The sequence below is a fragment of the Euphorbia lathyris genome, chromosome 2 (assembly GCF_963576675.1).
Source record: "Euphorbia lathyris chromosome 2, ddEupLath1.1, whole genome shotgun sequence".
In the NCBI taxonomy this organism is placed as follows: domain Eukaryota; kingdom Viridiplantae; phylum Streptophyta; class Magnoliopsida; order Malpighiales; family Euphorbiaceae; genus Euphorbia; species Euphorbia lathyris.
Genome location: NC_088911.1, coordinates 81756642 through 81828730, shown reverse-complemented (window position 1 = coordinate 81828730; position 72089 = coordinate 81756642). Strand labels below are relative to the sequence as shown.

Below are 72089 nucleotides of genomic sequence, written 5' to 3'. Positions count from 1 at the left end.
TTATTGTTCAAGTTATTTTTGGTATTTGGATTTTGAGCTACTTAGATATTGAGAACAATTTAAAGAAACCTTCAAATGACAGATTGTAGCGAGTGTTATTGTGCCATCTATGCTTTCACATGGAATGTGGGATGTTTATAAGCTTTGGTTGGCCTGTGCTTGGCATGTTTTATTCAAGTATTACCATGATTTTTAGAGTATACAATTGGTAGCTTCAGAACCCAGTCTCTTCCTGCACAATTATAAATGGACTAGTATATCATGTTTTTGCATGTGATCATCACTGCTATGTTTTAGGCATGAATTGATAGTGAAGAAGTAACATTACCCTCTAGTTGATGGTTATTATATTTATCATACGGTTGAGATACCTTTAATTTGTGGCGAAAGTTATTTTGAGGCTGTTGATTGTTCCGGTTCTGGTTTGAGTATTTGAATTTCATTCAACTTCTGAGGTTCTTGATTTTTATTTTTATTTGTCGGATTGTCTTTAACGGCTTGAAATGTCAGTTTTGAACTGAAACCTGGTTAATGGTGTTTATTTCATTTGAAATTTGTATTTTTTAATGGTTTGAAAGTAATTTTTTAAATATGGCTGATGTGTTTGAGGATTTTGTAATTTTTTCTCTGTAAAAACTAGATATTTAAGCGAATTAGATGATCATGCTAAGTTGGGGTGATTAGGTGATCTTAGACCAAAATACTAAAATAAAAGTTTTTGGAAACCAAAACTATTTATATTTTGAAAAAAAATTCACTTTCTAAAACCACTTATATAATGTGATTGAAGGAATATAATATATTACAAAATTTATAAAATTTAATCCTAAATGTCTATTAGTTTGCTTTTATATTATATTTTATAAATTTTAACTTCAATTTTATAAATTCTAATCCTTAAAAATATATTCTATTCCCATTTGTAATAGCAATACGAGTCATGCCACAAGCCATTAACTGTCTTTTTCTAAAACTGGTAAATTCTGTATAAAATTGGGGGAAATTACAAAATTGGGTAAAATGTGAGACCCATTTACATATTTAGACCATTTTTCCAATCCATTACCTATCTAGACTATATTTTATAACTTTCCTAAAATACCCCAATCTTTCATTTTCCCCTTCCCCTTCATCTTCCAAATCCACGATTTCTCTTCCCCTACCAGACCCGTTAACGATTCAATCTCGGTTTTGCCAGTATCGGCTCGATACCCATTTCGCTCCTACTATACGCAACAGGTTACACATCAGTATCAGCAAAAACAGCAGATAATTTTTCAGGCGGGATTAGTGGATCCGAAACAGAGAAAAGGAACAATACCAGGAACAACATACTTCCTTGGAGTCTATTCCGTAAGGCTCGAACTTGTAGAAAGCTTCTAGTTTGAAAATGAAAGAAAGTAGAAAGCGGAGCAGTTGCAGTAATGCTTTCACCATTGTTATGATCTGAATGTTACATCTCACTTCGCATATTGTGCAATATGCGAAGCATATTGCGAATTTGCGAAGTAAAATCATATCGCATATTGTGCAATATGCGAAGTAAAATCATTATGCTAATTAGCATATTGCGAATTTGCTAATTAGCATATTGCGAATTTGCGAAGTAAAAGTCATATATGCGAAGTCAGACGGAATGGAAAATGAAAAAGACTAAAAATTTTCTAAGTGTCATATATACATGAAGGGTATTTTTGGAAAGTTACAAAATATAGTCTAGATAGGTAATGGATTGAAAAAATGGTTTAAATATGTAAATGGGTCTCCCATTTTACCCAATTTTGTAATTTCCCCTAAAATTGGCTGCAGACAGGCTCCTATAATTCTATAGGGCAAGCTCAATTAGCCCAAACTCTTGATAATGACATTTTCTAGTAGTTCTTTTATGGGTGAGTTACACAATAGTCAGGATTCCTTATAATTTTACAAGTGTCTCATTCTCTAAAATATAATTCTTAAAATGTCAAATCTTTAAATTTTGTAACTGAATTTATCAAATAGGTTTTATGGGGTAGTTTATTTATTAAAAAACGAAATAATATCTTTTTGAATATGTCTGTAAACTGTACTTTTGACATTTTTTTTCCTCAGATTCATGGTTGAAGATTTAGATTTCTTCCTTTTTTTTATAATCAATTTCTTCCTTTTTTGAAATCAATACTGTTTAATGAGAAAACTCTAAAATCATTTAAACACAAATAGGAAAAACGCCCAAAAACCAAATTCAAAAAATCAAAATCATTTTTATTTTCATTCATTCAACCACCCTGCTTGTCAATGGTTATTGGAATTTCTGGAAAAAAAATTTATTAACTTTTTCATGAAAATATATGAGTTTCTTAAATGATGATTTGTTATTCCTGGTGATTTCTTTACAAGCATCTTACTTCTGGAAACAGATACATACTAATGTATGCTTTGATTTTAATTGTATCACAATTGATATATTGATTATTTTTGTTTGGACAGAAAGATTAATTGAGTAGAGAAGATTGGATCATCAAATTCTCAAATAAATATTTATCAAAAAAGAAAAAAAAAAGAACTGGCACAGATAACAAAAGAAAATATGAGAGAAGATGGCGAGAACAAATAGAAATAGTGGAAGTTAGGATTCAGGAATTAGTTAATAATTGAGTAAAATAAAATAATTATTAAAATAATTAGAGTAACTGATTAAATATGACAAAAGCATAAAAAAAATTGGGCTTCTGATATTCTAATTAATAAAAAATAAGGAATTGATAAAAGCAAACAAAAGACCAATTAATATTGTAAAATCTACATAATATGTGACTATTGGTGTAATTTCCTCTTCTTTTATTGATTGACATCAACTTCACCGAACTAATTATAGGATCTCATAAAGGCCCAGGGATAAAACAATTAAATTTAAAATGTTGGATTTAGTTGGAACTTGAAGCCATTTATCCTTTTCAATATGTATTTGGTATCTTACCTAATGTAACCAATTGAGATTGAGGAGAAGACTTTTTCTTCTCTAGTATCAACTAATAACGAGTACCTTTTACCTGTCTTACTTAAAAATGGCAGAAACTAGAAAAATGACTGTTACATGCTTAATGAATTAAAGTTTCTTCATCAATACGTTGACCTAACAAATGTATATGTCTCTAATGCTTTAGACTTTCAACTGACTTCAAACATTTCATAATTACCTTTCCATGTTTATGAAAAAGTGCCAACCTTTCCCTTCCTAATTAAGCTTTCCTTTTCCCTTCTCCCCCTTTTCATCCCTATCCCTATCGTGTTCTTGCCTATAAAAATGTTTCTGATTTGATTCTGTTCCTTTAGAAACGGTCTAATTATCATAACACGAGAGATTATGGGATTGAAGGATCTTCATCTCAAGCTTAAGGTATGCCTATGGTTTCTCTTCCATTTGTTCATCATGTATGTCGCTTACTTCTTTTCTAATGGACTACTCGCATAAAGCTATCTTTTTTTTTTTTTTATTATCATTCTATCTTTTCCTTGAAATGCTCGATTTCTTTGAAGGGACTTCGACTGAGACGCTTTCTCACAGGAGATGGAGCTAGGAGAAAACAGTTGAATGGGGCAAAGCCATCGTGGATGACGCCAATATCTCATGGCTATCATGTTGTTGAGGCTCAATCATATAGAGGAACTTCAGATGATTTGGACACCGATTCGATTGTGGTTCAGAGAGAGCAAATAGAGGAGCTAGAGCTATGGTTTTTTGGAGTTTTCGATGCTAGAGTTCGAGATGGAATCACCAAATACCTTCAATCCCATCTGTTTGATAGGAATCACAAAGAGGTAGGTAGCATCAAAACTAGCATTTTCAACTGTATATATTTGATGCTATACACACTTGTGGCCCTGCAGTCTCAGATAAGAAAAAAGAGTAAAGAGACAATGAGAAAGGCTTATCTTGGAGCGAGAGCTAAAATTAGGGAGATAGAGAAATCGGATGATAATGATGAAACAGAGAGAGTTGGGTCAGCTTCTGTAATGGTGATCAATGGAGAAAAGCTTGTAATGGCCAACATGGGTGATTACAGAGCTGTTGTTTCCAGAGATGGTGTAGCTCATCAGCTGAGTACCAAGCATCAGCAAACTGCTAAAAGACACTGGTCTCGCAGGCTTTTCTCAGGTATATATTATATAGTAGCTATCTACTCATACATTTTACACAATTCAGCAATAGTATACGTGTTCACATCTGATGTTGGTTGAAGTGCGCGTATTGGCTTGGAAGTCGAGTAAAGCAGCAGGCAGTAAGCAGTCGAGAAGCTCGGAGCTCATGGTTGGAGCTGAAAGCATTAATCCTGATACCGAGTTGGTCATCATAGCAAGTACTGGAATTTGGGAGGTAAGCAACAATATGCACATTAGACCCTTAAATTGTTGATATTGGAAGTTTTCAGAACAATCACATTGTAAATGTAAACGCTGAATGATGTAAAATTCCCAATTCCCAGATGATTGATTCCAATTATATTCTTAAAATTTTGTTTAGGTGATGAAAAATCAAGAAGCTGTGAACCTCATCAGGCACATACAAGATCCACAAGGAGCTGCTGAGTGTTTGGCAAAGGAGGCTTTAATTAGAATGAGTAAAAGCAATATTTCTTGCGTTGTTATCCGGTTTGATTAAATTATGCAGCTGTTTTGCTTTTTTTCTTTACATGTAATCGTGTAGCCTCAGAAACAAAAAAGGAAATTTTGCAGTTGCTATTTATCTTACACAATGCATTATTAGCTAATTTTGATAATGATTTAGAGCCTAAGTTATGAATTCAAGTGCATTAGTTCTCCTAATTTAACTTGCTGCTTCGGTTAAGTTGTGAAGTTGCAAGTTCGAAACTGTCACAACTAATAATTAAGCAGGAGATGAAATAAGTTACAAAGCTCACTCACTGCAAGAGCATTGAAATTAAAACTGGACGAATGTACACAGACAAAATATACACATAGTATAGTATAGTATCCCTTTTCTTGTTACAAGCAAAGGAGCTCATAAATCTATAACAATTTCCAACCAAAATAGTAGTATAAGACAACCTCATAGCTTCATCCCCTTCAAGCATTCACATTGTCAGGTGTTCAGCTTCTTTTCACTGGTCTTGCTTCGGAAGGGTGATAACAGGGAGAAATGGCGAGAAGCTGCAGAAGAATTGAATTATTCTTCTTAGTAACATGTAATAACAAGAAAATGGCAAATCAAACAGCAGTCGGAGGGAGCTTACTCTTTTGAGGAGTAGTGCTAGCAGATGAGGTATCATCTTGAGAGATCAGATTCTTCAATGTATTCACTATTGACAAGAATCAAACATGTCGGTCACGTCCATTGCCATAAAAACAATTTATCCTTGGAAAAGTTTTGAACTTTTGCAACTGGTTGACAGACTACACAAATTTAAAATTACTGGAGTATTAACACTTCTTACCTTCACTGGAAGAAGCAATATTTGCAACACTATCACCTGCCTCAGAACCAGTTACGCTGACATTGTCTGATTCAGCATTACGTTCACCAGAACTATGATTCTTTTTGCCAAACTTCAGCAGCCGTCTAAAGCCTTTTGACGATTCCTTTGTTTGAGGTTTATCCAACACTTCGGAGATTTTTTCCAACTTAAAGCTATTAGCATCAGATACACGAGCTTTGATAGTCTCCATGCCTCCTGTTGTTGTCTGTAGGCTTGTTGGAGGAGCTTTGCCATACTCTGAATTTCTGGTAGATGAATCTTCCAACGAAGAGACCCGAGCAAAAGGAGCCTGGTATGGTTTCTCAGAAGGTACAATGCTTGAAAGCTTTGGCAATTCCTTTTCTGCATTACTTGCAGTTGCCCCCTGATAGCAAAAGATTTTGCATTATAAAAATCATCAAACTACAAGGTACAATTTCACTCACTTCCGAAGACAAATTAGTCTACTGGCTTCAACAATTAAGAATTATTCTGAATACAAGTTATTCTCACTTAGTGAAACAATTGATGATTTCGTTATCAAGGACTGAGGATAAAACATAGAGCACTGATTCAGTAAAATCAGTTAAAATACAATAAGTTATTGTATAGTTATATTAGGTCTTATCGTTCAATATAGATAGAAAGATAGTCGGTGAGATGAATTACACATGTTTAATTAAACAAGTATAACTATTATGCAACGAAAAACGGAACTAGATCTTGTAGCATTCAAACAATCACATCCTTAATATTAGACCATAAGTCAAATGTGATTAATGAATAGCATGCCTAAGGCTGCTGTAGGGCTGCTAGAGCTGCTGGTAGGGTCAGTTTATGTCCTTGAAGGAACCTTGTATATATATGTATTACTCTTAAATAAAATATATCAAGGTAGTCTGTTAATCTACATGGTATTCCATGGATTTCTCTATATTTTCATGGTCTATAACACTTACCAATATAAATAAAGATGATTTGGGCAATGTTCATATTGAGTTACCTTAGGTGCACCTGGAAGCACTTCCGTGTTAGGTTGAGAGACTGGTGCTCGAATTGCTGCATAGTTACTACTGTGCCCCATTACTCCAGTGTTATCTTCCGTCCATAGAGCAGGAATCAAGCTCTTATCACATTCTTGTATCAACACCTTCTTTTCAATTATTGGGTTGTCATCTCCATCACTATGATGTGAATTTTTGTCACCATTCCTTTTCAGTTCAGTACCTTCAGAAGTGGTATTAGACCGACTTTCATTCACACTCTGGGGCAGTACTTTAGCTACTGATTTGCCATTGGAACCATCAGGTCTTTTCATGGTTCTAATTTTCAATTCCGGCAGAGATGCGATCTTGTTTTTATCATAGTTGACAATTGCAGATAACTTCTTGCTCTCAGGTGCACTTGATACTTTTGGCTTTGATACTGGCTCAGTATTTCTTGGCTTAACTGAGGTAACATGATTGCTGCTACTCATTTTAGGCTCGGACAACCTTCTAATGCGGGCCATGGATGCCTTGGCATCATGTGTTATGTTACTGTTCTCTTTCTTTGGTTCAGGCAATGATGCTACTGATCGACTAAGTCTATTTCCTGCAGAATGACTACTAGTACTCACCTTTCCAGCTTTTGAAGATTTCAGAGATTCGCTAGATCCTACTGAGATGGTTCTAGTGGGGAACCTTTGTAGAGGCGACACTGATCCAGTTTCTGAATCACTAAACTTTGATGTTTTGTGAGGGTTCGGGGAAAGTTTTGCAGGTAATTGTTTTCTTGTTTGCTGCGAAGTTGGTTGAGCAGGAATAGAGCCACCCCTGGAAGCAATTCTCTTTTGCCTCTCCAATTTCAAAGCTTCCAATCGTTTCATCTCTTGCTCTTCCTATAAAAAAATAGATTAGCCAAAAAAAAAAAAAAAAAGAGAGAAAAGCAAGGGATTAAATGATATTGGATAAATCTTTTCAACTTGTTAAACCACAAAATTCTAGTACAAAGTGGATAAAATTTTCGCAGGTAAGATCAACAGATACTTAGCCGCAATTGTTTTGACCTTCCTAAGTGCTTGCTCATAGGACAATAAGTTTACCTTCTCTTTCTTCATTTTCTGGAGATCAGCTTTGTAGTTTCTTAGTTTCTCCGCACGTGCCTTGGCTTCCTCCAAAGGACTCAACTTGGAAGGTTTTCCTTTCCTTATTGGTCCTACTGTCTTCTTCTTATCTGAAGTCTCTGGAACAAGTCTTGATTTGCTGTTTTTGTCCACCTTCTTAGAGCCTTGCCTGGCACCAGTCACCGCCTCCTTATTTTTCTTATCCAATGGAACACCATTTTCAGCTTGAACCTGCATATCATAATCTAAGGCAGGGTCATAACCAACTAGACCCTTTCCTAAATCACGCTCAGGCATCAAACTGAAGTCATCTGGCTCATATTTTACTTGACTTCCAACCCTTTTAGATGAATTTTCTGGCTGAGATGATGGGAACTCAGAATCCATGTCAATTATGGGTCTTCCATCAGCTCCAATTTGATCTATTGAGGTTGATCTCAATGCAACCACATACGAATCATCATCCACATTATGTGATGCATTCTTGCCTAAATCTTTTCTTGGATGCACAAATCCATTCACAGCCAGTGGATCTGAACTTGCATAACCCGACTGGTTTTCTTGTCTATGTATCATAAAATCATCGTTTCTGGATCTGTATCTTGCTCTCCTGCCATCTACTTCAGACTGCATATCCATTTGACCATCCATTAAGATTCCATCACTAGATTGTCTCATTTGCTGTGACAGTAATGATTCATCATTTGAAAGTCTTTTCATATGAGCCAAGTTGCCACTAATACTCAGTATATCTGTCATATTTCCTTCCTCATTATCATATGCACCTCGTTGATCAAGTAGTAAAGGATCATGGCTTGCTCTGTGTTGCCTCCTCTTGACCTGAACCTCCTTTTCCATCGTAATCATATCATTATTTGTAGCATGTTCAACATCATCAGCTCCTTTTAGTAAATAATCTTGAAATGCTTCCCAGTTTTTTCCATCCACCTCGTTCCCGTTTGTTCCTCCCTCATTATATGATTCCAACTTATCAGTATGAATTCCCTTCTTTTTTGAGGATCTCTGAGAGTTCTTATGCTTAATACTTGAAGTAGGTGCTGAAAAATCTCTGTCTTCCCCATCTGTTTCAGAACCAGAAGCTAACTGAGATTCACTGTCAGATGATTCTTGCCTCTTGGAAGTAATGTAATTGAGGTTCCGAATTACAACCATGCCTGATTTCTTTTTATTTGATCGACTAGACTTCTTCCCTGATTCTTGATTTTCCAGAGTTTCGTTCTCCAACTCTGCATCCATCTCCCCAGTTTCTGGGTCAATGTTGCCATCCCCACTATCCATGGATTGCCTTCTCAAACCCTTTCTTTGACCAGCATCTGACGGATATGGTGACTGAAAAAACGGGCCATTTCCGGGATAGTTCTGATAGTAAGGAACGCATTGCATAGGGTATCCTGGAAAGACAGGCATTGTACCAGGTGGAGATTGAATAGGCCAAGGAGGGAACATTGGATGTGGAAACTGTCCTTGAAAATATTCTTGGTTGCTCACAGATGGTTGTTGATCCATGGGAGGCTTTTCATCTAGCACATGAATAGACAATTTCACTTCCAATTTGAATTTTGAAGCAGCAATATAAACACAAACGAGATTTGATGCTATGAATACAATGATGACTGATATAAATATACATTAACAAAGATTCAAATTAGCATTCAAACTGCAAGCTTCCATGATTAATTCTTTAGGGAGTTTGTCTGTTAGTAGCTAGTACCTGCATTTGATTCAGCACCTGCTTTCCCATTACTCTCTGGAGTTCCAGGCCACTGCTTGTTAACTGAATTAGAAAGGACAATGCCAGATGGATTCATTGCAGAGAACTCTAACCGACTAGACATGGCTTCAGCTGCTTCAATTTCAACCCACTGGCCAGTTTCATGTTTTCTTTTCCACAAGTCCTTAAACCTCTTGCAAGCGTCGCTGTGTTGAAAAATAAAACCGCATTAGAAATGATTCTCGTGCGCATGCAAACTTTCATGCGTACCAATAGGGCGAGTAGATAATATCCCAGTCCCGAAAAGATAAAAATGATGAGTGCAGAATTATGATACTTACGACAAGCGTGTGGCCCCGAAACTTTCAGCGAATGACATCAAAGGTGCCATGTGATCAATGTCAAAACCAGCAGCCACAGCACGGGCAAAGGCCATGCCTTGCTCTTTCTGCAGCACACTTTTGCGGGTCTCCAGAACTTTCATAAGCTGAACTCTAACAGTTCGACAAAACAAGTTTTAATTAACAATTGATTTTGAATTGTGCAACTAATAAATCAGAGTGCAAAAGATGCCCGCAGCTTCCACACTCCCATAACTAAAAATGAAACTGGTTACTTGTAATAACTTAACCCTTAGCCACATTGTTGTTCATTTAAAAAGCATGAGGATGAAAGAGAAAGAAGTTCATAAAGAAGTTAGAAGTAAAAAAGGGAAGTGATCTCCCAGCTTCCAACTGATCCCTCATAAAAGTTCATCAACTGGGTTTAGGCTTTTTTGTCGATACATGTCAGAGTTAAGACATATTTCCACGTACAGTTTACAAGGTTTTCAAACCCAGGATCGTTTCCATGAACAAAAGACATGACAAGTAATAACCTTCCTTTGTAGTCATATACTCATGTGATACAGTCACAAACTTCTGGGAGATTCAATGCAAAGTTGCAACAAGGTTTGAATCACGGAAAAATTACATAAATTTTGATTTCCATTTCATTTATTTATCTTGCTGCTCGTGATAATAGTGACCAAACAATTACGGATCAACTTCTTTTATAATCTTTAAGTAACCACCAGATGATTATAAATTGCCATTTACTTAATCTCATAATTCACAGTACTGCGTAATACATACTTGGAGTTTTCTTCCTGTGCAGTCGAACCATTGGCTTCAGGTGGACTTGCAGCAGGCTGCCAGATAACAGAGAAATTAAATAAAGAAATAAAAAAGTTGCAAATGCAATTATTAGTCAGTGTCATCTACCTTGTAAAGGACAATGGCTTTCTCGTTAGTATCTAGTAGAGGCTTGCTACCTGTAAAAGACCATCTGTTGTAAGTGGCGTATCTAGTTCTTATAATCAAAGGCATAATAATGATAATATAATATGCAGATTATGAAGTGCTAAATACATGGGGGAGTGTCTAGAAAAGCTCATGCAATAGCTGCACATAACATTATTATAGCTTGTCCCTTGTCCTCTCACTAGAGAGATAGAGAGATAACAGAAAGTAACAAAACGTTCATAATTTAGGAACTAGGCAGCAAGATATCTTCCTCAATGGTACCTTCATTGCGCTCCAGAGGTTTTACTTGATGATCTTCAACCTAAGGAACAAAAGGAAACCGAAATTAAACTCTAGCATATGATTTCAATACCATAAATTTGTTGCAAAATTCACTTACCATCTCCAACCCTACATCATTGTTACTTTGAATTGCAATTGCTTCCTCAATCTGCAATATCTCAGATTCTAAGGTATACACCCTTTCTAAGATCTCCGGAGTGCTCACAAAACGAACAAACCTACAAAGCCATGACATATCAGTTTGCAAAACCAGACTGGTATCAGTATCAGGGGATATTACATAGACATACTCCGTATTTCCAAAAATCTCAACCAACCTTTAAAATGATTTCACATTGGCTAAATGATGGTGAATACATAACAAAAGATAGAACAAGAGATCCAAACCTTTCAACTGTTCCTCTCGTGAACCAGGTTGCATCATTTCCAGGCTCCGGCTCGAGAATAATTGAGTAACCCCCCTTGTCCATCTGATCTTGCGCTATCCTTAAGTGGGCAAGAAAAGGAGTAACCAAGCCCGAAGCAATTTTTTCTGTTCTTCCATTTGCAGTTATAACCAAGTCACACCTGACAACAATCAAACAACAGTTCAAGTGTCCATTTCTATAAAATGATATAATCTTTGGCTACTAATATATTCAATCACTAGCATTTCATGATTAATGAAACCAAGTCAAAAGAGGAAAGTTTTCAAGGAAAGCTTGATGCTGCTGATAAAACATTTAAGAGTGAATCGAATTCAAGTTGGTCAAAGCAATGTTACTAAAACAAGACTCATATAAATTAAGAAGCATGAAACGAAATAAAACAAAAAAGCTTAATGATTTAGTAAAAAATGGTATTTAATGACGCCGATTCAGATCGCATTAGGAAGAAGAAGGCTTTGTGAACATAACATATATAGTGCATGTATGAGCGAGCGAGGGAGGTATGAAAACGAGAAATTAGAATACCTGGTCCTAGTTGGAGTGAGTTGAAAAACAGCTGAGTGAAGCCGAGTTGAAGACTTCATTGCAGTGCAGATAAAAATAAGAAAAGGCGATGATGTTTTAGTTTCCTGAAGAATGAGATCAACAATTACTGATGAAAGAAACAAGAACCCAAAAAGAAAAGAGAAAAGGAAAGGCAGAGTTGATACAGATTTGCAGAAAAAGACTAGCAAGTGTTTGAAGGTTAAAAAAAAGAGGTGAAGAAAGAAAAGTTGCAGAGGAAAGAAAGGTTCAGTGGTAGGGAAAAAGAGAGAGACTTTGGATACCCATAGGGAGGAGATGAAAAGACTGAGAATTTTGTCTGTAGCTAGACAAAAAAAGTGTGACGTTACTACTGTTGAATTAGGAGTTAAAAATCAAAAGGCTAAATTACATCCATAATCACTCAACTTTACCAATTACAATATCGATAAATACTCAATCTTAATTAACAATTCCAAATAACCGTTAACATCAAAATAAAAATATTCAAAAAAAATATTTATCATATTTTTATTTTCTAAAATCACAATTTTTAGAGCTTTTATCTTTTTAAAAATTAACACTCTTTTCTAATCAAAGAACACATAAATAACATCGAAACGAATTTTTTTAAGAATTAAAGTTCTTTGGAATATCATTCAATCTTTGAATTTTATTTTGAGGCCGTCAACGGTTGTTTTGAGGAGTGGAGTGATCACCGATATTAAAAAGTGTAAAGTTCAGTAATCAAATCGTTAATAATTGAAATTCAGTGGCTATATTGTCAAAATGAATAAAGTTTAGTGGCCATGGGTGTAATTTACCCAAGAAAAAGAAAAAGAAAATTAAAAAGGATAATTTTGGAACAGATAGCGTAACTATGAAGTGCATCGAGGTTTGGTTTGATTTGGTTTGGACCATTGATGTCGTGAGATTTTTAATTTAACTTACCGTTGGGTTGAGTGCTCCTCTTCTCTGACTATTATTCCCACTTGGGATAATCAAACTTCGCATTTTCACCTTCTATAAATTCACATTAATTACTCTCTATAATTACATTCAACTCTTTCAAATTTATTTTCTCCTTTCACACCAGAAGCCTATAATAGAAAAATAAAACCGAGTTAAATACGAATCACTCAACCTATAATAAGAGTATACTTTTTAAGAGAGAATTTTTTTTAGGATAAATTCCAAAAAAAACCCATGTGGTTTGATGTTGTTCCAAAAAAACCCTTGTGGTTTGTTATTAAAAAAAAAGGACTGTGGTTTGCGCCGTTACCCGAAAAACGGAAATGGGCTTAACACCGTTAATTTGCTGACGTGGCACAAGGGTAGAGTTGGAAATTCGATTTTTTTTTATTTTTTATTTTTTCTCTCTCCTCTTCTTCTCCTTCCTCCTTCTCCTTCTTCCTTCTTCTTCCTCCTTCTCCCTCTCCTTCTCCTTCTCCTTCTCCTCCTTCTTCTTCTTCTTCTTCTCCTCCTTCTTCTTCTTCTTCCTTCTTCTTCTTCTCTCCTCCTTCTTCTTCTTCTTCTTCTTCTTCCTTCTTCTTCTATCTTTTTTTTCTTTTTTTTTTAAGTTTCGAAATTTTTTCCAGAAATCTGGAAATTTTCCAGATTTCTTCTGAAATCTGGAAATTTCCAGATTTCTGGAAATATTTCCAGATTTTCCAGAAATCTGGATTTCCAGATTTCAGGAGAAATCTTCGATCCGTAATTCATACAAAGAACCACTTTACAAATATACCTCTATAATAATTAAAAAAAATGAAAACAAAACCTACGTGTCCACCAAAAAGAGTTGAAAACAAAGAATTATAAAATCAAAGTCTGGGAATGATCCTAATACATCCACTGAATTATAAAATTGAACTGGAAACAAAGAATAAGAAGGAAAAAAGAAATTTACCAAACAAATCAAAGTCTGGGAATGATCCTAAAGCTTCAATTCTTCCCACCGGAAAAAATAAACTTGAAATCGATAAAAGAAAAGCGATGATCAAGAACATGAAGACCATTAATTTGGATAGGATTTCACATACCGTCAATAAGAAAAATGTAGAGAGATTGTAAGCACCGGAGAATTTTCAAAAAATAAGAAATTGACAGAGAATGAGAATTTAGGCGGAAAAGATTATGGTATATTATTGGCCTTTTTCTTTTGTTTATTAATTATGTTGGTTTTGTAAGGCATATTGATAAAAAAATGTTTAGGTTTTTGGCAAGTAGTATATTTCTAAAGTTTTTTTTTTATTTGTTTCCTTTTGATTTCTGTCTGGAAAATTTCCAGAAATCTGGAAATTTCCAAAACTTAAAAAAAAAAGAAAAAAAAGGTAGAAGAAGAAGGAGGAGGAAGAAGAAGAAGAAGAGAAGAAGAAGAAGGAGGAGGGGGAAGAAGAATAAGGAAGAAGGAGAAGAAGAAGGAAGAAGAATGAGGAGAAGAAGGAAGAAGAAGAAGAAGGAGAAGGAGGAAGGAGAAGAAGAGGAGAGAGAAAAAAAAAAAATTCGAATTTCCAACTCTACCCCTGTGCCACGTCAGCAAATTAACACCGTTAAGCCCATTTCCGTTTTTCGGGTAACGGCGCAAACCACAGTCCTTTTTTTTGTAATAACAAACCACAAGGGTTTTTTTGGAACAACATCAAACCACAGGGTTTTTTTTTAGAATTTACCCTTTTTTTATTGAGATTAAACACTCACATCTTTATATAAATTATTCTCTAAAAAATTAGAAAAATAAAAGAATAGTAAAAGAATTAGCATTAGAACAAGAATGGCCAACTAACTTATGAGTAACTTCATTCATTAATAAACGTCACAAACCAAGCAATATTGAAGAAGTTTCTTGATGGCTTAAACTATTCTACTATATTCCGTAAGATCCTTGTGGCTTGAACGCCAACTATTCACCATTCCTTTTGCGTCAGTTTCAAAATCGATATTGTTGTAGTCCTAGGAAGACGTCTGAGCAATATCGTCTCGTAACACCAACGCTTCAACCAGTTTGATCGATATCAAGTCATTCGAGACCGAACTATAACAAGCTATAGAAACATGCCATCGTGATTACGTGGAACATCACACATACCAAAATGAGAGGAGGTCTGAAAAATTGTGTCTATATTGCGTTTCACCCGCAATTCTATGGGTTTCTCTAGAAATTTTGCCTCTGCTTACTGTTCTAATCCCCAGTTAGTCCAAATTCAATATATTAGAGATTCATCACAGAAAACAAACGAAGCACAACGGAAAAGCTATCGTTTAATATTTTTTAGAATCCGTAGACCGTTTTAGACTGTCACAGATTAAACTTTAAAACGTTCTTGAGAATAAATAAGAAACTTACGAGTTATGTCTCTTTTAGAGACGGCTAAAGAAATTCATAAATTGCGTGATTCTCCACATGCACCAACTATAAAGGAACGAAACCGGCGTTAGCAGAATCAAGAACGAAATCGACGAACACCAAGCTTTGGGAGCAAGGGGGCTAGCCGGAATTTGCTTAGCGTAGACTCAGGGCCGGTCATGATAATTTACGGGCCCTAGGCGAAATAATAAATAAAGGCCCCTTTAATAAAAAAAATATTTTACATAAAAAATTAAAATATATTTCAATACATGATAAATAAATAAAATATTTTATTAGTATGTATTATTACGTTCCCTAAATACAATTTTATCCAAAATGAAGGATGTTTCACAATTTCTTTAAATTATGGATTTAACCCCTATTTGATCCGTATGGTATCCAAAATTTTATCATTTGGCTAATGTGGTATTATTTAATAACATTTGCTCATTAGAGTATTTCCAATTTAACTCATTTTATATATAAGAAAAATAATCGATTTGTTAAATGTTATGCCAATAATTATTTTATTTTATTTGTCTATATAGACTTAATACGTGCATAAATGAGAAAAAAAATTTAATTCCTTATTTATCTACATATTAAATCTATATGGTAAAAAATTAAATCAATTGCCGCGTGTACATATGGCATGTCAAAAATTGTGTTATGTGGCAAAAAGAAATAACAAATTGATTAATTTTTCATCCAAAATGGGTTAAACGTCATTTATGAAAATGTTACTAAATGATATGATAAAATTTTGAATACCACAAAGGTTAAATATGAGTGTAATTTTTAAATTAACCCTCAATCTATATTAAAAAAAAAAATCAAATTGGACCTCTTTTGAGTTTAATTTTTTTTTGAATCGAGTTTAAAATATTAATTATTTGATCCTTTAAAACCTAAATAATTTTTAGAGCTTTTTACATGAATATCAAATCGGCTACAAAATTACAATTAAATCATTCTATCAAAATTATTTTTCAATATGCCATTATTTTTATATATATGAAATAAAGTATGATTTTATACTTTAATTTCAAAAATTTAGACCAAAATTCATAAATTCTAAACTTTAGTAAATATATTATGAATTCTTAATTTATAAATTTTAATCCTTAAATTATATTAAAAATAATAATTTTATTTGTTATACATAATTTAAAATATCATTTTGACATAATTATAAATATAAAAAAAAATTAAAAGTGAATTTATATTCACTAATTTTAAAAAAATTGATTTCGTTATGCTAGTCTAAAAAATATGGAGATATTCAGGTCTAATATGCTCCAGTCACTAATTGAACGCATGAGCCTTTGGATGTGTCTAAAAAATATGAAGATATTCAGGTCTAAAAAATATTGTCTAAAAAAACATACTAATAAAGTATGATTTTATACTTTAATTTAAAAAATTTAGACCAAAATTCATAAATTTTAAACTTTACTAAATATATTCTGAATTCTTAATTTATAAATTTTAATCCTTAAATTATATTAAAAATAATAATTTTATTTGTTATACATAATTTAAAATATCATTTGACATAATTATAAATATAAAAAAAATTAAAAGTGAATTTATATTCACTAATTTAAAAAAAAATTGATTTCGTTATGCTAGTCTAAAAAATATGGAGATATTCAGGTCTAAAAAATATTGTCTAAAAAAATATGCTCTAGTCACTAATGGAACGCATGAGCCTTTGGATGGGTCTAAAAAATATGGAGATATTCAGGTCTAAAAAATATTGTCTAAAAAAACATGCTCTAGTCACGAATCAAACGCATGAGCCTTTGGATGGGAGTTATAAGCTTTACTGCCAGGAGACTTATTCGACTTTAGTATAAATTGTTGTTTTACACTTTATATATACTTATATATCTGATAAAAAAATTGGGCCCCTTACGGCTTTGGGCCCTAGGCCAGCATACTCCTGGCCTAGGCTCAGGGCCGGCCTAGGGTTAAAATTGTTCTTTTAATTAGACCTTAAATACTTTCCTAACTAGGTTTAGTTTAATTTTGGTCTAATATAAATTAACCCCTAATCAATCTAATCTCATAAATAAAACATAAGGGTATTTATTTAATTCAATTGACATTAATTTGGTTTAATTAGTATAACCCACAATTACGATTAAGGTCTAAAAGAACTAAATTGAATTATCAGTTCCATTAATAAATTATCTGATGCATCTAATTAATCAGTTGATTAATTAATTACATTGGGAAGTTTGTTAATTAACTATAATTATTTTAAATACTAAATTGATTAACTTGTTATTTAACAAATGTCCTACTATTTGAATAACTTCTCAAAAATCAAATTATCTTGAAACAAATCTCATTGTAATTAATTGGGTTCTACTCCCCACTCACCCATGAGTCGAAAACAACCCAAAAAGTTGAAGAGTTTAGATAACTACGGAGATGCAAAATTATTAAGATAAAAAAACTGTAAGTTTTAGGAAATATAAGAACATTCGATCTCATGCATGTAAAAATTTAAAGTCATAGTAATTTGTTATATAATGAAATAACAGAAAAACTCAATTGATGATGGAGTGATGAAGTTCTACCGGAAGCTAATATAAATAAAAGGCCTAATACATCACTAGCTCCTTGAATCTGTCCATAAAAGTATATTGACTCCTTGAACTTTATTAGGAGTGTTCTAAAAATCGGCCAAGGCGGAGATTTTTAGAACACCATTACGATTTCCACTAGTCGGGTGGTATAAATCGGTTGATCGATTTTTGACCTCCTAGGTGGCCCTTTTGAAAAAAATTGCCCTTAAATTTTATGTCAATTTTTTAATTTTAAATAAATTATTAAATAACAAAAAGCTAAAAAAATCCTTAAACTATCAAATGTATTTTTAATAATATTAATTTGACAAATTTTGTTATAAATGTTATTTTATTGATCTAATTGTTATTTTTTTAAAAACATTAATATAAATAATATTAAAATATGTATGTTTTTCTATCCTAAATATTTTCTATTATTATTTTTACATAGTATAATTCATATATTAATTGTATTTATATAATACTTTATTTAATAAAAAATAAATAAATACAAAAAATACAAATCCGCTTAATCTCGATTAATCACTGATTAATCAATAAGGGCCCTGTCCGTCCGACTAGCTACCGATTTCATCCTGATTAGCATAATATATGGGAAGCTAGCGACATGGAAGGGAGACTCATTGTCAATGGCGGGCAGACTTACTCTAATTCAAAGTGTAACCTGCAGCTCGTTGCTTCACTCTTTCTCCGTCTACCGATGGCCACGATATTTACTGGATAAGCTCACAAGTGTTATGCAGAATTTTCTATGGACTGTGGATGTGAATAAACGCAAGTTGGTTACCGTGGCTTGGTCTTTCTGTTGTCTGCCTATGAAAGAAGGGGGTCTAGGTCTTCGAAACCTGAGCAGCTTGAACTCTGCTATGTTATCCATGATTAATTCGAATTTTATTTGCGGGACAAATACGATTGCACGGCTTATCCAAAGACGTTTTCTGTATTCTAATGGGTGGCCAAAGAGCTACATGGTGAACTCCTCTATTTGGTCTTCACCGAAATATTTATACCATGATATGAGACGTCAGATTCACTAGGTATTTGGCACGGAATCAGACCGTAATTTTTGGGTCGACGAATGGCTTTGCCCAACGGTTGTAGATAGACTGGAGATACAGGCATCAAAGAGAAAGTTGCTTACTTACAAGGTGCAACAATTTACATTGAACTCGACTTGGCATGTTTTACCTATCCTTGAGTCCGTGGCCGTGGCTGTCCGGAACATCAAAATTTCACCTGATACTTAGGATCTATGTTGCTGGAATCCAACATTGAATAGCAGATTTTGATGAAAATTGCCCACGATTTCATCTGAGATAAGGGTCAACGTGTGATGATCCGTGAAACCGAACCGGGCCGAATCATATACACGGGCCCAACCTATACTTAGGCCCATGGTTCAAGATCAAACGGGCTCCGAATAAAGGAAGCGGGTAAAACGAGTAACCGCCCCGAAATCCTAAATGGAGCATTAAACCTCCCACTCAAAACAAACGAGACCACGTTTGTAGCCACGTAAGGGACGTGGCCTGGAAAGAGTAACCGCCCCCGGCGGTTACCTAGGAACACTTATAAAAAGGACATAGAAGCAAATGGGGAGGTACGTTCACATCTTTTCCCCACAATACCAGTATCAATTTACCAACCTTCCCATAAAACTGACTTGATCGTCGGAGAGTTTTCCCGGAGATCCTGTCTCCGGTTCTGTTTTGCAGGTAACCGCGGCGAAGATCATCAAATCGAATCTAGCAAGTTATCATTGGTGCGGTGAACGTGGACCTTTTTTTACCAACATTTGGTTAAAGGTACCCTAAGAACATGTCAGAACCATCACGAACGGCCGGAGTTACAACCAGATCAGCTAGTACGAACTCAAGAGGTCCATGGCAGCCTGCGAGTACACAGCCTGTGGTACCCAGCTCGTCGAATCCTTCAGGGCAGTTGAGTCCCTTATTGGAGGTCCAAGTGCAAAATGAGATGGAGATGTCTAATAGCGATTTTGTACAAATGGCAGGACAGGTCTTGGCTTCGAATATGAGCCAAGCGGCTGGGGATCGAATGATTAGTTTGTTAACTGCAATCGCTGAACACAATACCGCCGTAACGGCTGCCCCTCAAGAACCTGTTGTCATCTCCACACAACAACCAACTATTCCTGCCATATCTACGCTTCCACAGCCATCTCGAGAGCCAAATCGGATGAGTCAGAGTAGTCGCATGACACCACATAGCCATCCAGACCACTACTCACACCAAGATCCTATTATGACGATCCATCCGACCTTGCAGTCATCCCAACCAATGCCAGGAATGCAAGGAATTCTTCCGCTACGACAAACGGAACCCTTTGGCCACGGACATTCAGGGTTGATGACGTCTGGAGGGAATATGTCTGGGCGGGAGCATACTTGGAACTTTGATCCTATAACTGGACAGCGGTTAGCCCCACAGTGAGAACAAGTGACGACACAGTATGGCGGGTGGACGTCACCCAGAATTCATCAGCAACGGATGGAAGAAGTTCGGCGGGAACCCAATACTGAATTGGAAGATCAACTGCGAAGCATGATGGAGCGGATGGGATACACACCTAGGGCAAGAGCAGCGGTGCAGAGTGATTCGCCTTTTGCCCCATCATTGCGAGAATTTATTCCAGATCACAGAATAAAAGCACCGGCGATACCTAAATATTATGGGGATCCAAATTCTGACCCTGAGGCGCATGTCAGAAACTATAGAGAGTTGATGGATGTTGCAGGAGCAAGCGAAAGCATAATTTGTCGATTGTTCTCGACCACTTTGGGAGGAGCAGCATCCGATTGGTTTCGGTCCCTACCAACTGAATCTATTCACAACTGGAATCAATACAGTCGTGATTTCTGTGCAAAGTTCGTGGGCTGTAAAGCAGCGGATGTGACGGATAGGCAGCTGAAGGAGATCAAACAGAGAAACTATAATTCCCTAAGGGAATTTGTAGTCGCATTCAATGATATTCTGGTGCGGTTACAGAACCCAGATATCGTGAGCATTCGCAACATCATGGCGGATGGAACCACAGATTGGAGCATGCGGGAGGAAATCATCCGCAATAAACCACGCACAGTGGCTGAACTCATGAAGATAGCAAAAGAATTTATGGAAGTGGACGATGTTAACAGGGAGCATAGAGCTCAAACCCGGCGAGAAAGAGATGCGGCTAGATCCACCTCGGACAATCGCCGCCATCAAGGCCAAGCATATTCTAAGGGTAATCTGGTTCGAAAAAGCGATCGTTCCTTTGAAGGGGGGGGATATCAAACACCATTGAACACGACTCGTCATGAGGTGTTACTTTGGATTGAGAAAAACCCTCTGAAAAAGGATGTGCAGTTTCCTGAGGCGAAAGGTCGAACCAATTTGGGGCGATATCCTAACAAATATTGCAGGTTCCACAGATTGAACGGCCATGACACGAACGATTGCTATGAATTGAAGAAGGAGATTGAAAAGCTGATTGAGAGGGGCAAACTGAGTCAATTCATTAGAAAAGAAACGATTGATGAGAAAGCAACGCTCCCGCATGAGGTAGAAGCAAGGCCAGAAAAAAAGCAGAAAAAAGGGGTGATTAACGTGATAGCAGGCGGGATCTATGAGCCTCCAACAAAAAGGGCTCGCCGTGAACAGCGAAAAAGCAACACGCGTAGGGGGGATGCCCTCAATTACTCATTTGCGTGAATCACGGAGCCGCATGCGGATGCTTTGGTGATTACGATGGCCATTGAAGGATGGGACGTTAAGCGGGTCCTTATTGATACAGGCAGTTCTTGCAATGTCATTACTCGAACTGCATTCAACAAGTTGGGAATTAACGACGAGCGAGTGGAACATACGTTCATGGATGTAACTGGTTTTGGAGGTCAATCATCTCAAACAAGTGGACAGGTGGTGTTGGAGACAGAAATGGGCGACAAGAATCTAAAATGGCGAGGTGATCTAGAATTTGCAATTGTTGATCTCCCATTGGCCTACAACATAATTCTGGGGCGTCCGTTCCTGTCGGAAATGGAGTCGCTCATCTCAATGAAGCATTTGACATTGCATTTGCCAACACACCAAGGGCGAGTCATTGTTGAAGGGGATCAACTTATATCTCAACAAGCTTATACATTGTCACTTGAACCGAAGCCAGATGGAAAGGATAAAGTTGATGAGAAGTTGCCGGCTGAAGCGTTAGGAGAAACAGAACTATTCGCCATCTCAAATGATAAGAACGTGCGGATAGCGACAGGACTTCCAGAGGAAACGAAGAAAGCCATTACCGAGGTGTTGATCCAATGCGAGTCGGCATTCGCCGCTCCGAATGAAGTGCTGAAGGGGATAAGTCCAGATATAGCAACCCATCGTTTGAATGTGGACAAAGGTGCAACCCCAGTGCGACAGAAAAAGAGAGGACATGCTCCAGAACGGCAGAAGGCGATTGAAAAAGCAGTGGCGGATTTGCTAGAATCAGATACAATTCGAGAAGTCACCTATCCGGAGTGGCTAGCCAATGTGGTGCTAGTCAAAAAGCCAAATGGAACGTACAGAATGTGCGTCGACTTCAAAGATCTGAATAAAGCTTGTCCGAAGGATATGTATCCGCTACCTAACATTGATATATTGGTAGATGGGACTGCGGGATTTGAAGCTTTATCGTTCACTGACGTGAAATCCAGTTACCACCAGATACCAATGGAGAAGGCGGATGAGATCAATACGTCGTTCATAACTCATCAGGCGACTTATTGCTTCAAGGTGATGCCCTTTGGATTGAAAAATGCGGGAGCAACATATCAACGGATGATGAACAAGATATTTTCAGACAAATCAGGCGAGAACTTCTCGATTTATGTAGATGACATGATCATTAAAAGCAAGAAGATGCAAGACCACCCGCAGGATATTAAAGAAATCCTGGAAGTACTGATCAAATATGGCCTCAAATTGAACCCAGAGAAATGCACGTTTGGAGCAAGAGCAGGAAAGTTCCTGGGTTTCATTGTTAGCGGCAAAGGAGTTGAGGCGAATCCTGAGAAGGTTAAAGCAGTGATGGAGATGAAGACACCGAGGAACATAAGAGAAGTACAGAGACTGAACGGGCGGTTGGTGGCATTAGGGCGATTCATATCATGCTCAGCTAGGAGATGTCTACCTTTCTACAATGCCATCAAAAAATCTAAGTCCTTTGAATGGACGCCGGATTGTCAAGAAGCATTTGAGGGGATAAAGCGATTACTATGCTATCCGCCCTTAATGAGCAGGCCAGAGGATGGAGAAGATTTATTTCTTTACGTATCCGTCACTAGTATGGTGATATGCACGGTGATGGTGCGGGAAGAAGAGGGGCAACAATATCCAGTGTACTATGTGAGCAAAGTCTTGAAAGACGCAGAACTTCGGTATTCAAGGTTGGACAAAATGGCCCTCGCGGTGATAACCACGGCGGCTAGGTTAAAGCCATACTTTCAGGCGCATACTATCATTGTGAGAACTGGAATTCCAATACGAAAGGTACTACAGAAACCTGACGCATTCGGCCGATTAATGGAGTGGTCAATTCGGTTGGGAGAGTTCGATATTCGCTACGAAGGAAGACCAGCTCTAAAAAGTCAAGTACTTGCCGATTTCGTGAATGAGTTCACGTGGGATGAAGACGAATGTCCAAAAGCACAAAAAGAAGAATGGAGTATGTTCACAGATGGGGCATTGTCCACAGATGGAGCTGGACTGGGAGTCATCATTAAGGGACCGGATGTTATTCGCCTGTACTATGCGGCAAAGTTAACATTTGAAACTACCAATAATGCCGCGGAGTATGAAGCAATGATATGCGGATTGAAGTTGCTTAATGAACTTACGCCAGAAAGAGTGGTCATCTACAGCGATTCTAAACTCATGATAAATCAGATCACAAAAAATTATCTGGTGAAACAGGAGGATCTGGTCAAGTACCATCAGGTGGTCGGCAGACTGACGCAGGAGTTAACAAACAAGGGAGTCGTCTGGGAAATGGTGCATGTTCCGAGAGGCCAGAACACAAAGGCTGACGAGTTGGCAAAAGCAGCGGCGAGTAGAGAACCATGGAGTCAAAAAGCATGCAATTTGGAAATAAGGTCAGCACCAGCATTCAAAGTCGATCAGATTATGGTCATCGAAGAGCTGGAAGATGATGAAGATTGGCGGATGCCCATCCGCCAATATCTGGAACATGGAGATTTGCCGGTTGATAAAAGCTTAGCCAGAAAACTAATTGGGCAGTCAGCGAGATACTCAATTCGAGATGGAACTTTATACCGGAAATCATATACATGTCCATGGTTGAAATGTATTAGCCGCAATGAAGGAGACTATGTACTGCGAGAACTCCATGAAGGAATTTGTGGCGCACATGAAGCATCCGCGGCGTTGGCAAGAAAAGTCAAGTTGATGGGATATTATTGGCCAAAGGTGGTGGAGGATTCCCAGAAGATGGTAGCGGAATGTCACAGCTGTCAAATCCATGCGAATGAAAAGCATGTTCCCGGAGCCGAACAAGTCACTATAATGACGGCGTGGCCATTCGCAACATGGGGGATCGATATAGTGGGCCCGTTCCCAGAAACGACAAGGAAAAGGAAGTACTTGATAGTCGCAGTCGACCACTTCAGCAAATGGGTAGAAGCGGAGGCAGTAACCGCTCAAACACCTGAGCGAATGATCGAGTTCTTACGAGAGAACATTATCATGCGGTTTGGAATCCCACAAACGCTTATAACTGATAATGGCACCCAGTTCAACTGTGTAAAATTCAAAACATATTGCGAAAGCATGGGGATCAAAAATCATTTTTCTTCTGTAAATCATCCCCAATCGAATGGTATGACAGAGGTTACCAACAGGGCCATGATTCAGGGAATCAAGAAGCGGCTAGGCGATAAAAAAACATGTTGGGCGGATGAGATACCTCATATGCTATGGGTATACAGAACTTTTGTAAAGGCAGCAACAGGCGAAACACCTTTCTCGCTGGTTTATGGAGCCGAAGCAGTCCTGCCTGTTGAAATCAAGTCGCCTACAGATCGGATAATTTATTATTGTGACACCCAAAATCCTATCAACATTAGAGATGCATTGGATTCTGTAGAAGAATGAAGAGAAAAAGCTTACATGCAAATGGCAGTGTACCGCAATAGAATCAAGAAGTATCATGACAGAAGGGTGCGAAAGGTGATAATCAACGAGAGCGACTTGGTCTTGAAAAAAGCGGATAAAATACAATCCAGAGAAGGCAAAGGCAAATTAGGCGTCAACTGGCTCGGGCCTTACAGGGTATCCAAGAAGCTGGGACCATCGACTTTTGAAATAGAAGAAATGAGCGGAAAAAAGCTCCCGCGCACCTGGAATCTAGAGAATCTACGCCTATATAAACAGGCCGAGTAGTTCAGGGAAATGACGAGTACTCTTTTTCCTTTTATGAGTTTTTCCCACTGGGTTTTCTGATAAAAGGTTTTAATGAGGCTTTGATCCCGCACAGTTTGTATACCCATGTAACAAGAAGTCTTTTTTCTTTATTAATAAAGATATTCAATTGTTGCATCATTCGCAAAACCTTATGTTTAATCTTAAACACAAATAAATGTGTTGCCTATTAAAGAAAGGCGGATGCATGATTACGCATCATTCGCAAAACCTTATGATTATTTTTGAAAGAAAAATTATAAGGCATAAAATTAAGCGAATAAACGAGTACTCAAAAAATTGCGAAAAGGGTCTGGCCACCCTAATGAAAACAAAACTAACTACGAAAAATTACAAGTATGAAGTCGGCAAGAGGCAAGGGTCACATACGAAAATAACCGGCATTAAAGCGACGAAGGATAAAACAACAATTGCACATATATAAAAAGCGGCGGCAAGGTCGCTCGGTTGATATATATACTGGCAGTTTGTTACATACAACAGTTCGGATATAAATAAAATTATATTACAGTTTCTTCTCCTTCGCCTCTATTGCCCCCTTCGCCTTCAGCGGCTCCTTCATCTTCTCCTGTGTGATGATCTGCTTCAAGCGAATCCCCAACAATCAAATCAGTAACTGCATCAGAGCGAGAAACATCTCGTTCAACGTGAGAAACATCTTGTGGTGCCCCTCCTTCTACGTTCTGATTTGGGATCTCACAGCTAATTGGAGAATCATGAAAACTCTACCAATCCAGGAGAAGTACCTCATCCATATCAGCATCCCCGGCCTCCAACTTGTCCCATTTCTCAGCTAAATCCTTTTCAGGAATGGGAACCTTGGGGCGATTAAGTACATGATCTGGATGTCCATGCTCATAAGCCGCATGAATCCGCTCTCCATACCAATAGATGCGAGCACCATCTTCAGCTGTGATCTCCTCGACCCTCCTCTTTTGCATCTCCAAGGCTTCCTTGGACGAATTCTGATCATCAATGACTTTCTGAAGCTCATCGGACTTAGCCTGGAGGGATTTGAGAGCTTCCTCCTTCTCGCTCATAGCCTTCTGACAAGCACCTTCAAGGACCTTTACTTTGCCTTGGACATCATCAAAAAGCGACTTCTGAGTCGCCAATTCAGTACCAAGGCTTTCCAACTCTCTAGCTCGTTCAGCATCCCTGCAGAGAGCACCCTCCGCGAAATTGATAATCTGCATATAAGACGATACGCGAATAAAAAAAGCGAATAGAGACATGCGTTTGAAGGATAGAACATAAGTGGAAAGCAATATACCTCTATAGCTCGCTTCTCAATCCCCTCCATGGCAGTCGGAAGCGGCACCTGTTCGCGCACACGAGAAGCGAAGGGAAGTCGCCCAAGGACATTGCATATGGAAGAAACAATGTCCCTACAGGAAAAGCTCACGGCTTTACCAAAGGTTCTGGTCCACCATCCGCTGATATCAGGAATCGGCTATGGATACACAAGGAGAAGGGTCAGGAGAACAGCGAAAACTGACAAGAGAAAATAAATAACGCAAGAAGAGCGAATAAATTATGATACCTCATGAAATGGGGGACCGCCCTTGGCTTTGGATGGAGTGGACGTAGATGTACCACCGACAGTCAAGGATACGGAGGTATTCTTCTTCCTAGGGCGAGAAGACTCCACATCCACATTACTCTTCCGCTTCCTATTTAAGGGAAGCTCCTCAGAAACATAAGCGGGTCCCTGTGAAACGGAAGCAATTGGGGGGGAAGCCGCCTCAACAGAAGGAGTCGCCCCCATAGGAGAATTCGCCCCTGCAACAGAAGTTGTTCCCGCCATCCGCTTCTTCCTTCTCGCCAGGGCTTTCGCTTCCCGATCTGCAGCGAGTTGAGATAAAGGATCACCCCTGCAAAGGGTTAAAAGAAATCATCAACTTGGAAATAAGTTAATAGTACCTTGTACCAAAACGCGATAAGGGATATAGACAACACGATCTCCCTCGCGGTAGGCAATCGCTACTCGGCTTCTTAGCATATGGAATGCCTGATCATATGTCCATACAAAAGGAGGAGTGCTCTTCAAGAACTTTATAATATCGGATTCGTCCTTGCTGGGGTAACCAAAGTTCAAACTCTTTACATTGGATCGGCCCCAGCAGCGAAGAAAGTTTGGATTCCCTTCATGGAACTTAATGAAGAAATAGGACTTATCCCACTCGCGGATTTTGTTCGACTTCTCATCAAAGCCGTAGTAACCGCTCTGTCGGATGAAAGTAAAGTACTCCCCCGAACTCTTGAAATGATGAAGCTTAGAGAAAATCTTGAGCGAGAGGGGAACCTCTAGACAATCCGCCAAAAATTTATCCAAGGTTAAGTCGGCCCATCCGTTGGGATGCAGTTGTCCGGACGCGATTCCATAACCACCAAGGATGGAAGCAATCTCATCCACCAGTGGATACGTGAAGCCGCAGATAATCTGGGCGACAAAAATGGTGAAATACCCCTTTGAGTAGTCGCCCGGCCCTCTATTCTCCCCGGGAATGATGGTTTCCAGACCTTGGAGCCAAGGATACTGCTCCCGCAAGTCATCAATCGTCTCGCGGCAAACTAGGCTTCCCAACCTGTCCTTTTTTGGTAATAAACGGGGAGTTGGGACAGGTGGTGGAATCAACTTCTTAGGGTCAAAACCTAGACCCTCATCAGTTGTATTCGCCAGATGGAGAAAATCGGCGGGATGGGAATCAGACCAAGGAGAGCTGGTTGAAACTTCATCAACCATCTCATCAACCTCATGAGACACCTCGCGAACGTAATTTTCGTCGAACGGTGCGAAATCGAGGTCAGGGTTCGACATATTAACGAAGAAAGACGAGCAAAAATAAGAAAAGGGTCGAACGAGTTACAAGTTGCGGAAAGGAACACTTACATGTGAAAGAGAATACAGAGAAGAACGAACGCTAAAGGGTTGACGCCGGAGAAGAAATGATGGAGAACGAAAGAATCACTTTCGAATTTTGAATATCCAGACGAAGATGAAAAGTCCCCTATAACATATGAAAAGACCCTAAAGGGCTCTTGCCAAACTAAGGGGGAGGCATGTGATGATCCGTGAAACCGAACCGGGCCGAATCATATACACGGGCCCAACCTATACTTAGGCCCATGGTTCAAGATCAAACGGGCTCCGAATAAAGGAAGCGGGTAAAATGAGTAACCGCCCCGAAATCCTAAACGGAGCATTAAACCTCCCACTCAAAACAAACGAGACCACGTTTGTAGCCACGTAAGGGACGTGGCCTGGAAAGAGTAACCGCCCCCGGCGGTTACCTAGGAACACTTATAAAAAGGACATAGAAGCAAATGGGGAGGCACGTTCACATCTTTTCCCCACAATACCAGTATCAATTTACCAACCTTCCCATAAAACTGACTTGATCGTCGGAGAGTTTTCCCGGAGATCCTGTCTCCGGTTCTGTTTTGCAGGTAACCGCGGCGAAGATCATCAAATCGAATCTAGCAAGTTATCAACGTGAGGCCTGGGTTTCTTTCATTTGGGGTGACTTTATTCCACCATCCCATTCGCTTATCAGCTAGAAAGCTTTGCATGATAAACTTGCAACAGAAGATATGCTTTCTTAGCATGGCTGGTCGTTAGCATCGAGATGTAGTCTTTGTAGGGCTATTTGGAAGTCTCATAATGATTATATGGAAGAGTGCGGTTTTACACGGAATTCGGGCTATTTGGAGCTCATGGGAGATTGGCTCTTTTGCCTTGACGTTATTCACCTTAATTAGGTCCACATCTCACATATCTTCCGTGAAGGAAATACTGTTGCAGAATGTCTATCTCGTGGGCAAATATGATCGGGGAATAATGGTGGCCAAGCTATCCTAGCCTTTGCGCGGCTCTTGTGTTCAATGACTTTAATAGGACCTATTACAAACGTTATTTATAGCCAAGATTAGTTTGGGACATGTTGTCCACTGTTGTTTTCATTCTTTATTATTTCATTCATTGTTATTGTTTCTTTTTTACTTATTAATAAAATTTCTAGGACGGGGTGTTGAGTGGCTCTAGTGCCAATATAGTTGGGATGAGTCTAGAAACTTGTCATCCCGTTTCAAGCTCTTACTTAAAAAAAAATAACGAGTCCAAAAATAAATAGTTAAAAGTTGAAATTAAATTAAAATTTTAAAAAGCATTAGAGGACTACACTACAAGAAAACTGCTAGTTAGCTACCGCAATTTTGGTAGCTGATGTGGTAGCTAAAGCAGTTTACCGACTGAAATTAGCGGTTTACCGACCAAAATCATTCGGTCGGTAAGTCGCTAGTCGCTGGAGAAACGACGACTATTTCTGGCAATAGTCGCAGACTTTATCGACTGTTCGATTTAGTCGCTGAGTGGTCGCAACTTTTACCGACTACATTTGCGACTAAAAATCAGTCGCTAATTGGCTAGATCTACCCATTATCTGATCGGTTTACCGACGGAATATTTGTCTGTAATTTTGAAACATTCGTCGTAATTTGCTAGACAGTTTATTTATTTAATTGTAATTTATAAATTTTATATATGAGATAGTAATTATAATTACAATTAGGATTATTAAATACAATTATAAACATATTTTAACCTTCACAATAAATTAACCGCAACATACAACAATAAACAATATTCATGAAAACTAGAAATATATTTACAAAGAATTAATATATGATGCTTAAATGTATCAAAATATATAATATAACTCACAAGATATCATAACCTAGATTAAGCTAATATTTGAGGTCAAAATTCCATATCATAAAAAGGTTAACATATAAAGTTATGTCAAAATATATAAGAGCTACATTAACTTGTCTGTATAATCGCTCTTGTATCTCCAACTTCTGTCAATCGCTCGTCTTTTACTTTCTACGATACCGGTCATCATAATTCTGACAGCAGCTAATAAATTGGTTCTGCCCGCATTGAACTGATCGCAAGAAGAGAAACAAGCAGCAACAATGACAACAACCCTAATAAACAAGGAACCACATAATTATGAGCTTATAAAGCTTTATAAAGCCACAGTTGAACACACAAAAATTCATAATAATAATTCACACAGTTGAAATCGTCAATTTTCCTAAAGCACGGACAATATGTTATCTGATCTCCGGATAAAAACAATAAGCAACCAAAATTGGAACATGATAAATGACTATGAATCCCAGTATCAACATAACACAAAAAACGTGAAAACTGACCAGAATGTGTTGAAATAGAAGCTTTTAAGACCAATTAACGAGTATAAAATTCAAAGAAACAGAGCAATGCTTATATAGCAACCTCAACTACATTTGACAACTCCGATAATGTTTGAACTTAGATGTAAAGGTAAACTAACCCAAATAAATAATTCCCTTACTCACTAGAAGTTAAACATATCTTTCTACTGAAAGAACACCAGAAAGCATACGAAATTTTGTAAAGATTTGCATACGAAATTTATGATATGTTATAGGCATCATTGGATTGATAAAGGGAGTGAACATGTTGAAATCTACAACACGGTGGAGTTTGTCTTAAAGGAAATCATGCAAGGTAAAAGCCCTAGCAGATAGATCAAATTGTTTCCTCAAAGGCAGATTGCTCTTTCTAAAGCACTTTTCAAAGCATATCTCAAGTAGAAAACTACTAACTTACAATTATGCCGCAGGTTCGGAGTGATATTTGAGACTCTTCGAGGGATTCCATAAGCTACATCTACAGATCCAGCAACATTTTTTTCAAACCAGTCCTCCATAAAGCGTGCAGCAGCACCGTTGTCATCCCCACTTAACAAAGAGTTCGTGCGACTCATTGAAGTTCCATGAGTAATAAGCCAATTAAAGCTACCAACAGGACCCCACTCATCATCAACAAACTTCAATAGGGTCATTTCTTTGTCGACATCATACTTGTATTTCATGCGTTCTTCTACAGGATTATTCAGATATGCACTAGGACTGCCATATATTTACCTGTCGCCACATACTCCGGGGCAGCATAGCCGTATGTTCCCATCACCCTTGTTGTTACATGAGATAGACTCTCTGAAGGCCCCAATTTCGCCAAACCAAAATCTGAAACTATTGCTGTTTATGACTGCAACAAGTCACAAATTACAGGTTAAAATGACATTTTTGTGTCAATTGCCATCATCCAAAACACAAGCATAGACTCGCATTATATGTTGCACTAGAATGGAAACTGAAAACGAAACGGCCATAGGGAAACATGTTTGTAAACCATAGCTAGGAAATGGATATGAAACATGGAAACATTATGGAAGAGGAGTTTCCGTGCAACATACATCAAATAGGATAAAAGAGAAAGAAGAATGTAAGAAAATTTAGAAAATAATAAGTTAAAGAAGTGTAGGCAGCCACCCCATCAAGCAGTATGTTTGAGGCCTTAAAATCTCTATAAATAACTTGCTTGTCTGATGTGTGTAAGAAAGCCAGGCCTCGGGATGCTCCTATAGCAACTTTGATCCGTGTTTCCCATGGAAGTGGCTGAACGGTTGAACCCCTGAATCGATTGAAATGAGTAGTAATGCATAATCAGAATGTATATCTATAGGAAGTTGCAGAAGAGAATATATTAATCGGGTTCTTACTTCCAAATAGATGGTTTTCCAAACTTCCCTTTTGCATGAATTCATAAACAAGGAGAAGCTCCTTTTCCTCGCAACAGTATCCTATCAGCCTTACAAGGTTCGGATGAGAAAGCCTTCCCAGGAAATTGATCTCCGACTACAATAAACCACCAGATTTGAAATTAAAGATGTATAAAATAATCTCAAATGTGATTATAATAACCCAAAAGTCATGACCTGATTGAAGATACACACATTTCAATGACTTGCTATTCTAATTTCCCTATTTTCCTAACAAATGTAGCCAATAATGAAAGTCCTTTGGAGTTAGAGTTACCTGCCATTTTTCAAAGCCTTGCAAGCTCTCAGAATTTAACTTCTTAACAGCAATTACAGTTCCAGTTCCAGTTCCAGGCTTTCCAGTGGTCTTGTCATCAAGCCAACCCTTGAAGACTTTACCGAAACCTCCCTCGCCAAGCACAGTATCAGACCTGAAATTCCTGGTGGCAGCTCTGAGTTCTACAAAGGAGAAAATTCTCAAGTTGGGAGTGGGTAAGATCTGGCCATTTGGAAAGGGAGAGTGATCATCCCCACTTCCCCCGGAAAAAAGGCTGTTTCTAGAGATGTTGCTACCCTGAGAAGTTCCTGTTTTGCTGCTTCTTGAAGATGCTGTTGTTTGAGATATTCCTGCATATAGTTTACATCATTCAGAGTTTGATTACTAATAGAGAGAGAGATAGCCACTCATCAAGTTGTTTGATAGCAACATTCTTCTCAGTTTAAAGATCCCCATACCAGCCATATATTTCACATAATGTAATTTCACAAAGCTGGCCTTGATAAACAATAAATCCACACCTCTAAGGCTGGCGAGGCAGAGGCTGAGGCTAGAGAGAAGACAAATCAGCAGACAACACACTCTGGTCAACATTTTTCCCTGCTTTTTTACTTCTCTTGAAACCTCTAGTGGGTCTCATTGAAAACAAGTATAAGAAATCCAACAAGGATGATTATGGTTTTTGCAAGCAATCCAATGAGAGAGTTTAAAGGAGGAAACCAGACAAGTAGAAAGCAATTGAATTCGGAGTAACACACACAGAAAGTTACACTTTAGAGGCGGCGATTATCCAGTTTGTGCGTCTATTAGTGAGTTTGTGTCAAACGAGTCAACATTAACTCAATTTAAAAAAAAAAATTACTGTCATAATGAAGTCAATCTAATTGGATTAGTGACTATTTTGTGTCATATTTTCAGAATAACTCCAATTTTTCTCTTCTCTGCTTCTGTCCATCAGATAGCTAAATTCAATTCAATGTCACCAACCATGGTATCTAGTCCCCGCATACAAATTTCTTAAGGTCAAAATGAACAAAATAATATCTCTTATGCCTTATGTTAAGGCATATTGGCAACAATAACTTTAGGAATTTAGAAAAGGCTAATTCGAACCCCAAGCAGTTTATCAATGAAATTGTTGGATTAAATAAAGAAGAATGAAGTGCAGGCTCACAGAAGCAACTATACACTCAAGTTTAGAAGATTATATCTTTCTCTCTTTTGTTATTTTCTGTTTTGGGTTTGTTAGAAGAAGAACATTCTAGAGGGAAGGTTAGTTACACAAATTAGATATTTTGTATAAATATCTACCTCTTGTAATCATTGTTTTCCTAACTTCAATAAACAAGATATTTTCATTTCCAATTTGTTCAAGATGGTATCAGAGCTTTTAGGTTGAGAAAATTTCTTGTTGAAACTCCATTTTTCTCCTTCTTAATTTTTCTTCCGATCATCTCTGTATGTGTGAGTGATTTCTGATTCTGAGGAAGATGAGAGATCAAAGGAGTTTTGTTGAGGTTCTACAAACAGAGGAGACACGACAGACTAATTCCGGCAGCGGAGGAGGTGTCGGTGGCGGATCCCTAAATTCTGGAAATTCTGGATCCTCAAGCCAGAACGCATCTGGTAATGCTGATAATCCTGGATTAATTCTTGTTCATAATCCACTTAATGGCAAAAACTACATAACCTGGAAAAGATCTATGATCATTGCTTTGAATGCTAAAAGGAAATTCAATTTTGTTATAAAAGAAAGTGCTCCTGATGATATTGAATCTGTTGAATATGAGAAGTGGAAAGAAACTGATGCATTAGTATTTTCATGGCTGATAAATTCATTAACTAAAGATCTAGCTGAGAATCTTATGTTTGCTTCTACTGCTAAGCATCTATGGGAAGAAATTGAACTAAGACATGGAGCTAGTAATGGACCGATTATATTCTATCTCAGGAGAGAGATTAGTCTTCTCAAACAAGAAAATCAAACTTTAGTTGAGTTTTTTAGCAAAGCTAAGAGGTTGTGGGATGAATTAACTATTTTAAAGCCAGGTCTTAGTTGCAAATGTGGTGAGGCCAGGAAAGAAGCACAGAAGAATAGTGATGAAGAACAGTTAATGCAGTTTTTGAGTGGATTGAACCCCGAGTATGATCATATTAGAGATCAAATCTTGATCTCAGAACCTTTACCTAATGTCAACAAAGCTTTTTCAATGTTGTTGAACATCGAAAGACAAAGGGAAAATGCTGTAGATAATCAGTCCTCTTTTGTTCATAATGCTGTCACTACTTCTAAAGATTTTGCAGGCACTAGTGAAGGCAAGAAGAAATTTGGCAAGAATAAGGCCAAAAATGATAAGCATTGTAGCCATTGCAACAAAGATGGACATGAGAAGGAGACTTGCTTCAAATTGAAAGGCTATCCAGATTGGTTCAAGGGGAACAGATCTGGATCTAGTGGCTCAGGTGGTAAATCATCATCCAGTGCTCATGCTTATGCGGCTAAGGAGACACATACTCCTCTGGATGGTTCTGATTCTGACTCACAGAATGAGAAAGAAAGAATGATGCAGATGATGGTTCAAAAAGAAGTCCAGAAGTATCTCAAAGGGAAGATGGTACATGAACAAGCTTTCAATGCTTTTGCAGGCAATGCTTTTGCTGGCACCTGTACAGGTAGTTCTCTCACTGATACATTTGGTCTTGATTTTTGTTGGATCATTGATACAGGTGCCTCTGCACACATGTGCAAATCTAAACAAATTATGCAAAATGTAAAACTGGTGACAGATACCAGGAAAGTCTATTTACCTGATGGTTCATACCAAAAGGTAACTCATGTTGGAGATGTCATATTCAATGATAAGTTGTGTATAAAAGAGGTTATGTACATGCCTCAATTTACCTACAATCTCTTGTCTGTTAGCAAATTGCTATCAGATTCGGCAGTGAAGATTTGGTTTCTTGCTAAGCACTGCTTATTGCAGGACCTGGTTTCTAAGAGATTAATAGCAGTAGCAGAGATGCAAAATGGCTTATACAGACTTACAGCAGAGTCATTCAAGCAGGATATCTTGAAGAATTTCAGTGCCAACACTCAAGTCAATAAAGATCATATAGCTTGTTCTGTAGTTATAAATAAACCATCTGATGTTGTGCTTTGGCATAATAGAATGGGTCATATGTCTCATATTAAACTCAAGCATACTTTTCCTTTATGCGATTCTACATCGGTGAAAGATTGTTCAATTTTTTTACAAACGAAAATGTCAAGAAAGTCCTTCTGTAGTAGTTCAATTTCTTCAATGGAAAAGTTTGAATTACTTCATGTTGATTGTTGGGGTCCTTACAAGAAGAAGTCACTAAGTGGTGAAAGATATATGTTAACACTTGTGGATGATTTTACAAGAACTACTTGGACTTTCCTTTTTAAATCTAAGGATCAGGTTCATATGCTGCTAGATCAATTTATCAAGATGGTTCACACTCAATTTGACATTAAAGTTAAAAAGATAAGAACTGATAATGGCCTAGAATTCACAGGAGCTAATACTCAAACAGTGTTTGCATCTTATGGGATAATTCATCAGAAAACATGTGTGTATACACCTCAACAAAATGGAGTGGTTGAGAGGAGGCATAGAAGTTTAGTGTCTGTGGCAAGAGCATTACTGCATCAGGCAGGCTTAAACACAAAATTTTGGGGCGAAGCTCTCAGTCATGCTACTACTTTGCTGAACATGACGCCCACAAAGATTCTGCATTGGAAGTGTCCATATGAATTACTTCATGGTTTAAAACCTGATTATGGTCAATTAAGAATCTTTGGTTGTGCTTGCTATTTTACTAACAATGTTCCTCACAAAGACAAATTTGCAGATAGAGCAATTACAGGTATCTACCTTGGAGGTTCTATGGGGCAAAAAGGCTTCAAGGTTTATGATCTACAGGATCACAAACTACATGTTACTAGAGATATTGTTTTTCAGGAGCATGTTTTTCCATACCAAAACCCACAACTGGCATCAACAGATATCTCCTCTAATGATTGCTGCATACCAGTCTTGCCCGTGTTTATCACACCAGAGAATATTTCATCGCCTTTGAGTTATCAACCTCATCCAGATATGCAGCAACATTCATCTTCTCAAAAGGATTTTGATGATTCAAATGCCTCAGGGAGTTCATCCTATTCACATCATGAAATACTTGAATCAACTGAAGTTGACAGTTCGAACCTCCATATGCCAACTACAATAGATATATCTCCATCATTGTCTGGTTCTTCTCAGTTACCAATCACTACTACTATTGCTGCATCTCCATTGATTCCTACCAGGGTGTCAAGTAGAAGCAGTAGAAAACCAGTGTGGATGGATGACTTCATAGTCAACTATACTAATGTCATGGATCCTGCAAATATATCATTTGCCCCAGCATACACATGTTTCCTAGCTAACATACAAAAGATTCATGAACCAGAAACCTATAAAGAAGCCAAACTCAATCCCCACTGGATTACAGCTATGAAGCAGGAAATTGAAGCCCTAGAATTGAATGATACTTGGCAATTGGTACCATTACCACCAGGAAAGAAGGCCATAACTTGTAAATGGATTTTCAGGGTCAAATACAAGCCAGATGGCAGTGTTGACAGATACAAGGCACGATTGGTTGCCAGAGGTTACAATCAGCAGTTTGGGATAGATTACTACGACAGTTTCTCACCAGTTACCAAAGTGGTGACCGTGAGAGTTTTTTTGGCAATAGCTGCTGCTCAAGGATGGCCAATCTACCAAATTGACATCAATAATGCCTACTTACATGGCACCATAGATGAAGAACTCTATATGGAAGCACCAGAAGGGTATCAAGTACCAGCAGGGGCAGTTTGCAAGCTTTCCAAGTCCCTTTATGGCATGAAACAGGCAGGAAGGCAATGGAACAAAGCTTTTACACACAAGTTGTTAAGCATTGGTTTTGAGAAATCAGTGCATGACTATTGTCTATTCACTAAGAAAACGCAAGGTGAATCCATCTGCTTAATTGTGTATGTAGATGATGTTTTGATCACTGGAAATTCAGTGTCTCTCATTGCAGAAGTTAAAAAGGAGTTACACAATGCATTCACAATTAAGGATATGGGATTGGCTAAATATTTTCTTGGAGTTGAGTTTGCCAGGTCCAAGGCAGGAATTTTTATATCTCAACAAAAGTACATTCATGATCTGTTATTAGAAGCAGGTTTAACCAATGTTTCTGTAACATCCAGTCCTTTTCCTGCTGGGTTGAAACTGGATACAGAATCTCAATTATATGGAGATGGGGCAAGGTACAGAAAGATCATTGGAAAGCTGTTGTACTTAGGCTTCACAAGACCAGACCTTTCCTATGTTACACAGCAATTGAGTCAATTCATGTCAAATCCAACTCAGTTGCATATGGATGCTACTATCCATGTTCTTAGATACTTGCAAGGTACTAAGGATAAGGGGCTTTTCTATGGAGCAGCTAATGATTTTAACTTAGTGGCATACTGTGATTCGGATTGGGCTAAGTGCAAAGATTCCAGGAAATCAGTGACGGGTTATTGTGTGTTCTTGGGAGATGCATTAGTGTCATGGAAGTCTAAAAAGCAAGGAACAGTCAGCAAATCATCTGCTGAAGCTGAATATCGAGCTATGGGAACTACTTCCTGTGAACTAAAATGGCTCACTTATGTTCCGAATGAATTCAAGGTTGTGCCATTAATGCCTATGCCCTTATTCTGTGACAACCAGGCTGCAATCCATATTGCTGCCAATCCTGTCTTTCATGAAAAGACAAAACATATCGACATTGATTGTCACATTATCAGGGATCATCTTTCATCTGGTTTTCTCAATACACCTTATGTGGATTCGGCTCATCAATTAGCAGACCTGTTCACAAAGCCATTAACTGCCAACCAAATGGTATATGCTTTATCCAAGATGAAGTTAATTTCGATTCCTACTACTTCATCTTGAGGAGGGGATGTTGGATTAAATAAAGAAGAATGAAGTGCAGGCTCACAGAAGCAACTATACACTCAAGTTTAGAAGATTATATCTTTCTCTCTTTTGTTATTTTCTGTTTTGGGTTTGTTAGAAGAAGAACATTCTAGAGGGAAGGTTAGTTACACAAATTAGATATTTTGTATAAATATCTACCTCTTGTAATCATTGTTTTCCTAACTTCAATAAACAAGATATTTTCATTTCCAATTTGTTCAAGAGAAATTAGCAGCATTAGTTTTATCAATGAAATTAGCTGCATTAGTGAATATAATTAATTACCTATTTCATGGGTAAAGCAACGGATTAACATAACAACGATTTCAAATTCAAAAGTTCAATATTCCCAAGATAAAACCACAATTACGTTGAAACTAGGAAATCATTTCAGAGACAAAACGCACACACAAATACAATTAATTAGCAAAACATCAAAATGTCGCATACAGAAAAAAAATGTCGCATGCTCCACGATGCTCAGTTAGAGTTAATCGGAGAAGGAAGCCGTAAAGAAGGGAGATGGATCAGGTCAGATGTCTGAAAAGAGAGAGATTAGGTCGAATAATAAGAAAGGAGAGTGGCTTAGGACGGAGAGCAGAGCAGAGAGAATAGGGGGCTTAGGTCGAGTTCAGAGCGCAAAGAAGAGAGGAGAGCGGCTAGGTCGAGAGTAGAAAGAATTTAGGGTTTTCCTTTTTTTAATGTCATATTTATATTTATTTTTTCTTTTTTAGTTTTTCTTTAATTTATATTATAGTTTTTTTTATTACTTTATATCTTAGGTCGAGTGCAGTGCTAAATGAAAATACACGTGGTAACATGGGCATTAAGTGATCCGCCACTTTTTGCGACTATATAAAGAAACTAGCGACTGCAGCAGTCGCAATTTAGCGACTGAATTTCACGTGGTCGCTAATTTCGGTCGCTAAGTAGCTGTTTTCTTGTAGTGCTAGTTTTGAAATATTTACTGATTTTATATTTCAAATTCAATATATAATTGAAACAGATAGCTAATCTACCAGTTTGACTTATTTTTTTTAAAAATTAATTATTTTTTATTATGAAATCGGTAGCTAATTTACTGGTTTTTTTACAATTTGAAACCGATAGACTAGCTATCGATTTCATTCTGATTAGCAGAATCCCACAGTGAGAATAATGCTTAATAAGGACCTTTATGAGAATTTATTTCTCAAAAGTACTCTATTTGGGGGCAAAATCCGTATATTCTCTAGATTGTTGTGTAAAATAAAAATAGGAAAAAAATGAAAATTTGCTAACTTGAGGTGTGATAAAAATCTGTCCTAAATAATTTATTTCCTTTAGGATTCAATAACTTCTAGAATAAATTTCTACAAGCAGGAACAACAAAAATAAAAATATAAAGCTAGCTGAAAAATATTTTTATAAACAAAGAAATGAGTAACATGTCTGAGATTGATATGGTTTCTCATACAACGTAACTTTGATATGCTTGCCTAATTTCAACTAGAGATAAGGTGCGAAAAAAAAAAAAATACTCAATATTTTATAATTTTATTTTAAAATAATAAATGATATAATTTTACTTTACATTGAGGCGTATCTTGTGCAGGGTGAATTTTTTGCCTCATGTAGGGAAAGCTATGGGCTTTCGGGAAGCTCTAAGTTGGCTCAACAGAAAGAGTATGAAAGGCTGTTTTGTTGAAACTGATGCAGAGGAGGTGGTTTTAGATCTTGATCAACCTGTCTTTAGGTCTTATTACCAATGTTATCAGAACCGGATCGGACATCAAACCGGATTGGTGACTGGGTCACGGGTCACTTGGTCGGACCGGATGGCTCGGATTGGTAGAACCGGATGACGTAATAAATAAATAATATTTATATATATTAAATATATATAATTAATTTAAAATTATTTTTATACATTAGATACATCCAAAATAAATTATAAACAATTTTTGGTTTGTTATTTTTTGTTAATTTGAGTCTTAAATATATAACGAATAAATTAAGTTCAGAATAAATTGAAATATATCAACGTATTCTATGCTATAAGATCTTTTTAAAAATATATTATAAACTCAAAACGGACAAATAATGAATGAGAAATTGATGTTCAAAGTGAACATCTTGAAATGGTTTGGAAGAAGATAAAATGAAATCAAGTATTCACATCCCACATAGGAAAGAAAGGAGAAACTTAACTAGTTTATAAGTAAATGGGCTTTACAATCATTTAATCAATTACTAGGAAAAATGCTCTCTCACGCGCAGGAAAGGGGTGCAATTGATTAACCATCGGGTTATGGGCGCACCCGCACGACGTGGGCGACGCGAATTTTGTTGTTTCCTGCCCAAAAAGCCCAGCCCATTTCCAAATTTTTTGGCCGCCCGCCTAAAATCGAACCATGAAATTTTTTTTGCCCGCCTGAAATGTCAACAGCCCACCATTTTTTTTCCTTACCAGACCCGGGGTCACACCGGTTCCAGACCGGACCGTCGGGTCCCGATCCAACCCCGGGTCTCTCCGGTTTTTTCAGCATTGAAAAAACCGAACAGGTTCGGACCGGCTTCCTAGCCGATTCTCGGTTCGACCGGTCGGACCGGTCCGAGCCTAACAACATTGCTTATTACAGAGCCTAACAACATTGCTTATTACAGCTTGGTTCTTGATGATTGTAATAGATTGATTTATTCATTTAAGATGCTAGTATCATTTTTACTAGTCGTTCTGCGAATAGTGTTGTCAATGAACTTGTAAGGGCATCATATTCTATGTCAGGACTGATGGAGTGGCATACTAATTCTCGAGATTTTATTTTTTAAACCTTGTATTCTAATTCTATTTGATGCATGGTTTTTTTTAGAAAAAAAACATTCCGCTTTAGTCCCAAAGTATTACAGCACAATGTAACAAGAAAAGTATTATATATATATATATATATATATATATATATATATATATATATATATATATGGAAAATAAAAATAAATTTGCTGAATAATTAAGAAAACTATTTAATATCCCCAATCCCATAAAAAAAGAAAACTATTTAATGATGTTTTTTTTAAATATATAATTACATAATTGAACAAAAAAATGTACAGACACATAGTATAAATAGAGCTTAATTTGCACAGTATTAATTAGGCCTTTTAACTAATGATAGTATCAGTTTTGAGAAAAAGAAAGGGAAAATATTGTATTCGTGATGAACATTACAATTCTCAGCATATACTACAGTTCATCTTAAGAAAAACATCTATCTTATTAATGAACTCCATAATAACAAAAATGTTGTTATTCAAAAGAAAAGAAAAACTAATTAAGTCTAAGTTGATTCGTAAAAACCTCTAGGTTTTGAAATCAAATTCTAGTGTATAAGTGACAAAAACACCACCTAAAGGGTGTCTAAACAATTAATGGGATCTAAGCTTAAGCTAGTAACCCACATCGAACTGACGATCATATCTTTTCTTTATCAACCTGCCCACATCAGAAAAGCTCTTAATATTATCATTGTCACCATAATAATGTTTTGTTGGAGTAAGTAAATTAGATCCATCAAGATCGTCATCATCATCATCTTCATCGTGGTTTTGATCATCATCACAATCTTCTAAATCCAGCAAAGAACCCGTTTCTTGGATGGGCGAACAATTCCAGACATGGTTTGATTTAGATTTAGAATTGGGTGAATTAGAGGAAAACTTGTCGTGAAAAGATGATCGTTGGGAACAGTCATCGTCTTTGGAGAAATCACTAGAAGTGGTTGAGGATGGAGAATAAGAGAAAAAAGAGGAAGAAACAGATGATCTTGATGAATCAGACGAAGAAGGAGATGTTGAAGTTGGAGAAGTAACAACATTTCCAAAACCTTGAATTCCTTTTGTTATTTTAAGAGCTTTTAAACGTGCTTCTTTTAGGGCTATTCCTCCATTTAGAAGTTGTACTACATTCTCACTTCTTTTTTGCATGCTTCTTCCCCAGTTGAATCTGTTTCAATCATCTTAGTTTAGTTTGATATAATAATCTAATTAAATAATCCTAGAAAACGAAAATAAATGAATACCCTTTGTCATCTATGTATTCAAATTTGGCTAGCTCTTCTATTATATCACAGTCGCCTTGAAATTCTTCTGCCATTTCTTCGGGGCCATGTGTCAGTAGGAATTCAACAAGTACTAGTGTTTTGTATGATTGCCTCCATTCCTTCCAATCAATTACATCAAACCTGCATTTAATTCATTATCTGCTTATTATTTACTCATTTTCAATTCATTACATATTATTCAAATCTTACCTTTTGTGAATGATATCAACAATTCTCCAATAATCATCCACATCATATGATGCTTGTGCTATTTTAGTCATAGTTTTAGCATCAGGGCCCCAAGGATCATTATTTGTTGCTTCCTCGCTCAACCTTTATATACAACAAAATTAGATCATATCATTTTTAAATAATTTAGGGCTTTAATTTCTAACACCACCATACTAAAGATAATCTCATTGATACGACTCATTTGACATAATCATCATTTTTGTTTGTCAAAAAAATCATTAAACTAAAAACTTAATCTCATAAATAAGCTAAAAAATATATAGCTTTCTTTTCTGAAAGTAAAATAGCTTTTATTATCATCACTGATGCATCTTCATAGCGAATGCTCTCTGGGCTGAAGTGTGTACAAATTACTATGTGTTGAAAATTCAATTAATGAAAGGAGTTGGCACTTAAACTAAGATGCTTTTATATCATGCCAAGAAATCAATTGATCCAAAACGTTAAGCTAATACATAAAGTTAGAAAATAACTTTCATTATTATCTCTTGATATTGTAGTATTTATATAATTATTTGGGATATATAAATAATATAACATAATGATTATGATGATGACCATAATCCATTCTAACACTCCTACTTAAATTAATCATAGACCTTTCTTAAAAAAAAAAAAAGCAGGAGAAGATAAGAAGACTTACAATTCAGCCTTAGTAACATCAGTTAAAGCGAGCCTTGCATTTTTGTATTTATTCTGCAAAAAGGAACTTGCTTGCTTCTTGATATGATCCAATAAGGAAGAATCCATAATCAAACCTTTTAATTAATTAATTTGTCTGGAAAACTTCAATTATATATATCTTAATTAGTGAAGAGATGGATTTTATTTTTTTGAATAAATAGAAACTCAGTCAATTTGTGTATTAGCTCAAACCTTTATTCTGAAGGAAAAAATAACAATAAATTGAAGCACTAAAAGGGGAGATGAAAAGGAACATATGGGATACCATGATTTTAGCTCAGACAATAAGGGGAAGTCATTAATTAATTAATAACATTATTTGACTCATCAAAATAATTTTCTCATTTCTTTTAATTAACTTTCATATTTATATCCAATTTTTATTCAAAGTTTCTCTTATGCACCGATAATATTGAATGTAACCGATATTACTAATGGTTTTTCTTGTTATATATATATATATATATATATATATATTCTCGTAAATATTTTAACTAATTAAGCTATTACTAAATAAATAATATATGACAACTTATGTGAGAGGATTTTAGCTATTAGTTAGGTGGATCACCTGAGATAAGATAAAAAAGAAAGAGATCAAAGGAAGGATATGAGACAGAGGTACTTAGATGAGAGAAGAAGAATGAACTTTAGGGTTTAGTAATGGTGCACTTTCTTTGTGCAATCATCTATTCGATTTATATAAGATACATATGAGTAGTTTGGGATTACCATTTATGTGCCCTAACTGGTGTGAATGACACATGTAGAGGAGTAAAAAAGAATGTATCTCGTAGTGGCTCCACTAAGATTTGGCGCTTTCTAACCGTAGCTTTGTGTTACAACAATGATGTCAACTTTATAAGCTGACATGCTTCCTTCTTTGCTATATGTGTCCAAGCGGTTGTTGAAATAATAAACTTATAATTAATAGTCTTTAATTTGGTTCAGTGTATTATCCAGGAGTCATTTTTGTATTTATCAAGAGCTGTATTGTTTCATAAAGAGTCATCTGTATTTATAGAGAGTTATTGTTGTTTACTAAGAGTCATGTCTATAATCTATAAATACATATCAATACAAGTAGTAAGGCAAGAGAATTTTCTTCTAGCAATTATACTCTTCCTCTGTTACCTATGAAAGTTTATTTATTTGATCCAACAAATTGGTATCAGAGCGAGCAAAAATTCTCTACAATGATGAACAGAATGATCCCACACAAATATCCATAATTATCAAAGGAAAACTATGATAATTGGTGCATTAGAATGAAGGCTTTGTTGGGTTCTCAAGATGTGTGGGAAATGGTAGAAGTCAGATATGATCATCAAGAGGAGGCGGAATTGATAGCTCCTCAAAGAGCAAATTTGAAGAATTTAAAGAAGAAGGACCAACAAGCTCTCTCTCTAATCCATATGTGTCTAGATGAGAATATGTTTGTGAAAATTTCTACTACAACAACAACAAAGGAGGCATGGGAGATTCTCGAAAATTCCTTTAAGGGGAAAGATAAAGTAGTCAAGGTGCATTTGCAAACCTTGAAAAGTGAGTATGAGAAACTTAAGATGAAGGAGTCAGAGAAAATTGATGAGTTCTTTAATAGAACCTTGGTAATTGTCAATCAGTTGAAGAGATATGGAGAAAAAATGGAGGATGTTCTTGTGATAGAACAAATCCTTCGTTCTTTGACTTAGAAATTTGATTACATGGTGACTGTCATTGTAGAATATAATAGAAATGGAGAATTAGAATACGGAGACAACCCGAGGGAGTTAAAAGAAGGGATGTCATTTTTCTCGCAGGGTCTGCTTCAAAATCGCAAGATAAGCCGACGAAGCTTTGGAATTAGGAGATTCCAGAAGATGAAAATTATGATTTTCTTCCTATATATAATGATGATTTTGCAGGTCAAAATGAAGATGTAATTATCACACCACTGAATTCACCTTCCACATCTCAGACAAATGTGACAAGACTCATCCCCAGAAAGTTCATCAGAAAGGCAACCTAGAGTGAGAAGCTTGAACGAGATTTATGAAGAAACTGAAGAAGTAGATAATGCTACTTTATTATGTTTGTTTGCTGATACAGAACCTGTACAATTTGAAGATGCTGTTCAGGAAAAGAAATGGAGACAAGCAATGGATGAAAAGATAAATTCCATAAAAAAGAACGACACTTGGGAATTGACAACATTGCCAAAGGGAAAAAGGCAGCAGCAGTAAAGTGGATTTTCAAAATAAAGAAAAATGCCAAAGGAAAATTGGAGAAGTATAAAGCTCGCCTTGTTGCAAAAGGTTTTTCTCAAAAGGCCGGAATTGATTTTGAAGAAGTTTGTGCTCCGGTGGCTCGAATTAAGACAATTCGATTAGTTATTTCTTTGGCAGCTCAACAAGGATGGAAAATTCACCAAATGGATGTCAAATCAGCATTCTTAAATGGAACTCTTAAAGAAGAAGTTTATGTCAATCAACCATTGGGTTATACTGTGAAAGGGCAAGAAGATAAGGTGTTGAAGTTAAAAAGGGCTTTGTATGGCCTTAAGCAAGCTCCAAGGGCTTGATATTCTTGCATTGATGACTATTTCTAGAAGAATGGCTTCACAAGATGTCCATATGAGCATGCTTTGTATATTAAGGAGAATGGGGATGGAAAAACAATGCATGTATGTTTGTATGTTGATGACTTAATTTTTACAGGATGTGATCACAAAGCAATTTTAAAAGAATTCAAGATGGATAAATGCAATTCAGCTTCTACACCAGTGGATTGTCGAAATAAGTCAAAACATGATGCTGAAGAAAAAGTGAATCCAACTTTGTTTAGAAGGTTGGTTGGAAAGCTAAGATTTTTGACATGTACAAGGCTTGATATCTTATATGGAGTTGGACTCATTAGTCGTTACATGGAGGTTCCAACTTTGACTCATATGGAGGAAGCAAAACGAATACTTCGATACATTAAAGGTACATTGGATTATGGTTTATTTTACTCTTCCCAAAACAATTTTAGATTGTATGGATTCAGTGATAGTGATTGGGGAGGAGATGTTGATGATAGAAAGAGCACAACTGGTTTTGTGTTTTTTTATGGGAACTGCTGTTTTTGCTTGGAGTTCTAAGAAACAAGCAATTGTTACACTTTCAACATGTGAAACAGAGTATGTTGCAGCAGCTTCTTGTGTTTGTCATGCAATATGGTTGAGACAAATGTTAAAAAGTTTAAAGTTTGTTCTAGATGGAGCATGATGTTTTTGTTGATAATAAGTCAGCTATTGCGTTGGCTAAAAATCCGATCTTTCACGATAGAAGCAAACACATTGACACCAAGTATCACTTCATTAGAGAATGCATTGCAAGAAAAGAAAATCAACTCAAGCATGTACCATCCAAATATCAAGTTGCTGATATTTTTACTAAAGCTTTGAAGTTGGAAGATTTCAGCAGATTAAGAGCTGTTCTTTGTGTTACTAAGAGATAAAAAAATTATAAGTTTAAGGGGGTGTGTTAAAATAATAAGCTTATAATTAATAGTCTTTAATTTGCACTACAAGAAAATTGCTTTTTGGCAACAAGTTTTGGCAACAACAGAAATGGTTGTTGCAATATATAATCATTAGCAACGAATGTTTTTGTCTCGTTGCCAAAGGTTGTTGCTATAAATTTCTTACCTTTCTCTTTGAAAAAGGTAATCAATTTGGCAACAATAGCGTTGTTGCTGTAAATGAAAGTAATTTTAGCAACAAATGGATGTTGTTGCTTTTAATGTAAGCATTAACAGCAACAACAACATGTTGTTACCATAAATCAAAGCATTTATAGCTACGACTATGCGTCGTTACTGTAAATGAAAGCATTTATAACAACGACTTTATGAGGTTGCGTAAAAAGCAAATATTTTAGTAACAAAAGAGGTTGTTGCAAAAGAAGAGTACTAAATTAATTAAAATAAATAAATACATATTTTTTATAATATAAATTGAATTTTTAAAATTATATAATATATTTAATAAATTATATAATATGAATTGAATTACAAAATATAAAAAAAACATTTCTTATTTTATTTTTCAATAGTAATAAATTTTAATTAGTATTTAACATTTAAATATAGATATAATAAATTTTAAAGAATTATATAATTGAAAAAAATTACAATATGAGTTGTTGCAAAATTTAACATTTCTTATTTTATTGTTGCGAAAACGAAATATATATAGTTACGGTATGAGTTGTTGCAAAAATGTAAGATATACAACAACGTAAAAAGTTGTTTTAAAAAGTCTAAATTTATAAAAAACGCCACAACTTGTTGCAAAATGTAAAAAACCAACAGCAACGACACATGTTGTTGCAAAAGATAAATTTTATTCTCTAACTTGACGTCCATATTTCGCAACAAAAAACCTTTTGCAACAACATGTGTAACCTCCCAAAAGCACCAATGCTCATGACTGGGAGCAATCCTCCACTTTAACCGTTGAGGAGATGTTGGCCTTGACCGACAAGTAACCAAAGCTTCGAAGTATGGATGCTCATTTTCTATTTGAAGATCATCCTATTGATATTGGATTAGATGAGCGTGTAGGATTTTTTGTTTTGTTAATGGAGTGGGGCATGAGGTTCCCCCTTCCACACAACATCGTGGATATCTTGAAAGAGTTCAATATGAGCCTTACTCAAATATCCCCAAACGCGTGGCTAGAGCTATTTGGCTCTGGAAAAGATTTGTAAGGATCTTGGTCTAACACTGACTGGATATGTGTTCCGTAGGTTAAACCCATTATGATGAAGGCTGATGATGTATGCTACTAGACTATGGCTTCTCACATAGAGTATTTTTTTAACCAAGAAAAAAGACATCATTAAGGGCTTCAAATCCGGGTGGTGTTGTCTTGGGCAAAGCTGTTGGCGAGACCTTTATCTAGAGGGATTTCCATTCAACACCAACAATAAGACTTGGAAGGAGGAAAAAAGTCTTACCTTGAAGGAGGATCATGATTGGAAGAAAATATTTTTTCCTAGGAGAATAGCAATGGGAGGATATGTTGTATGTGATCAAACAAAGACTTTTTGCCGCTCTTTGAGATGATGTCGAAGAACTATTCTTCTGCGGCAATAAGGGTTACCTCTGGCTTCTTCAGGGTTTGTTTTTTTAACTTCAACTTTTCTTTTAGGTGAAAGCATGGCCTCTAATATAGACCTTCGTGCTACTCTATTAGCGAGGACGGAGCAAGCAGAGGCTGTGGACACTAAGCCGCATATGCCCTGGAGTTGGGACTTCTTCGGCTGGTCCGAGGACTTATGCTGCTGATATTGAGGTTGTGATCCCCATAAGTGATGTGGTTGCTGAATATTTTGATGCTGAAGGTGCCGAGGAAGATGCTCTCCCATATGGACGAACATATAACTCATGCTAAAGAGTACGGATCTGTTATCACCGAACCAAACCAAACAGGAAAACAACAGACTTTGGATCTTATGAAGCTGCCAGACAACCTGAACTCTCTCATTCGAAGGTAGAGCTAGTTGATTTAATGGGACAGAAGTGTAGAGCCTTGAATCGTTTAGAGATAGCCGCTGAAACTCAAGTCCAAGTTGCCAATCTTTCCATGGTGCTTGAGTCTGTATGGCTTACCTTGAGAAAGCCATACAGACTTAAAAATTTTTTTTTTTTGTATAGCTTTCTCAAGGTAAGCTAACATAATCAATTTCAAGTTACATGTTTATCATCTTTTAAACCAATAAGATTATGCTTGATAATCGATCAAACCACACGATTTATTTTTATATAAATTTAATCCTAGCATTATTAATCAAGATCAATTTTATCCTACATTTTTAAAATTTTGAAACATGTTAATGTGATTGTTATTTAAGTGTCACTTTAGACATTTCAAATATTAATTATGTATAAGATATTTATAGTGTTACTAACATAGTTATAAACTGTTAAAATGCTAACAACAGAGTCTCCCATATATAAGTTCATCACAAAAATATTTATGAAAGTGTCTACAACGTTTATTGTGTTACTAATATAGTTACAAATAACCACCAAACAATGTACATAACTGCTTTAATTTGTCGACAAACTTTGTTTGGAATGTTTGATATCACAGTTAAATAACTATCAAACCAATCTATTTAAAATTTCCATAAGATAAAAGTAAATTGATCTTGCTTGAAAACGTGAAGAGTAAATTTGTACCATTTATTACATTAGGATCAAATCGATGTTTTCCTTAAAAACATTTTACCATTATCCCGCTATAATTTGATTCCGCCGTAAAAGGAAGAAACAATAATTGTATGGGAAATTAATTTTGAGAACAACATGAATAACTAAACCCAGCACTATAAGTAGTGCACATATCACGTGATGTGCCGAACAGATAATAAATTAAGGTATTAGAGTCAAATTTGATCCTAACATTTTCGAAGACGTACATATTTGATCCTAACATTTACAATAAATATCACTTTTATTACGTTATCAAAAATTTGAAAATTCTAGTTTGACTGTAATTTAACTATCACACCGGACCTTCCAAAGACCAATCATGTCTAAAATATACCACATATAAGTTAATCACTTTTTTTTTTTGTCAAAGTGTCTAAAATGTTTACTATGTTACTAATATAGTTAGAAATAATAACCACAAAAATGTGCAAAACTACTTCAGTTTATCGACAAATTAATATGTTTGGAAATGTCTGATATGACAGTTTAATAATTGTCAAGTTAGTTCATTCAAATTTTCTATTATATAGCAGTAGTGGCAGAACCAGGACATTAGATGAGCCGAGGTTCAACTTAATGAAACAATCGTTGTTCATCGACGAGTCATTTAAAAAAAATTAAAACTTCATAGTTAAACCTTATTTCTATCTTTTATTCCTATATATCTTACCAATAACAACCTAGGAATGATAAATTTATAGGCGATCGATTACTCGATATGTAATTATAGTGTTTGAATTTAGTTTAGTAGGTAAGGAGTAATTTTTTAGTTGAGAGAAAAGTGATACATAAATTTTAAGGTTGAATTGGTGTTGACCTGCTAACTCGAAAATGTCATGAATATTTAAAATTATTATCATATTCTCTAATGTGTTTATATTTCATTTAATTAGTAAACGTAATAAAATTACAATTACTAATTGCAAAAATGGCTTGAACCTTCCATATTTTTGCATTCGACTTATAAACACATTACACGAACTAAAATGATATATTAGCGGATTTTTGGATGGTCATAGTTAAGCTGCTAATCCAAAAAGCGACATAAATTATTTAGAACTATTACTATATCCTACTATATTTTTAAATGACATCATTAACATATGTACATAGTAAAATTACATATGATCCGAAAGCACAATACAAAATTACTAACCCAATTTGGTTAATATATAGTTATAACACAAATTTTTTTGAGTTGAGTTAGAGTTGACTCATTTCATATCAACTCGATAATTGATATGACATGAACACGACACTAACTCAATAATAAGAAAAAAATTTAGAATACTCTAGGAGTAATACACCTAACAAATCAATTAATGTCACATGTACATTTTTTTCCTTACACAAATCATCTCCCATGAAGTGGTATGACAATTATTTTGACTGATTGGTGTATTACTCCTGGAATACAGTAAAAAAAAATTCAATAATTGTCACATCCACAACAACCCCTCTTCATGTCTTTCACTCTTTGACAAAGTGGACTTGAAAATTATTTTGAAACAAATTTCAAGGACTATCCCCCCATGGAGTTCTGCCCCTGGACAAGTAACATTGATTTTGCTTAAAATAGTTAGGAGTAAATATATACCATTTCATATGTTAGAGTCGAATCTATATTTTTCTGAAAATGCGCGTAACAAATTTCGCTTTTATCCCAATAAATTAAATTACTTATAGCCTTTATGTCAATAAATTAAATTACTTCACTAGGTAGCTTTTTGAAAAAAAAAGAAAAAAGGATTAAAATTGATTTTACTTGAAAAGGTTAGGAGTAAATTTATAAAATTTATATACTTTTCATAAAATATTAAAGTGAAATTTAGCCTTTATGTCAATAAATTAAATTACTTCACTAGGTAGATTTTTGAAAAAAAAAAACAAGATTTAATTTGATAATCAAATGACAAAAATTGGTAATTAAAGGAGACAAAATAGATTGAATTCATAACATACAAAACTGTGAACTCAGAAAGAAAAAAAAAGCAATGTTTTAAAAAAGGCTTACATATATTTTCTTTTTCTGATTATAATATTTATTGTTTCATTGAAATAAAAATACATCGAACCTAACCATAGCCATAGCTAGGGTTAGGTATTGTCCTGAAAAAAACCCTAATCTTTATGCTGCTCTACTGATACGGACATCCTAACTGGGATCACCGATCACGCGCACTTTGGCGGATCCTTAAACATCAGACCCACGGAGGTTGTACCTAGGAGTGCGGATCCCCAGGACATACAAGCGGGGCGGATCTAGGAGTACGCCAGAAGGCGTATCAACATTTACCCTAGGCGGATCTCTAAGGTTTACTTCCTCCCGAAGTAATTCACCAACAACCCTGACAATCCGTACCTGTACCATTGTACTGATTGTCGGGGCGTATCACCCATTTTACCCTTTTATGGATAGCCTTATCGGAACCCTAGTAGGGGTAGTCCTTGTCTTTTATTATCATTAGTAAGAGGTATTTAAACCCTCATTTTGTAAGGATGTAACAACTTTTAATCAATCAAACATTATTCTCTTTGAGAACCGAGGTTTATACCTTGTTATTGGGATTCACTCCTTCTAGTTTAGCTAGAGAAGAAACTCTTTGTTGGTTTACGATTAAAACCTTCATTTATCGCTTTCAATCTATATCAGTTGGTATCAGAGCCGATCGTTTCCTGACCCGAAACTTCTTTTGGCAATGGTTCAACCCCGACAACCGCAAGATTCCATGGAAACCGGTGACCGGAGGTATGAGGAGCTGAGGGAGCACCTCGCGGAGCAGATCCAGGCCAGCCATGAGCGGCAGAGGCAAACCGACCAATGGTTCCTCGAGCTGGCTACCTCCCTAGAAAACTTCAAACTGGAGGTTCAGGCTCTAATCCGAACAAACGCGGGAGGATCAACCCAGAGAAAGGAAGGAGTCCCTAAACAATAGCTCCCACAAATGGATCCTAGGGATCCTGAGGTAAGAAGACCCAACTTTGTCCTTGTGCATAACGCTGATAGTGATAGTGATGACTTTGAGGGTATCGGGAATGATGATACCGTTAGAACTATGAGGGATGTTGGGCATGTTGACAACCGACGTGTGGAGGTTGCTAGAGTATATCTAGGTCTAGAAAACTTTGATAGAGATGATGCCTTTAAGCTAAAAATAGACTTACCGTCTTTTGGAGGCGAACTGGATATAGAGGGATTCTTAGACTGGTTATCGGAAGTGGAACGTTTCTTTGAGTATGCTGGGATTCCAGATGAGAGGAAGGTGAGGCTGGTGGCGTATCGCCTGAAGGGTGGCGCATCGGTTTGTTGGGATCAGATGAGGGAAGAACGAAGAAGAGGGGGCAGAGATCTGATTAGATCTTGGCTACGGATGAAGGCGATGTTGAGGGAGCGGTTCCTACCGCCGGATTATGAGCAGTATATTTACAGCTCCTACAGGGGATGCTCTCAAGGGACCCGAAGTGTCCATGAGTATACTTCCGAGTTCTTGAGGCTTTCGGCAAGGGCCAACTTGTCTGAAACTGAAAGCCAAAAGACCTCTAGGTATCTAGAAGGGTTGAGATACAACATCCAGGATCGTATTGGCACACAGATGGTGGTTCGGGTACAAGATGCCATGAATTTAGCCCTCAAGGCCGAGTCTCAACTAACCGGCAGATCTAGGAGATCCGCCACTACTGAGTATACGCCTGGAGTAAGAGATAACGTGAGGTCTTATGACAAAGGCAAGCATGTGGCGAGTGCCAGTGGGGCCAAGGTTAACAGTGTGGGAAGGGGATCTGTTGGAGATACTAGGCCATATAAGGAAGCACCTATACCACCTAAGAGCAACAATCCGTATGCGAGGCCATCACCTTTCAAATGTTTTCGGTGCAATGAGCCAGGCCATAGATCCAACGAATATCCTAGGAGGAAGAGCGCCAACATGGTGGAGAGATATGAGGATGACTATGACGAAGGGGATGAAGTATTTTGCGAACCCTTAGGAGAAGATGATGATGAGGCGGATGAAGAGAGATACGCCATTCATGTGGTACGGCGTTTGTTAGTCTCCAGTCGGGTAGAGGGATATCAGAGGCACCGCCTATTCAGGACCCGCTGTCTTGTGAAAGGTGGGCGATGCAACGTGATAATAGATAGTGGGAGTCAAGAGAACATTGTGAGCAGCAGCGCCGTTCAGAAGTTCGGGTTGTTGGCGGAGGCGCATCCCGACCCCTATAGAGTGGGATGGATAAAAAATGTGGGTGAGCTTAGGGTGACCCAGAGATGCAGGGTACCTATTGTGATTGGTGATTACAGTGATGAAGTCTGTTGTGATGTGGTCGATATGGATGCCTGCCACCTATTGTTGGGCCGACCTTGGCAGTTTGATAACGATGGCATCCATGCAGGAAGAGAGAACACTTACAAATTTGTGAAGAATAGGGTGAAGTTCGTCCTTACGCCAATGATGAGAGAGCCAAAGGCCGACGAGAAGTCTACTTTGGTAGTCTGTCCTACACACAAATCATTTGTCAGCGAATGTGAAGAGAGCCAAATGGTGTATGTGGTAATGGTTAAGGCGAATCACGAATCCGCCCAAAGGGACGAAAGAGAGATGCCGACTGAGGTGACCCGCCTACTTGGCGAATATCAAGAACTATTCCCTGAAGGGCTGCCGAGTGGGTTACCACCTTTGAGGGACATCCAGCATCATATCGATCTTGTGCCCGGGGCTAGTTTACCAAGCCTTCCCCACTATCGGATGAGTCCAAAAGAAAATGACATCACGAGACAGAAAGTGGAAGAACTCATTGAGATGGGATACGTTAGAGAAAGTATGAGTCCATACGCCATCCCAGCCCTACTTACGCCCAAGAAGGATGGATCTTGGCGGATGTGTGTAGACAGCAGGGCTATCAACAAGATCACTATCAAGTATAAGTTCCCTATTCCAAGGCTGGATGATATGCTAGACCAGCTTGGCGGATCCCGAGTTTTCTCCAAGATTGATCTCAGGAGCGCTTATCATCAGATACGAATTCGATCTAGGGATGAGTGGAAAACCGCCTTCAAAACTAGGGATGGATTGTATGAGTGGTTAGTTATGCCATTTGGGATGACTAACGCCCCTAGTACTTTCATGAGGCTGATGAATCAGGTACTTCGCCCGGTGATTGGAAAATTTGTAGTTGTGTACTTTGATGACATCCTGACTCATAGCGAGACCTTGGTGGATCATGTGGAGCACTTACGGATAGTGTTTGACCTATTAAGGAAACACCAGCTATACGCCAACACTAAGAAGTGTGACTTCGTCATGGAAAGTCTGGTTTTCCTTGGGTTCGTGGTTAGTGGCGATGGGGTCCAAGTTGATGGGGAGAAGGTAAGAGCCATCCGAGAATGGCCTACTCCGAGGAATGTGGGGGATATCAGGAGTTTTCATGGGTTAGCAACATTTTATCGCCGATTCATCAAAAACTTTAGTTCCATAGTGGCCCCGTTGACGGAATGTTTGAAGAAGGGAAAGGGGTTCGAGTGGGCGGATGCCCAAGAGAAGAGCTTCACCCTGATCAAGGAAAAGTTGAGTACAGCGCCCGTGCTGGCGTATCCCAATTTTGATAAACTGTTCGAAGTTGAGTGTGATGCCAGTGGAGTTGGGATTGGTGGAGTCTTGATGCAAGAAAAGAGGCCCATTGCATATTTCAGTGAGAAGCTCTGTGATGCACGGTAAAAGTGGGCCACGTATGATCAAGAGTTCTATGCCGTAGTGAGGGCGTTGAAAGTGTGGGAACATTATTTGGTAGGGAAAGAATTCATCCTCTACACTGACCACTAAGCTCTCAAGTACATGGGAAGTCAGAAGCAGCTTCGAAGCTCCATGCATGCCCGGTGGTCCGCCTTCATAGATAAGTTCTCCTATAAGCTTATCCATAAGGCTAGAAAACAGAACAAAGTGGCGGACGCCTTGAGCCGAAGGGTATCACTAATAAAAACAGTCAATCTAGAGACCGATTGTTTTGAACACATCAGAGGAGAATACTTTGCGGATCCTGACTTTGGCAATATCTGGGAGAAGTGTCAACACCAGCATAGGGATGGGGCGTATCACCTGATGGATGAGTATCTCATGAAGGGAAACCAACTCTGCTTACCCTGCACTTCCATCCGCGAGAAGGTTATCCGTGATCTACATGGCGGATCCCTTGGAGGACATTTTAGGCGAGACAAGACATATGAAGCAGTGAGTTTTTGTTATTTCTGGCCTAAGATGAGGAGAGATGTTGCCTACTTAGTCGAACGATGCTATATTTGCCAGACCGCCAAGGGACGCACTACAAATACTGGATTGCAGTTACCTTTGCCTGTGCCAGAGACCATACGAGAGGATATGTCCATGGACTTTGTCCTAGGGTTACCCAGAACTCAGAGGGGCATGGATTCCATCTTTGTCGTGGTTGATCGGTTTTCAAAGATGGCTCACTTCATACCATGTCGCAAGACTAATGATGCCTCAGCGACTGCTAAGCTATTTTTCAAAGAGATTGTCAGGCTACATGGAGTGCCTAAGAGCATTGTATCGGATCGTGATACGAAGTTCCTCAGTCACTTCTGGCGGATGTTGTGGGCTCTGTTTGATACGTCTTTGAAGTTTAGTACCACCGCCCACCCTCAAACAGACGGACAGACAGAAGTGGTCAATAGAACTTTGGCAAACTTCCTGCGCAACAAATGTAAGGATAAGCCCAGGATGTGGGATGTGGTTTTAGCCCAAGCTGAGTTCGCCTACAACGGCTCTATACATTCGGGAACCGGGAGATCCCCATTTGAGGTGGTATACACAAAGACCCCGAATCACGTCCTTGATATAGCCCATCTTCCTAAAGGAAACGTGACTGCCAACCAACTGGCCAATGATTACGTACAGATGCACCAAGAGGTAAGAGAGACTCTCGAGGAGAGAAACCAGAAATTAAAGGCAAAGGCGGATGAGCACCGCAGGGACCTACAATTTGAAGTTGGGGATGAGGTTATGGTATATCTGGGCAAAGAGAGACTCGCCAACGCCCCAAGTAGCAAGCTTCGACCTAGGAAATACGGGCCATATAAGATCATTAAGAAGGTTAATGCCAATGCCTATCATATAGCACTGCCGAATTGGCTTGGTAAAATCTCACCAGCATTCAACATCCGTGACCTTAGCCCCTGGAAGCCGGATGGTACTTTGGAGTTCAACCAGGGCGCATCAGTGCCGAGGTCTTTTAAAGAAGGAGAGAATGATGCGGACATCCTAACTGGGATCACCGATCACGCGCGCTTTAGCGGATCCCTAAACATCAGACCCACGGAGGTTGTACCTAGGAGGGCGGATCCCCAGGACATACAAGCGGGGCGGATCTAGGAGTACGCCAGAAGGCGTATCAACATCTACCCTGGGCGGATCTCTAAGGTTTACTTCCTCCCGAAGTAATTCACCAACAACCCTGACAATCCGTACCTGTACCATTGTACTGATTGTCGGGGCGTATCACCCATTTTACCCTTTTATGGATAGCCTTATCGGAACCCTAGTAGGGGTAGTCCTTGTCTTTTATTATCATTAGTAAGAGGTATTTAAACCCTCATTTTGTAAGGATGTAACAACTTTTAATCAATCAAACATTATTCTCTTTGAGAACCGAGGTTTATACCTTGTTATTGGGATTCACTCCTTCTATTTTAGCTAGAGAAGAAACTCTTTGTTGGTTTACGATTAAAACCTTCATTTATCGCTTTCAATATGTATCATCTACAGCTTCAAGTTCAAGTCTAGCACTTCAAACTCAGAATCAGAATCAGAAATAGGGATCAAGGGTTTCTCCAGCTGCTGAAGAAATGGCTTGGTGAATTTCCTCGGAGCCTGAAAAGGGATAGGGAAACTTTGTGACCCAAACCCGTAGTTGTTCCTCACAGTTGGAGAAGGAGAGTACATGTCTGGGGCTGCCTGGGGATGAATAAACTGATTAGGATTCAGATTAAACATAGTACTGTAAACATTTGGAATGGGAAAACTGAAGTTGTTTCTTTGACCGGAGAGACGGCTCAAGCCACCACCGGAAGCATTAAGAGACGGTGGTGGCTGCTGCATCCTTCTGGAGGCAGAAACAGAAGAACCATCATGATTCGTAGACATGTGAATTTCGATGTGATGAAGAAAAGCTTCAGTGCTCACAAAAACCTGGTTACAAATTCGACAGGCGATTTGTGGAGCGCCGGCGTACGTGCTTGTAGGAAGATTGTTGGAATTCCACCCATATCCAGCCATAGATTCAGGGTTTGAAAATTGAATTTGTGTCTTTTTTTTGATAATCTGAAGAGAGGGCAAGAGAGAAGAGGGGTGTAATTTATAGCTAATTTGGTTACCATACACAGGTCATGTGCTAAGTTGTATAAAATGGCAAATATAGTATCTTAATTATTATGTGCAGAGGATATGACTCATCAAATAAAAAGTTCAGAGTGGAGGGAAAGTTTTGGAGTATAGGGGCAACATCTGAATTTCTAAAAGTTACAAATGATCCCACGTATTGTATCTAATAACCTCATAATTCTTAATAAAATTTGTTGCATGCTGAAAATGGAAGACACGCTCCGTCATGTCTCAAAATGCTCGTCACGTATCAAAAGAATGTGATAAATAGACAACTAATTAGGAAATTTTGAAAGTTCACGGGACAGTTGAATTTTTGGGTTATTCAATGCAATTAGACGAGATTATGGAGATATTGAATGTAACTGGACAGGTTATTGAATCAATTAGATAGGAACATAGGGTTATTAAACGCAATTGAAATTTTAGGCCAATACCTTGTTTGCTAACTCATCTAATCATTTAAATTAAAAATTAAGCACTTATTTAATTTAAATGTGATATTTTTAAGGTAATTCACGTGTGTTTGTATTATCAACTAATTGTTTATATTCGGTATTTAAAATTCAGTATTTAATTTTATATTTTTTCAGCACTTAATTTTTATTTCTATCAAACAACATATGAGTACAGATTATATAAATCATGAAATCTATATTAAATATAATAACAGAAACAGCAAGAAGATTAGAAGAGAATTTTAGATGCCATTTTGATGATGTTGCATGTTCTTACAAACAGAACATTTTTTTTAATGTAAAAATTGTTAGTGATATTATAGAATAAAAGATATGAATTGGAAGAGTTTAATCGTAAGAAAAAAAAGGTAATTGGATTTGATGGGATTTTGATGATGTGGCATGCTCTTAGAAAAATGATAATTCATTTTTGGGTTAAGGTGCAAAAATATCCCTAACGTTTTGGGCTAGGAGCAATTTTACCCCTAACGTCTAAAATGGTGCAATTTTACCCCAAACGTTGATAAATTGGGTCAATTTCAGACACTATTATAAAATACAGATATTTTTGTTCATTATTCTGCACCAATTGCATAATAATTCGTCTAAAAAAAGGATTTCATATTTTTTATAATTTAATAATAGAATTTGAGATTAATATTTATAAATTCGGTGGATTTTTAGAATTTTTTTTATCTAATCCGTACAAAAAAGACAGTATATTTTTTTATTTTTTTTCACATTCCAATGAATGTTTGTGATATGTTACTGATAAAATAACACACATATGAAGTGTAGATAACAAGATTCATGAGCGAGAAGACAGTTTGATGAATTATTTCTCAAATCGACCCAATTTATTAACGTTAGGGGTAAAATTGCTCCTGGCTTCCAACGTTAGGGGTAAAATTGCTCTTGACTTCCAACGTTAGGGGTAAAATTGCACCATTTTAGACGTCAGGGATAAAATTGCTCCTGGCCCAAAACGTTAGGGGTATTTTTGCATCTTAACCCTTCTTTTTTTATAAATTGTTAGTTATTATTTTTTTAAATGTAAAAATTGTTAGTGATATTATAGAACAAAAGACAAGATTTGGAAGAGTTTTTTTTAAGAAAAGAATTGGAAGAGTTAATAGTAAGAAAAAAATTGGAAAAATCAATTTGTTTAAGAGTGAATTGAATGTGGTTAATGACATTTTTATAAGGGAAAATTACCCAGAAAATTCATATTTTAAATCTATTTACAACTATGACAAGTTATAATTTTGGATTATATCAAACTAGTAAAATCAGTACTTTTAATATATTTTAAGGATTAGAGTTTATAAATTTGAAGTCTAGAATATATTTTCTAAGGTTTATAATTTCTGAATTTGAGTCTATAATTTTTAAATTATGGTATACAATCATAATATATAGAGAGAATAATGACATATTAAGAATTAAATTTAGTGATATGACTTAGTTGTAATTTTGTACTTAATTATGATATTCATATATTTGACCTTTTTATAAAGGCAAATGACATTAGAGTTTTTTTTTGAAGTGGTTTGGTATTAATACCACAATGAAATACTTTTTTCATCTTCTAACATTTAAGCATAACTCATAGTTTTTTTTTTCTATTTAATACGTTTATATCGAGTCATGATTACCCATCGTTTGACCATATATAATGACAAAAAGCATGGCTATATTTATAGTTATTATGTAGTCTCTGTATCAAGTTATGATTGCCCCCGTTTGACCATATATAATGATCCTATATTAGGTGGGGAATTTATAGGAAGGTCCTGGTCCTCCAACTCACTAAAAGAACCTTCCATATACTAATTGACACCTGTCCTTCACTTATAACAGCTCATCAAATAAAAACTCTCTTTCACGGCAAAACACGTTCTCCATCTCCCTCCTCCATTTTCCCTCACTCCGATTGCCTCACTCAGATTGCCGCTGCTGATGAAGTCTTGTTGCCGATCTCCACCGTTCTCTTTCAGCCTGTTTATCAGTGTAGTGAGACCTGTCACTGATTGATTTTTCCTTCGTCAAATTCTCTTCTCCGTTTGCTTCTTAACCATTCCACCTCTCTCTCTCTCTCACTTTTTTTGTCAAAGTGTCTAAAATGTTTACTATGTTACTAATATAGTTAGAAATAATAACCACTAAAATGTGCAAAACTACTTCAGTTTATCGACAATTAATATGTTTGGAAATGTCTGATAAGACAGTTTAATAATTGTCAAGTTAGTTCATTCAAATTTTCTATTATATAGCAGTAGTGGCAGAACTAGGACATTAGATGAGCCGAGGTTCAACTTAATGAAACAATCGTTGTTCATCGACGAGTCAATTAAAAAAAATTAAAACTTCATAGTTAAACCTTATTTCTATCTTTTGTTCCTATATATCTGTTGGCCCAAAAATAAAATAATTATTTTTATGTATATAAAATGCTTGGTGTAGACACCGAGTCGGAGGACCTGTGACGAAAACCTGAAAACAAGACGGTTGAAACAATTGATTCCGGAAGTTTTGAAAAACAAAAAATATATAAAGAATAATAAGTACATAATAAAGAAGAAAGAGTTACGGCGGGTCGCTGTTGTTGATCGGATGGCTCGCGAATACTTAGCGGCATGGTGCAAGTGCTTAGCGGCGGCCGGCGCACGTTCGACGACAGTCGGACGCCCGCTCGACGACGCAAAGCGCGCGCTCAACGTCCGTCGGACGCACGCATCCAACCACGAATGGCACGTGCTCGGCATCCGAGCGATGCACGGGCCCGGCGGCGCGGAACGCACGCTCGTCGGCCACGAGGCGTGTGCGCCCGGCAGCGCGGAACGCACGTTCGGCGGCCACGATGCGTGGACGCCCGACGGCACGGAACGAGAGCTCGATGGCCGCGGGACGTGCGCGCCCGACGGCGCGAGACGCGCCCCGGCGGCCGTTGGGCGCTCGCCCAACGCTGTTGGGCGGCCGCCCAACATGCCATGGGCATTTTTCCGGGGATCCGTTTGCGTATAAAAGGCACGGATCCCCATGCATTTTATAGGGAGGGAGAATTTTTGGAGCTTTCTCACTCTAAACATTTTTAGAGAGAGAAAGTCAATTTTTTGGTGAAAATATTTTTTTCCCAAAAAAAATCCAAATTTTTCCAAAGTTAAATTTTTACTAAAAAACACAAAAAACGGAAAATCACGACTCGTGGAATCAATCGGCTTCAACTGTCAGATACCGAACTTGAGATATTATCCGAGGACTAGACTCGCTTTATTTTATTTAATTTATTTCTTTCCTTTATTTATTTTTATGTTATAGTTTTTATTTATTTAGTTATTCATTTATTTTAACATGTTTTATTTAATTTTGCGTATTTATTTAATTTTCGTCTCGTGTTGAATAAAATTTGGTTTTGTTTTAAAATAAAAAACCTCGTTTTGATATCCCAATACGAACCGTGATCCGATAAAAAGGTAGTTCGGGTATTAAAAACGTTGTAATTATAAGTTTTAATTTAAAGAAATTTCCAAATAATGTTTTAAAATAAAAACGTCGTTTTAGGAACTTCCGTTATTGACTATGATCCATTTTTGGTAGTTCGGAAATCCAAAACAATTGAATTAGATTTAATTTAAAGCTTTTGAATAAATCTGGAAATAATTGGAGTGCTGCTGTAATTTACCATTTCTGTCACTAATAGCTGTTTACCAACGGATTTTCCGTCGGTAAATCTGCTGGAATGTAAAAAATGCTGTTTTGGTCCCTCTTTCTTAACTTTTAAGCTTTTAATCCTTCATATGTATATGTATAGTTATGTAATATATATTTTCAAATTATTTTAGACATTTAGTATATATAATTATTTAGGATGTTTGTATATCATTTTTTATTCCATTTTTAAATATAAGTATATGTATATATATATTTTCTTTTTCATTCATTTTGGGTTATATTGGATTTTATTTTAAATGTTATTTACTTGAGCATTTTGGAGATAATTAGTAGATATTTTGTGGATAATGGGTATTATTTTGATAGTTAAACTACATTATGTATATGTATACGTATAGTTTTTGGGGATATTTGGGCTATATTAGTTATCATTAAATAAAATTATTTTGGGTGATAAATGTCATTTTCTTATTTATGAGTTTTATTTACTATTTTCACATATTTAAAGTATAAATGTATTATATTTAGTATTTTCATATATGTGTTATATAGTCTCTTTTCATTAACTTTTATTTCATGTTCCCTTTTTTATTTAAAATGTATATATATATCTATATTATTTTCTTTATTCTTTTGGACCATTTAGGGGTCCATATTTCAAATGGGCTTTACTTGGGAGTGAATTTTGATTTAATGTGTTTATTGTTGTAATTATATTCAAGTAAGGTTCCGCTAAAGAAAAAAAGGGAAAATTAAATCACAAAAAGAGTTTTTTAATTTAATCATTTAAACTAATGAATTTTTAGAGGTTCCTAATATAAATAAATAGTGTTTTCTTGACATTTCAAATCGTTTCTCAAAACATCACGCTTTAAAACCTTAGTCCGTTCCAACGACGGATTAAGCGAGCCTTGTAATTAAAATCGTTTTCATTGTAAATAATAAAGTTTTGAATCGTTTTCTTAAATGATTTGTACAAAATAAAATTGACTTGTATGTTTAACCACGTTTTCTTGTTAAAGGTTTTTTTTATCTCAATGTTTTCAAACACTCGAGTCGTTCCAACGGCGATTCGGGTGAACTTCATCAAACGGGGTTTTAAAACGCACCTAAATCATTCCAATGGCGATTAAGGTGCGAACCACGTAAATAAACTCGTTTTGGGGAAATAAGTTAGTGTAGAATAAACACACGGCATGACATTTAAATAAAGTTGTAAATAAATCACTTCTTTCTTCCCCCTTCTCTGTGTATGTATAATATAAATGGGTGATTCTTTACTAATATGGCTTTCCAATAATATATGCTCAAAACAGTTTCTGAAAAAAGAAAGAAAAGGTTTCAAATGAATTTTAAACTTAAAGAAGTATACGATTAGTCCGTTATCGCCTAACATGCTGAGTAGGAGGCCGGTGGTTCATAACCGGGCGATGTCGGGGTGCCTAGTAGCCTTTCTCCGGAAAGGAGCTAGCCTTCTCGGCTCGTACCTAAGTTTCCCGAACCCACACCGGTCTCCTGCAAGGGATCGATGTTCATTTTCCCATTCGTGGGTGGTGACTCTTCCATATCTTCGAGCTCCGGTCCTGCCGAGCAGCTTGATTCCACGATTGGTTGCTTTCGGCGCCAATCACCGCTTACGTCGCCATGAGGTTGTCCACCCCCCGGTCCGCCCGGGAGATTAGGCCGGGGCACCTCGTCTAACAAGTGGCGACTCTACTGGGGAAGCGAGAAATTTGATTCCGGAAGGCGTGTATTAAGCCCTTAACGGGGACGGATCGTTTTACTTCTTTTCGTATGCATTCATGTGCATTATTGCAAACCCTTTGGGTAATTTCCACGAAACCTCTAGCGAGAGTCCATTCGTCGCTCGAAAGAGGCTAGTGTAAGTTCCCCCTTACAGTAAGGCGCCAAAGGGTCCCCATCCATTCGTTAGGGGCGAATTTGTGCGGTCCTGTGAGGTCCCGCGGTCAGCCGTGTCAGCATATAGTAGCCTTAGAAGTTTCCATAGGATTACCCGTTACTATTTTTGATGTGATAAATGAATCAATTCGTGTTTTCAAACCGCCACGATACGTGTCTAAATCCTAAAGTAGGTAAAGAAAATGAGACGATGTGTTAATATATACTCGTGAATCGACATACTAATTACCCTAAAACATCGAAACAATTTGAACTAAAGACGACTTAGTCATCTCATATGAATGAACATGTGCGACCCGCCTTGTCCCTTTCGGTGTCCCGATGAAGGCACATGTTCAGGAAATGTGTTATGACGTAAGCACGTATTAGTATGAATCGGTTCGGTGTTAAGGATAGTTACATCTCGATACAAAAGACTATATTAACAGTAGCCGTTATTCACATTCTTTAAATAAGTTGGGATAAAACGAGATCATGACGAAACGAAAACGAAGAACATTTCTGTCTTGAATGACCCTGTCGTAACGTGAAAAGTTTCGCACAAGTAGCCCATCCCTTCCGAATAAAAGACGAGCTTTTTTACGTTATGCCTCGTGTCGTTCTTAAGAGAAATGGATGTGTCCGCAAAGGTGACTAAGAAAATAAAAGAAAAGAAAAAAACTAAACGACCAAAATCATTCCGAGTCTACGATATATTTCAATCCCGAGAGTAGTTAAAGAAAATAAACCAATGCCGTTGAATACGTGTCTCGAACAAGTATATACCCCGTTTAAAACTTTGTAGCCGAATTAAGCCAAACCATATAATTGCGCCATATGGACGAGACTGCGGGTTTTGACTAACGACTCGATCATTTCAACCGTTACCAAAACTGCAAGAAATATGGCCCGATATACGTGTTTGCTTAATTCGCGCCTAAAGGAAAGAGAACGGTGATATCCTCGCCTCGAATAAACATGTGATTCAACGAAACGTTGATTTTCTATAACCACACTAAGGTGATATATCCCGTAGATCGGAAAGAATAAGAGATTGTTGTTAGCCGAAAGATTACCGTGCGCTCAAATAAGACTCGCCGTCTTTTCGTGTAGCAAAATGAGCAAACGAATCCTCGACACTAAGAACAAACACGTTACGCGATGAGTCCGTTCCCTAAAATAAAATCCAAAAGTGATTCCATCACTAAATAAACGCATGGTTACGTCTCTCGATAGATTCAAAAGATCCCGTTGTAAATCCAAAAATCGAGACACGAATCCACGTGAATAAAGGGAACGAGTCATGGACGATAACAAACGATTGGACTAGAAGAATAACTCGAACCACGTCTAAAAAACTGAGATGCGCTCAAAGGGAGTCAAAACCCGAACTAATGCGTCTCGCGAAAGGACAAAAGACGAGTTATTCCGAAAGAACAATCCAACTTGGTCGATTTCTTAGTCACTGAACGTGGTACATCAAAACGAACTGTATTGTCTGATGAGTGATTTATTTTTCCGCAATAATCGACGGTATCACGCGTCCTCTGGACCATGATGTGAGCCCATACCAAAATCCTAGGAAAGAGACTTGGACCAGCGAGTGTGTGGAGGAATAAGGATGGAAGAGAGATGATGTGATGATTGTGATTATTATCTAACGTTTTCTTATTGCAATCTAATTACGCGTTATTCGCTAACTAGTTTGTTCGTATGGATTTCTATCTGTTTGTACATCAATCGAGTCAGATTTAAGTCATAATGCATCCTATGCTTAAACAAATCATTGCAGTTGTACCATATAGAGCGTTGCATGCTGACCAAATTATGTGCAACTATATTAGGTTTCATAGACTTAGGACATATTTATTAGGAATGTGAGAAAGAGTCGACCCCAACGTCGCGTGTCATTCTGGAGGCATACTAGTTATGTCGTGACGTATCCTATACATCTTTGCCTTGTCATACCTAGGTGCTGGGATGCATCCTATGCGTCCTTGGCACGTCTCGTGCATCTTCACCGTGTCGTTTGTATGCTAGCTAGGAGGCATGTCCATTATGTTGTGACGTATCCCATCCGTCTTTGCCTTAGCATACTGTATGTATGGTAGCTTACCTCGTACATTTCTCTCGTATCCCAGGCACTAGTTAGAAGGTACAACCCTTATGTCATGGCGTATCCCATACGCCTTTGTTTTGGCATACCCCGTATGTCACGACACCTCCAATACGTCCTTACCCTGTCAAGAGGCGTACCATTCTCTAGTGGCGTGCCCGCTATATCCTTGCTGCGTCGTGTCATCACGTGTCCACCCGTCATGAGTCCCACCTGTCATGGGGTGATGTATTCCTTGCATCTTTACTTTGTCATACTCCATGAGACGTAACGCACCCCATGCATCTTCCATTAATCATTCAGACACCGATCAAGAGGCGTACCTGTTATGTCGTGACATATCCCATATGTCTTTTCCGTGTTGTGCCTCGTATATTATGACCCATTCCTTGTGTCTCTACCATGTCATTACACACCGGTCAGAAGGTGTACTATATGTGTCATAACGCATCCTGTACATCTTCGCCTCATTCCTTGTGCCAAGCGAGGGGCATGAGTTGCATGCCCCATATGTCAGGGCATGTCAGGTGCTTGTTCACCATGCTATGTACGTTAGATGAAAGGCATACCATTTGGGCCATGACGTATCCCATACGTCCTTACCTCGTCCCATCTTCCATATCGTGAAGTGTCCTAGGCGTCTCCATCACGTCAGCTATAGACCAGTCAAGACATGTACTCGATGCACCGCCGTGCATCGCGTACGTCCGGGTATTGCCAAGGTCGTACATCGCGATAGGTCGCACATGCGTCTTCCATATCAGATACGCTAGTCTAGAGCCATACCCCGTATATCATGATTTGAGTTCTCGCCTTATGAGGTGCCTGACAGAAGATGTACCCCATACATCACAATGTATCTCGCGTCTTTACCATGTCTCGCATGCCCGTCAAAAGGTCTACCCCGCATGTTGTGATGTGTCTCATATATTAGTCTGGAGGAGCACCTTTAGACCTTGAGGTATTCCCAACGTCTTTGTCATGTTATACTTTGTGTGGGATATGCCGCGCACATCTTTATCGTCCTCTTTATACCATTAGGGGGTATGCCATGTGCATCGTGGCATATCACATGCATCTTTACCACCGTGTTTAAGTTATCCGGAGACATGTCCCATGTGTCACGACGTACTCCACCTCCCTCTATCATGGTTAGGAATACTGTTCGTTAGATATGCATCCTTGCTAGATCCAAACTGCTTGGTGGTCGTACCTCGTTTGTCATAACATTCGCATCGTGGGGCAAATTCTGTTCACTTTTCTCATGGTCGACTCGAGATGTACTATGTGTGTCGCCATATCGCCGATAACTTATCGATAGCTCAAAAAAAGAAACATTGTCATGGCATCGGTTCCTCCCGAGACTCAAATTAACCATTCGTCACATGTCTCATACACATCCTACTTATGTCTCAAGACATACCATGTATGTCGCTACGCCTTAGCCAACACATCTCAAGATTATGACTGGTACCTTGATCTCAAATAGAACCATAATCTCACGGGTCGTCGTCACCTCCCTTTCGTATCTCAAGACATACCCACGGATGTCGCCACACTATACACAATGACTAAGTGATTCCAAATTACGTTGTTGTATTATCCATGCCCCTCACCTCGTAGGTTGCCATCATGACCTTCGTACGCTAAGACATGCCACGTGTGTCGGTGCGCCGTGCACCTATACTCCAAAGTTACGTGGTTGTAAGATCGAAACCTTAGGGTCGGGTGAACTGTTTCACACGAATCTCGTTTATCTGTCGTCATTCGCATCTGGGGAGGTAGTCCATACGTAGCACCTCCGTATTTCAAAATTATGGGCAATACCCTGAGCTTCGAAACGAACCCTTGACTGGTATGTTGTCCATGCTTCCCATTTGTACCTTTAGGTGCACCATGTGGGTCGTCATAATTACACCATCCCACTGTCCGAACCCCAGGTTCGCATTGACCCTCTGACGCACGCTTCACACGAAGTCATGGTGTCACATCCGCGTTTTAACTGGCACCTTATATGTCACCTCGTCACATCTAATAAATCCATTGCACTAACCTCTTAGCTAGTAGGTCATCCTCATGCCCCATTGGTACTCTCGGCCGTACCTTGTATATCGACACGTCATTGTACTAAAGTAACCCGCGCATCCTTGGCCTTCTTGAGACACGCTGTCGCATCTTCAAAAATGGGCAAATCGATATGAGACATACCAGGTGTATCATCATATATCGTAACACGTCAGTATTCCAAACATGTGACATTAGTCCTTCTAACACGTATCAGCTTTCGGTGCATATCCCGTATGTCACCGCTTGTGCCTTAGTCATACGTTGGGCCTTGTCAAAATGTGCCCCACATGTCGCCTTATCATTGACAATATTTGTAGCCCACGAATATGTCATTATGCTATCCAATTCTGGACCGACCTTTGACGCGTGTTCCGTATGTCATCCCTCGCACCTTACTCACATATCAAAGTCTGAGTCGTTTATACCATCCAGTCAGGGTTAAGCTTGTGGCACACACCCATATACGCGGTTCGGTACGTCCTGTTCGCATGTCAAATGTCGAGTCACTCATGTCATTGAGTTCCAGTCGAATCTGGGGCAAGTTCATATATGTCATCACGTGCATCTTGCTTACACCCCCAATGTCGAGTCATTTGTATCGACAAGTTCAAGTTGAACTTTTGGCCCGTACCTGTCATATAGAGTGATTCATGTCATCAAGTCCAAGTCACACCCTTAGGCACGTACCCTATGGGCCATCTCGAGCATCCCGCTCATACCTTGACACACTGAGTCGTTCATGTCGTGAGGTTCCTATCAAACTCTTGACATACGCCCTGTAAATTGTCACTCATATCTTGAGTACGCCTCAAACATCGGTTTGTTTATGTTGTCAAATCCTCGACACGCTCCCTTTACACCCTTGGTATTATTGTCTATGCGCCCTAAACTCCGAATTGCCTTATTTACGAGTCTGAGACATATGCCCTATGTGTCCTTATTTGGGTCTCGCTCATATCAGTAGTATCAAGTTGTTTATACCGCGGCTAAGTCCAACATTTGGCACTTACCTCGAAGGTCTTGGTTTGCGTCCTCGTTGCTCTTCGAGTTGTTCATAGTAATAGGTTCCAGTCATCTCAAATATCGGTGATGAACCCAATCCGTCGTAAATATCCACATAAGATCTTTAGGGATTCTCATAAAACATATCGTCATCAGGTTCGCGCTATGAAACAAATTGACCTTTGACACGTACCAGGTAATTCGTCGTTTCTGTCTCGTTGATACCTCGATCGGATTAGGACACTTCTCATTCTACCAGACGCACCGATGTCCGCAAATTCATTGAGGTATTTGGGGTCTCTAGCTTAAGTTAATCCTTGAACCGCACCCTGCGTGTCGGTATCGTGTCTAGCTGACACTTCCAATATTGTTAGAAGGTACCTCTTGAGTCATCTCTGTGCTTCATCCACACCCAAAGTTGGTCAGATAATACGTGTGTAGTATGCGTACCCTATTCGTGTCTTGTACCTAGCATGTTGGATTTCCCCCACTATGGTCGAAATCCCAAAATCAAGCCATCATATCGTTCGTGAGTTGCGTATAAGTAAATCGTGGGGGCACATCAAGTGGGACTCCCATCCTGCCGTTTGGCTACCTCTAAGGCATACAACGTACGTCACCGTATTCCCTAAATGCACCATGTCTCAAACCACTCTGCCCAGGCACTAGTGAGTCGAGTAGGAGTTAATAATTGGCACATACCTCGTATGTTGACATATGCATCCTATTCGAACCTCGAGTATCAGGTATTCCGTGTGCATTATCCCGTCAAATAATACCCATCATCGTAATAGTTGCTTTCCAAGAGAAGCTGACAATCGGCGCACATCACGTATGTCACTCGAGTCTCCCATATGCCTTAACCTGTTTAGGGCATGTCCCGTGCGTCACCACTTTCTGCATAACACACCAAGGTTCCGTTGGTACGTCTACGTATTAGTGTCTTGGGTTTAAACTAACCATCGACCCACACCCCATATGCGGTGGTCTCGTCCCGTTTGCTTCTAGTTTAGGACACACCCTCTATGCCGGCCTGTTTCAGGAAACTTGTGTTTCCCAGAAAGACGTTTCCCTGTTATCAGTATCAATACCAAGTAAACTATGGACAAGTGCCCCGCATGTCTCCGTCACGGTCTATTGGAGTCTCGGACATACCATGAGCGTCACATCAGTTCATGTAACACCGTGTATCTTCGAAGTACGTCATTGCTACCAATGATGGCAATCCCTCACATACACCTCATGCATGGTCGCTTAGGTTGTTCTTTTTAGATCGTGAGTCATATCAATGTACCAAGTATGTCATTCCCACCACTCAGGTCGCTACCCCTCCAATGTATCTACACGTCACGGATATCATCGGGGTACACTCTTATTTACCTAGCGTCCTAGGGAATTCTACTTATCATGAGGGTCGTCTCAATCTCACAAGTGTCAGTCGTGTCAAGCGTCATTCAACATTGTACATCTTATAAAGCATTGCAAGGTAAACTTGTAGGGTTCGTACTAATGTGTGTATAACAGTTCAAATGGTTTCAGGCATCGGCACTTCCAAACAGGTAAGTTAGCACAAACGATCAAAGTACTGCCGACGGCTCTGGTAAAAAAAAGAGAAAAAAGGGTTTAGCTCTAGTCAAATCATGTTTATGTTGTGAGAAATAAAGCGCAGACCATGAATCATGCATAAATCATACATCCATCTATAGGAGGCACAAGTAGATAGCTTTAGCATTCGCATCGCACGTGCATCATCAAAATTCATAATGCCTAAAAAGCTCCACTCACCGATCCTTTCTCTTTCCTTGTTAGAAACCCAACTCATGGCCCAGTCCAGCAATTCAAACCACAATCTTGAGAGCCGTGTGCAAGGGGCTTTAGCCAAATACATCTTTTCTGATGAGTTCAAACGTGCTCTTAATGATCCGGAGAATACTAAGCATAAGGGGGTTGAAAATTCCCAAGAGATGATAGGAGATTTCAATCTCAGAGCAAAAATCGAGCGAGTTCTTCCCGATATCCTTGCTTCAGATGAATTCAAGATAGAGCTGAAAAGGTTGGTCAGGGAGGTCCTAAGCGAGTCACTGGTTGCGGAGATCCCGAAAGCCGTTGTGGAGAAACCTATTTTCCAGCTCGCGTCACAAGTTAATCCACAAACATTCACTCCACCAAGGGTAGTCTCACACCATATTTCACGAACACAATAAGATCCACATCATTAGGGACATGGGATTACCAGGGTTGTTCGCCCTCCGTCGCCCACTCAGTATAGAAGGGAGGAAAGGGAATTCTCCACTTTCACCCAACCCTTGTTTGAAGTGTTGGAGGGTCTACGAATGCGTGACATACTTCACCCTCTACCAGCCATGGGAGGTCAAACCACTGAATTAGTCAAACGCGGGGGCTACTGCCACTTCCACCAGAAATATGGTCACAAAATAAACACTTGCATGAGGTTGAAACATGAAATCCAAGATCTCATCGAAGCTGGAAAGATAAGTGATCCAGATCTTTCTCAACAGATGAAGCCTTCGACTTGTTCCTTGAATGGCGAAGTCTACAACGGATCAGGATAATCTAAAGAAGAAGTTCCCGAGATTGAGGACACCTATGAAGTGAGAGAATCTGAAGCTTCTTGAAATAGCATGAGAGAGAGGAGTGCACTTGTAGTCTTTATCCTTGTCTTTTATTTTTATCTTTTATTCCACAAGAGGTTATTAACCTCCTTTTGAATTCAATGAAATTTCATTTCCGCAAATTTATCCTAAACATACGTACTTACATTTGATATCTACTCAATTGAGATATTCCCGCTTCTATCACGGCACAGACATAAGCTCTAGAATATACTTATTGCTCAGTACTTAACCACTAAAGAGAGAAAATTAAAAGAGTAAAAAAAAAAAAAACAAAAAATCATGAGAAACGATTCCCTGACTTTACGATGATAAGTCGGGCGTAGACCCATCAAACGAAGGGTTCTCACCGGCTTTTGCCAGGAAGAAGATTGAGCGACAA

The 72089-nt window shown here is 37.8% G+C and overlaps 4 protein-coding genes across 4 annotated transcripts in view; 2 read left to right on the top strand and 2 right to left on the bottom strand.

Moving 5' to 3' along the window:
• Nucleotides 1-141, top strand: part of LOC136218713 (large ribosomal subunit protein eL14z) — a 1907-nt gene extending 1766 nt beyond the window's left edge. The window contains exon 5 of the mRNA XM_066005775.1: nucleotides 1-141. This exon is cut by the window's left edge and continues 89 nt beyond it. The gene's annotated coding sequence lies outside the window, so the exon portion shown is untranslated.
• A 3011-nt stretch (nucleotides 142-3152) lies between these two features.
• Nucleotides 3153-4751, top strand: LOC136218712 (putative protein phosphatase 2C-like protein 44). Its single transcript, XM_066005774.1, has 5 exons — nucleotides 3153-3379; nucleotides 3520-3801; nucleotides 3871-4138; nucleotides 4224-4357; nucleotides 4505-4751. Exons 1-5 carry the CDS (start codon nucleotides 3347-3349, stop codon nucleotides 4640-4642), a joined length of 855 nt encoding a protein of 284 aa, XP_065861846.1. The 5' UTR covers nucleotides 3153-3346; the 3' UTR covers nucleotides 4643-4751.
• Nucleotides 4752-4888: 137 nt separating this feature from the next.
• Nucleotides 4889-12117, bottom strand: LOC136218711 (COP1-interacting protein 7). The gene is made up of 14 exons (XM_066005773.1): nucleotides 12017-12117; nucleotides 11832-11935; nucleotides 11266-11445; nucleotides 10976-11096; nucleotides 10858-10897; nucleotides 10555-10604; nucleotides 10426-10481; nucleotides 9634-9786; nucleotides 9293-9498; nucleotides 7540-9101; nucleotides 6460-7335; nucleotides 5436-5841; nucleotides 5235-5300; nucleotides 4889-5151 (listed from the first exon to the last, which is right to left on the bottom strand). The coding sequence occupies exons 2-14, from the start codon at nucleotides 11888-11890 to the stop codon at nucleotides 5084-5086; spliced, it is 3843 nt and encodes a 1280-aa protein (XP_065861845.1). The 5' UTR covers nucleotides 11891-11935; nucleotides 12017-12117; the 3' UTR covers nucleotides 4889-5083.
• Nucleotides 12118-31547: 19430 nt separating this feature from the next.
• Nucleotides 31548-43293, bottom strand: LOC136220623 (probable serine/threonine-protein kinase PIX13). The gene is made up of 7 exons (XM_066008422.1): nucleotides 43187-43293; nucleotides 42502-42624; nucleotides 42271-42432; nucleotides 41962-42194; nucleotides 32184-32491; nucleotides 31870-32003; nucleotides 31548-31782 (listed from the first exon to the last, which is right to left on the bottom strand). Exons 1-7 carry the CDS (start codon nucleotides 43291-43293, stop codon nucleotides 31563-31565), a joined length of 1287 nt encoding a protein of 428 aa, XP_065864494.1. The 3' UTR covers nucleotides 31548-31562.
• Between the last annotated feature and the right edge of the window lie 28796 nt (nucleotides 43294-72089).

Bases quoted from the DNA above. Each gene is read 5' to 3' on its own strand.
- LOC136218712 (XM_066005774.1), top strand. From the start codon at position 3,347: ATGGGATTGAAGGATCTTCATCTCAAGCTTAAG. The intron at 4,139-4,223 runs GTATATATTATA...TGTTGGTTGAAG, and splicing joins GTCTCGCAGGCTTTTCTCAG to TGCGCGTATTGGCTTGGAAG. The intron at 4,358-4,504 runs GTAAGCAACAAT...AATTTTGTTTAG, and splicing joins CAAGTACTGGAATTTGGGAG to GTGATGAAAAATCAAGAAGC.
- LOC136218711 (XM_066005773.1), bottom strand. From the start codon at position 11,890: ATGAAGTCTTCAACTCGGCTTCACTCAGCTGTTTTTCAACTCACTCCA. The intron at 10,898-10,975 runs GTAAGTGAATTT...TTTGTTCCTTAG, and splicing joins ATGATGTAGGGTTGGAGATG to GTTGAAGATCATCAAGTAAA. The intron at 9,499-9,633 runs GTAAGTATCATA...TTTTCAACACAG, and splicing joins TTCGGGGCCACACGCTTGTC to CGACGCTTGCAAGAGGTTTA.
- LOC136220623 (XM_066008422.1), bottom strand. From the start codon at position 43,293: ATGGATTCTTCCTTATTGGATCATATCAAGAAGCAAGCAAGTTCCTTT. The intron at 42,433-42,501 runs GTAAGATTTGAA...AATTAAATGCAG, and splicing joins GTTGATATCATTCACAAAAG to GTTTGATGTAATTGATTGGA. The intron at 31,783-31,869 runs AAGTAAGAACCC...TTTCAATCGATT, and splicing joins TTGGAAAACCATCTATTTGG to CAGGGGTTCAACCGTTCAGC.